The 53504-nt window shown below is 44.0% G+C and overlaps 2 protein-coding genes and 1 long non-coding RNA gene across 4 annotated transcripts; all 3 read right to left on the bottom strand.

Moving 5' to 3' along the window:
- Positions 1-5153: 5153 nt before the first annotated feature.
- Positions 5154-27348, bottom strand: LOC149350695 (neuralized-like protein 2). 2 transcript variants are annotated; one of them, XM_089579808.1, is made up of 5 exons: positions 27033-27348; positions 24413-24812; positions 21942-22110; positions 17480-17682; positions 5154-12265 (listed from the first exon to the last, which is right to left on the bottom strand). In XM_089579808.1, exons 1-5 carry the CDS (start codon positions 27099-27101, stop codon positions 12252-12254), a joined length of 855 nt encoding a protein of 284 aa, XP_089435934.1. In that variant the 5' UTR covers positions 27102-27348; the 3' UTR covers positions 5154-12251. The 2 variants fall into 2 exon arrangements, with proteins under 2 accessions (XP_089435934.1, XP_089435933.1); XM_089579807.1 differs by having other exon boundaries at positions 5154-12282; positions 27033-27344.
- A 3671-nt stretch (positions 27349-31019) lies between these two features.
- Positions 31020-48611, bottom strand: LOC149350694 (peptidase M20 domain-containing protein 2-like). The gene is made up of 6 exons (XM_089579806.1): positions 48217-48611; positions 47912-48060; positions 47214-47363; positions 35880-36021; positions 32561-32803; positions 31020-31509 (listed from the first exon to the last, which is right to left on the bottom strand). Exons 1-6 carry the CDS (start codon positions 48431-48433, stop codon positions 31211-31213), a joined length of 1200 nt encoding a protein of 399 aa, XP_089435932.1. The 5' UTR covers positions 48434-48611; the 3' UTR covers positions 31020-31210.
- Positions 48612-48924: 313 nt separating this feature from the next.
- On the bottom strand, positions 48925-50600 carry LOC149350693 (uncharacterized). The gene is made up of 2 exons (XR_016289464.1): positions 50283-50600; positions 48925-49065 (listed from the first exon to the last, which is right to left on the bottom strand). It is a non-coding gene; the product is annotated as an uncharacterized LOC149350693 (long non-coding RNA).
- Between the last annotated feature and the right edge of the window lie 2904 nt (positions 50601-53504).

Raw genomic sequence — 53504 nt, 5'->3', positions numbered from 1 at the left:
TTCCTAAAAGCAAGCCCCAAAAATTGCGCATTTATGCGCTAATAACTTCGTTTTTTTTTTTTTAATTTTCTTAAGAATGCGCTTGAAGCAAGAACGGCAGCACAAACCATAGAGGGAAGTGCGCTATTTGTGTCCTTTGGCTGGACCTACCCACGCACGCCGTACCTGCACTTCTCTCTTCCCCCTTATGCACCCGATCTCATCCCTTCCCTTACGGTACGGTTCGGGCAGCTCAGGTGTCTACCTAGAGCGAGACTGTCGTCACGTGCTTCCTTTCTTCCTAACCTCCTCCCCCTCCTTGCTTTCTGTCCCTGGCCGCTCTTGTTTCTTGAAAAATGAGCCAACAAGCCCAGCAACATGTACAGGGGCGATGGAAAAAACCGCGAACAGAGCGGAGCCTATAGGCGCTCCCCTGTTTGCGTTTCTTTCCATCGCGATAGTACCTCTTCGAATGCAAAAAGATTGTCGTTTCACCGCGGAGCACACAACTATACATCCAATGTGTCACGCAAGTGCAAAAGCTCAAGGTTTTTTTTTTTTTTTAATTTCGTCCATTCAACTGCAGCAATGCACATTAAACCTTAGCTGCTACATTCAGAGAAAGAGCAATAATCATATTATGAAAAAGAACAGGAGGTCTAAATAAGCATAGACTTTCAGCGGCACAGGTTGAAAAAAAAAATTATTTCGTGGTCACATAAAAACCATAAAGTATATCTGGTCAATTCCTTAATATCTCCAAGCATGGAACGAACAGCTGCACTACAGCATATGACAAAACAAAGTAGTGAATCAGGCAAGAATATGCACATGAGCACAAAGCACTTGCTGTTTACAGCCTGTTTCGCCAGTCTGCTTTGTCACACAAGCATTGAACGGCCATATAACCGTTCGTTCAAGGCTTGTGTAAAGAATCGGGTGGATGTACAAGAAAATGTGACAAAAGTAACTTATTAAAAAGCAGGAGTTATGGAATGCAGTATGTAGTGTCAGCTTGCTAGATGCATCGATGCAGGACAGGTTTATGGGTCTCCCTCACGTGAGAATATTTTTCCTGCTTACCTGGTAAGCTCCTAGAAGACAGCCAACAGTGATAAAATGGCTACTTTTTCAAGACAGGGTTGCACCCATATGCAGTGCAGAATGCAGCTGGATGCAATGAGAAGAGCCATAGTCCACCTTTGCATGCTGAGGTCATGACACGGAGCTCGTGCCATGTTAAATTCGCTTTCTTCACTGGGTACAAGTGAGCTACAAGCAGCATCACAAGTAAATGGAACACAGTTTTAAGGACAGTTTCTGTTGCATGGCAAGGTGAAGTATGGAAGGCACACTGTGAGCATGTGTGCCTCAGTGGCGTGGCCTTTTTTTTTCATTACACAGTATGTCAGCGCAGCATTATGTTTCATTTACTTTTGACCCAATTCATACAAAATTCAAAGAAAGTGCTGAATAGCGTATTATACTTTCCTCAAAGAGCAAAGACCTTTCTGCCAGTACTCACTCATGTGATACAACCCAGCAAACCAAAAACCTCTCAGAGACATCTAGCTAGATGTCTCTGAGAGGTTTTTGGTTTGCTGGGGACTCATGCCTCACAGCACATACCGTATGACACATGGGTATCAGCCTGATAAAAGTGTTGGTTTCAGTTAGGTAGGCATCTAACAAATGCAACATTTGAAGATCGCTATGACAAGGTTAGCTCCTACAACTATGGAGGTCACTGCATCACTTTTAAAGCACACCCTTCCTGTCCCAACTGCCCCTGCATCTATGCGGACCTGGCCCATTGCCTCTTCTATTGCCCGGCTGCACAGCAGTCGGGTTCCTTCCCCCCACCCTCTCTATCCATCACCACCTGGCTCAACTGGCTTGGCGCTGAAGGGGAAGAAGAACAGCGGCTTCTGGTCGCCCAGGCGGTCGACATGCTCGGCCTATAAATTATGGTCGATTAAAAGTCTTTTACTACTACTACTATTTTACAGATGCAAAAAAAAAAGGGGGTACAATGTATTTATCTGCCTGTCAATGAAACACACGGTGTAAACTATAAATTGTGTTGTTTAAGTTCCTGAAGAGATACATGGGCTATGAGGGATGCTATAATGAAGTGCTTCAAATTAATATAGAACACCTAGGGTTCTTTCACATGTACTGACATCACACAGCACACAGGCGTTTCTGTATTTTTCCTCCAGCGAAATATAGCTGCCACGGCCAGGACGCAACCTTGGAATCTGCATCTCAATGCCAAAGTCACTTAACCATCGCAGTAAGTACACGGCGTAAATTAGATAAAAAAATAAGTCAACAGCTGCCAAAATCAAGAAGAGCATAGGGAAACATTCTTTTATCTGGAGAAGGAAAGTACCCGAGGAATCATTCTGATAGCAGTAATTAGACAGAGGAGGAAAAAAAAATGAAAATACCATTAATGGGAACAAAACCCATGATGTAGGACCTGCATCCAATTTGTTTGCCACAACACAAAATGTCTCCAGTTATAAAGTGCATGCAATTACAAGCCTAATATAATATGGTTGGTTGGTTTATGGGGTTTAATGTCCCAAAGCGACTAAGGCTATGAGAGACGCCGTAGTGGAGGGCTCCGGAAATTTCGACCACCTAGGGTTCATTAACGTGCACTGACATCGCACAGTACACGATGCAAATGGTGTTCATGACACTTATTTCAAATACACGCAGAGGTCATATTCACGTGAAGAACTAGATGCTCCTGAATGAAGCCACACTGCCTTTATAAATTGGTAAAAATACAAAAATTAACACTATTATTAACACCTAACAGAATAGTCAAACTAGCACTGCAAAGAAGGTTACGGAGTCAGTGCTGAGGAAAATTACTCTCGGACACCCTCAAGTAACACTTCCAAATGGGAGCAATGATGTTCTTTTTATCAGGCTCTTGAACACACACATCAACATTTCTAATAAGTATTGTAGTGTCAGTTTTAAAGAAATCATTAGAACAAGTAATAAAAACACACATAGAACAATTGTGTATAAAGCAAAATATACCAAGAGTGGAAGCCTGAGTTACAAAACACATCATACAGCACTAAATATCTTAATTTGATGTCCCTTGTATAACATTTTAGTTGCATTAAGGAAAGTATTCTGCAAACTGCCTGCCAAGAATATCTAGCTGGTGTTATGCTCATCTCTTAATTCCTGCCAAATGCAAGTTTTCAGCTAATAAGGAAAATGTTCAAATCTGAACTCAGTGTAGCCATATTTACCACAATAAAATGGCTATGAACAGCACCTTTACCACATAAGAGCTTCTGCCAGAAATGGAAAATTTAAATATGTCCACTGATATTGCAAGTATACAGGAATCATGAAAAAGAAAGATTTCCGAGCCAAACAGAAAGAGCAAAGAAGAATTATCAATGATATGAGAAGCATCATTCATACAGCATATTCTACAAATGATCTACAATTATAGGCAAGCTGTCAGCTGACCACATTATTGGCAATAACACCCTCAGTAGTTGTTTATGGCTTACGGGGGTTTAACGTCCCAAAGCGACTCAGGCTATGAGCGACGCCGTAGTGAAGGGCTCCAGAAATTTTGAGTACCTGGGTGCACTGACATCGCACAGTACCCAGGCCTCTAGCACTTCGCCTTCATTGAAATGCGACCGCAGCAACTGGGATCGCACCCGCATGTTTCGGGTCAGCAGCCGAGTGCCGTAACCACCGAACCACCCCGGCGGCTGAACAATTTCTTCTAGGGGGATTTCCAATTCAGTTGTAAGTCCAGCGGTGTTGTGTGTGCTTCCTATTTCTTGTCCTGCGCCCGTTTCTGCTGGTTCCACCTTCTGAAGCATTATGAACCAACTAGCCCAGCAATTCACGGAAAATCAGATTTCCAAATCATTTCAACTGTTCTTTCTGAACTTCTTTGTCCACCGAGAAGGCATACTTTAATGGTTAACAAGAGAAACAACACATTGTAAGCACAAGATGCTTTTTAAATCACTAAATCTTCACTTAACCAAAAATTTGATGACAAAAAATGATTCACATTAAGTACTTAATGGAGTAAAGACACCAAATTTTTGGTTGCACGATTTCTTCTTTGTAATGACGCTAAGACAGTACTACACATAGCTCACCACACGATATTCACCTATGACCACTAAATAATTTAAGACTTTTTTTCTCTCACGCTGTTTCGTTTCCACAATTGAACAATATATAGGTCACATATAGTATAGGTCATGTGAGGCATGAAAAAACTGTGATTTAATCACTGCTTTGCCATTTTAGTTCAGCATGATGTTAAAGACAGCCTGCCTCAAGAGGCAGAATGACTATGAATGAAGAAGCAGTGATTATATTGAAGTTTTTTTCATGCCTCACGTGACCTTGAACACCATAGCTTGAACACCACAGCCATCGTATGGTTGCTGAAACTTAAACCAAAACAGCGTGAGGGAAGGAATTCAAATTATTTACCAGTCGCAGGCAAATACCACATCGTGATCCATGTATGGCACTATTTTATGCATCATTAAGAAGTAAACAAGCAACCAAAATTTGGTGCCTACACTTTAAAAAAAACTGATTTATGGCAAACATTTCAGAAATTGATATATCAGTCCTTTGTGGTTATGCGCAGATTCAGAGATTTTTGCACAAAATTCTGACGTCACAATAAAATCTGTTAGAATACAAGTGCACACTCCTAGCTTGAGTACCATTCCTGCATGCTTTGACAGAAACAGACAACACTTATAGCGATACAACACCACCCAGTTTTTTGCTTTCCTCCCTTCTGTTATTTTAAAGTTGCTTCTCCCAGTACACAAAACAGCCATTTATTGCAAAAAAGAGAGAAAGCTCCAAGATGTGCAATGCAATTAACTCAAAATATTCGAAGAACCCCAGAGTTGATCTTTAACAACGTCAATGGATTGAGAGATTGCCAGCGCAACATTTGCCACTGAAATGATTGTTTAGGAACCTGCACCACTCTATATGCTGCCACAAGGAGTGTGTCAAGAGACCATAGAAGCACAAATCCAAGTGGCTCAAAACAAACCTTAATTTTCATTCATAAAGCAAAATCTTATGATGTGACATGCATAAAACACAGGCACACTGTGGTTCAGAATAACGAGTGACATTTTTCCAAACAAAGAACACTTTTATTTTGAAAACCAAAATAATATATGGATAAACACTGTTTATTGATGGCATGCTAAAATTTCACAACCGTCACAGCCAAGCAACAAACTGCATGTCCATGAAGACTTCAAAAAACTAGAGCAGCAAGAACTTTCCCCAATGCTGCAGCAGTTCTTCTATTGCCAGGTGCTGATAAAGGCTGGTTCAAACATCCTGATCCTTGCTCCCTTAAATCTCTCCCTTAAAGCGCACCACGATTCAGCAGGTGTGGTTTATGCTGTGCGCAGCCAGGAGCAGGGTTCCTGATCAGCCACAAAGAAAGGTGCTTGAAACACGGGTCCTCACTGCTGCCATCTTATCTTCATTGGCTCGTCAAAGGTGTGCAAGTGTAATTTGCGACTTACAAATTACCATCGCAGATAGTGATATGACTGAACTTCACAGAGATACCGATTATGACTACCCACGTGAATTTCTTCTATGAAGACAAACTGCAGACACCTTTTCAAATTCCTGTTTAAAAACTGGTGACAAAACACCTTGGGGAGTAGCCCTTAAATGCAGCCTGCATTTAGAAAACTAGAGCTCACTGGTCCATAATCCAACACAGAAATAAATTCAATACAAAAGGGCTGCCACACACCTCCGATACATGTCAAAATTAACTTATGATTCATGACAACGAAACTTTCAGGTATTTTCACACAAAACAGCATAAATCACGCTTGTCTATCCAAACATATGCTGTTAATGAGACAGGATGTAGTGCCTAACCTAGGGACTGTGTAAAAGTAAGTCCTTCATTTTTTTTTTCATAAATGAGGTAATTTCACTCATTCTTTGCAATACCACTCTAAGAGTGCCAAGTCGCACCAGTCCAGATGCAGCTACTATTCATACATCTATTTAAAGGGACAGTGAGGAGAGCACTATTAATATTTTTTTTATAGCAAAATCCAATAGTTCGGCATGTCATGGCTTTGTTGCCACTTGGCCGGCAGCGAAAGATGCATTTATTTCTAAGAAATTTGGATTCGAAGTTGAAAAAGTTTTTCCCGCCGCTCTGATTCAAACTTGGCATTCTCCTATGACGACACAGGACTAAGTGACGTGAAACATGACGTGCACATGACGTAACGCAGACTCCGTGATTTCTGGCCGCCAGCAGTGTTGGCCTAGCAGCAGCCGAAAAGAAAGCTACCGCCGGCCGCACGTTGAAGGCATCTATCGGCTATGGCGGCCGTCGCTACAGTCGCTTTGCTTACGTTTGCACTGGCGTTTTGCCAGCGTTACGATGGATCTCGGTCTCGAAGTCGTCAACGAAGTTCTTGCAAATAGACAGCTTTAGCATACCGTGTACCATGGCTGTGTACCTTGCTACCGCTAGCGGAATACCGGGAGCCCGCCTACTGCCGGTCAGCAGGCGCTGATTGGTCCCGATGCTTCAGGCGCGAGCGTAGCTGCCGGGCACGTGGTGCCATCTGGCGCCGTCAAGGAGATTTGCGCATGCATTGGCTGCGCCTCAGTGATTTGTGGCTTCTAGGGTCCTAGAGTTGCTAGAACCTATTGGTTCTAGCAACACTGCTTTGTCCTATGACGTCATCACGCTTGTACTTGCGAGTTTGGCCTGTGGCGGCGATACCTGTATTTTGGTTCTTGCTCTTTTCTACGTTACAAGAGCTTTGTTGTCAGTATGAGTGGCGTTTTCGTAATCAGGAGCTGGTATTCTGTCGATACAAGCCAACTTCAATTTCTCCTCAGTGTCCCTTTAAGAGTAGTGCCGCTTGAAAAAAAATATATAAATAAATAAATAAATTAACTGAAGTTCTTAAATAATAAGCATAAAGTAATACCACTGAGCTAATAAGTAAACAAATTTCCTGAAAAAAAATTGCATTCCAACCACAGTCATTCTCATTACAATGTCACACCATTCAGACTACATTATGCAGATACATTACACATTACAACTAGCATTTGCTTCATGCTTAAGTTTAGCACCATTGCTGACAGCAGAGGCCATCACAAACTTTCTGTCTATAATGAAGACAAAAGAAAAGCCCAGGACTAAAGCATTAAACATTGCAAAAAATGAACTGACACGTGAGACATCTTTCCCAGAAGGCAAAACGACTTATGTGCCAGTCGATATGTTACCTGAATGCCCTTCCATAACACTGCTTCACCTTATAAATGTGGTTCTGCAACGCAAAATAGGAGATACACGGACAATGTTAATGCTTTGACAGGACATACATGCATTACAGTTCAAATATTCAAATCACTTCAGCTGCTATGAAACTTTAAAAAATAAGTCAACTCCAAAGTACACATACAACTCAACTTGAACTCCTCAAAATATCCGTAAGATATGAGGCAACAACACGAATTCTAATCACCTCAATTCATGCACTACCATTCATTTACACGAAGTGCATATATCGATGATGCCACGACAGACACACTCTACACCCAACACATCACTTATCTAAGATGGTGCCACGAAACTAATGAAGTACTCAGTGGTGGGAATGGCCAAGGGCGATTTGGAGCAGGCTTTGTAGCAGGCGAAAATTTGGAGCAGCTTCCTCGTGTTTTAGCAAGAGCTCAATAATGAGAAATAATTTAATATTGCGAACATCCGGTTTCGACAAAAGTAATGATGTCAGCGAGTTGTGGGCATGGTTCATCCAGATGTGTCAATATTGTTTAAATGCCTCTATGCCAAATAAGCGCAAAAAAGTGCGTAAACGCACACCTTGGGTGTCACGCAAGGTTAGAAACCTCGAGTTAAAAATAAAATGAGCAAAAAATTTGTCAACCGAGTCTTATCCAGACATCAAAGAATTGCGCTGTATGTGAATCAAAAGACTACTACTTTAACATGACGTTATTGAGTTCTTTTAAAAATGACCCCATTAAATTTTTGAATTACCTGAGCAAGAGCAAGAAGCGTGTTACAGAAATATCAATTGATGGAACTGTAGTCGCAGGTTTGAAGATATTGCGCAGGAATACAATAGAAAATTTCGAAGTGTATTCTCTGAAACAAATTTAGGACTTACACACACCGCAGCACATTTTCAAACGTTAGAAGTACTTATTAACTACAACGTTTTTCAAAGGAATGGACTATTGTAATTATGTCACTGCCGAATAACTTTTTCTAAAGCCATGCTGACAATAAATCATTACAGAGGGTTGTTTAAGGAATTCATTATTATTTTGCAATGACATGTTTCAGCAACTCACAACATGCAGAAGTTAGATATAGGATGGTAATAAGTAAGTGGTCGCCTTTACTAAACATGGGAACAACTCGAATAGTCTTCCAGTCGGATGGTAGTTTCGATGACACCAAAGATTTACGAAACAGCATAACAAGAAACTTCGCAACGATTTCAGCACAGCGTTGAAGAAAGACCTTAGATAACTTATCAGGATCAGTAGATGTTTTATTCCCCACTTCTAGAACAAAGCAGTGCAATTTTCCTCCGATCATGGTCTCTGCATTGCTGCGTGCATTTCATGTACTGCGCTGCTTGATCTTCAAGTTTCTGCGATAAACAGATTCGGTTCAAATGGTTTACTTGCACTCTAACTATAGCTGAAGCTCACATGGCAGAAGAGATCTGGCAACGACACTAGCTAGAGATCATATGCACGCAATGTGGTCACTGTATGCCAAGCCACGGAGAATACGACCCATCATTGGAAGTGATTCAATTTTTTGGTACTCTGATTTAATCGAACCAACTTTACACTCTGAATGTTAGGATTAGCGAGGTTCTACTGTACAAACAAACCAGAAGCTTGAATATTGACGGTCCTTTTACAATGAGCACAACGTCCCTAAAACCATCGAGCCATCAGCTGTAGCAAATAAAGAAACCTTCCTCTCGATAATGCACTGCGCCAATTGAACACGCGACAGTGCTGCATAAAAGCTCGATAACTCTAACAGAACCGATATTTAGCGTTATTTAAGCCCCTTGTACTGTTTTCTTTGTATGTGCACTCGCTAGGTTCGTTTCGGACAATGTTGGCAGCACCGTCGAGGCAAATGTTCAAAACGCCTGCACATCATGCAATAACTTTAGATGGTAAAGGGCTACAAAGAGAAATATGGTGGGGCTGTGTTCTATCAGCCATCTTTTTCGGCACACATCAAGAAAAGAAACCTGAATCATTAGTACCTCCGTGAGGGCCAGTCGGTGAAGCATCATGGAGAGGAGCAGCACAAAGGAAACAAGGACGCCATAGACACAAGGAAACAGAATGAGCGCTGAACTGCAACAGCTTTGAAGTTCTCAATAGCGGCCTTTGCTTTCTGGTGAAACAGTTCGTTTGGAATAACAACGAACCCTCCCTCTTTGAAAGAGCCATAAGGCCAGACTCTGGAAGCCCTTTTGTGATCTTTTCGATTGGCGGTTTCTTCTTTCCTGCTGCCTTTGCCGAATGGAAAATGTAGTCAACACCTTCATCAATTATTCTGGCCCTATGTTGTTCTTCAGCCCGGTCAGCTATGCCTCTTACCATGGTGAGCAGCTGAGGTCTGCCAGCAGTAGCTGAACTTCGGGCCTCTTCTCATCACTTTTTCCACATGAGCTGGAAGTGCTGCATCCCCTAGGACCATAACTGGGCACAGCTCTTGAGATCGGCACTCTGTTCTTGCCGGAAGGTTCAGTCGCACATGTTACCATAAAAATTCGTAGTTTGGGCAGCCAGTTTAATGTACTCCTGCAAACGACGTTCTGCTGTAGACGGGTACCCGTGGCCTTCTGTGCGAGTCTCTTACTACCTCAAAAGGAAGCTGGTGCCAGCTGAAATCAAGGCCTTGTTCTGGCTTGTTGAACCGTCTTGGGGTCACACCCGAAGGATTATGAAGATCAGCAATTCAGAACTCTGGCGACAAGTCCATTTGTTAAAAGACTGGCTGAGGGCTCACACAGAAGGCCATGGGTACCCCGTCATGGCAAATGGAACTGTTTCACCAGAAGGCAAAGGCCGCTATTGAGAAGAACTTCAAAGCTGTCGCAGTTCAGCGCTCATCCTGTTTCCATGTGTCTATGCCATCCTTGCTTCCTTTGCGCTGCTCCTCTCCATGCTACCTGAATCATGCCCATGCCCATTAGGGAACATTAGGCTGCAACCTCCACCACCTCGCATTCACCTCATAGCTCTTGGTTGATAGAAGAGTACATATTCTGGAGCAGGACTGGTGCAATTTCGTCAAAAACCATGCATTTGTAGCAGCATGTACCAAGTTTAATCCAATGGCACAGGTTGGTGCAGTTGGCACAGCATTCCCACCACTGAATACTATGCCTTGTGCAATACCACGGTTCAGACATATGGCCTCGTATGAATAAAACCTATAGCCCTGAGCAGCTTTTTCATTATCTCAGCCTTCATGCATCGATTGCATATACATAAGCACGAAAAGCACAAAGTGGGTTAGTATTGTTACACTATCACAACAGGGCACTATGACCATGCATAGTGATGCATCTTTAAAAATGTTACCCTATGTTGGCACATATCTGTAGGCAGTTTACGCAACAGTAACAACTGGTACAACCACACTGGGATCGAATGTGTAACATAGAGTGGGTGGCTTTTGGCACAATCACTGCAACTTAGGATGCAATCATGGGCATGAGGGTTTGAGTATAACACTGATGTTTTCTGACTGCTGCTAGGTGAATCAGTACTGCTCAGCCATCAAGGTAACGCTACCTCAGCTCAGTCATTCATTTGTTGCATGCACAATCTGAGGTAGTGGCACTTCAGCAGCATCAAGCTGAGGTGTCAATTCATAGAATAATGATCCAGAAGCATAAGAGTTGGATACAAACCGTTGCCTCCATGACTGCAGACTAGGTTGTATTGACTGTGCTGAAAGCCACATCCTCCGGCATCTGAATTTCACGATGGCATGACTATACATGACATACGTGTCAGGGTTATATTTACAAGACAATAATATTTTCAGGTGCAATACGGCACCAGCAGTCAATGCCAGACATTACAAAACTCATAGAAAGTAAGAACATGACAAAAAAGGAAGAAAAACAAGAAGATTAAACAAAGAAGGCCAAATCCCTGAACAACAGCATGCAACAAAGCAAAAGCAGTCACTGGTTCAGAAAACTACCAGTCAATGATCTACTAATGCCAAAAATTGTCACACACCTGACTATGATGCACTCAGCATTAAACAAGCATGTTTTGTTTTGAAATGCGCTGAAATTACACGCCATCATAAGGTTCCTACCTATAGCTCACTGCCATAAATGGCTGCCTAGAAAATGGCAAACATGAGTCTACTGCTAAGCAACATTTAACATTTATGCACCTAAGAATGCCTACACATAGCCATATTGCCCCTACAAGGGTTTACAGTAGAGAGATCCCATAACATAGCTGCTCAGCAAGTGGTGCTAAGCTATCAGGTAACAATGCATATGAAAATACAGAAGACTTGCTAGATTATACAGCACAATACTCTGCGCAAAAACCACTACTCACTAAGTGGGCATTTCAACTCTAGGCCACCCGCCCATAGTTTACAAACATCACATCTCAGGTCCCTGGACCAAGACATAAACATGTGGGGCCTGCACTTTTTTTGTTACCTCAGTGACTGCCATCTCAACAACAGTGATGAAAATGCCTCAAACAGTCATTGCAACTATGTTAAGTAAATAGAGCTCTGCAGGGGCCACTACATTCATTATTTTAAGGATAAGCAACAAATCATTTATGATACTAATAGGACAGTTCAGTATCATAAAGAAAATTTTTGAAAAATTCAACTGCATGGCACTCATGAAGAAAGCCCTCGGGACAAGAACTGTGTAGGCACGATCTTATCAAGGACAACATCAACTCCTTTCAGAAGCTCCACAGATTACCAAGAGCTTTGTTTTGATGATTTGAGGCAGAAGTAATGGCCTCCAGCTTTAGCCACAGCAGAGCCATCCACTGTTCATTGTGGCCGTGGCGAGTGATAACACAGGTACTCCTTGAGCTTCCGTGGAAGCGGTAAAGTCCGCACAGCACAGCTTGAAATATGCTGGAGGATAGCATCACGGCAGGCACTCTGCAAAGAAGCCACCACTGTGGCCAGCAAGTGATTAGCAGAACCCATCATACTCGTAAATAGTTGAAAGCAGCACTGCATGAGACACTATACAGGAGCAATTAAAGGGAATTAAAAATGCTGCGAATGTGCACCAAGTTGAACATGATGTATTATTCATTCTAAAAAAACCAAGACACAACCTGAATGAAAGTAAGAACAGGTGATTAGGTGTTAACGAAAGCCTTGGGAAAAACTCTAGCAAACATTTACAAGCAAGCCAGCACCAAATCAAATTGCTTCATAAATTTAAAACGGTTCGAAAGGACACTAAAAGGGAATACTAAGTTCAGCTATACTAGGAGATTAGTGTCTGAAGACTCAAAACTATGCTATTTTCACTAAGAACAGGGTTTAGATAAGCCAGAAACTTGTGCAAAAAGGAAGACATGCAGCGACATCCCTTGCATATTCCGGTACCTAAGCCTCTCAAGTGAATTCCTCACCAGCCACAATTAGATAATTCGTTCAATGCACAACACTATTTCAATTGGAGGAAAACAGCACAGTGAGTGCCACTGAGGTGCAGGATCGTGAAGCGTTACTTGGTTCACAAGCCACCCAATCCATCTGCATGAAGCCATTGTGCATAGCAACTTTACAAGCGCACAAAAGCAAAAGCTATACAAGCAAAAGCTTTCGAGATCATTCGTGCTCCTTCCGAATGGAGAAGCTGCCATACATTCAGAGGGTCTCTTCACAGCATGAATGGCAGTAAACAAAGATGATGTGATGCATTGGCACAGAGCCACCCTAAGGCATACAGTCACGGTGTGAGTCAAGCAGTTTTATTTTTGTTCGTTTTCTCTGGTTGACCTAAAGCTTCAGGGTTCACATGTCAAAAATTATGTAACCCCACTCACACTGCATGGGGGGTGCAAATCAGGGAGCAAATTATGTACCACTCAATGCCTGCGACTGAAACCTGCTTGAAAGCATCCCTGACAAAACAAATAATATCCTTTGTTAGTCACTGTAATTTTGACAGAAACAAGATGCTATGCTAGACTGATAGATAATATCTTGGTCATTGTCATGCCAATGCTTTTCCAAATATTAGTTATTTTTTTGGCAAGTTTGCTAAAACACTAAGGTAGATAATTTGGATGGACATCAAGGGAGTGGAAAAGATGTCAAAATTATCTGAAGGTCGAGTTACCAAACGGTTGCCAAAAAAAAAAACATTAAAAACCGCTTGCATCACAGCAAATTGATGTGTTTGGTGGAAAACCAGGCAATGGTCATCTGCTTTTTAAACAAAAAATGAAAGGATCAGTGAAAAGTTAATCAGCAGCTTGGCTCAGCTACCTGGCTGATGTGCAGCCTATAGCTACTGCTGCCACAGACATGGCAGCTAAACTCCGAAAAAGAAACTATGTGGCCAGCCTATCTCTCGGCCTAGCAACAGGGGCCTTCCTATTGTCGTTACGACTTCCAATGCACACATGCCACAGTAGCACGGAGAACAGTGTACAATGCAATTCAGGCCTGACAATGGCTATTTGGACGATCACTAACCAAGCAAGTCGCATCTCTACAGAGTGCCGCTTCTGGGAGCCTGTAAAAATTGACCAGTGTGAGCTCTGCAGAGTCCAAATCAACGAGCGTCCAACACCATAGACTTTTGTGGCCCTTGGGAGGGAACCCCGTGGCAGTTCAAATTATCCAAATTTCCGAGGTGTTACTGTAATACGGTTCGCACTTTATTTTTCAACCTCTCACACACTGAATTCACAACCTCATTTCAAAAAAGATTGGCCATTTATTTTCATTTTTTTCTCAAAGCTTGATTTTGGTTCATTCTGACCAGTGGAAATGCAGACAACTTATTTACGAAATGAATACGATAGTCAGCTCTGTTAAATGCGAACTCAGTTAAACTAAGCTCCGTGGTAAGCTGGACAGTTCAAGATGACCGTTCAGTTCCCCATGAATACAATGCAGAACAGAAAATAAATTTGGCCAATAAAAGCACTCAAATACAATCAAGCCGAGATATATCGAACCCAAATAGGAGAGGGAAGGGAGAGGGAAGATGAAGTGGTGGGTGGCAACGGGTGAAGAAGAGTGGAGGGGGTTGGCTTGCCACACTGCAACTACTGGACTGGATCGGGAGACTGGATCATGCCACCTGTGCAGACGGTCTGAACCTATCAGCAGCAGCGGCTGCTCCATCCCTAGGGAACACTAACACTAATGCATACCCTGGAACATCAACTGCACTGATCGTTGATAATTTCTTCATTACTGCGCCATGCAGCAGCAAAGTTTAAAGACCAACCGCAGCCAGAATTTTCACGCCATCAACGGAGAGCTGTAAAAACATGAGAACATTTGTACGAGAAGTGAACGCGTCAGGATTGCTCACAAAAATAACTTTTTAAAATTGGAACTCAAAAAACGGCCACCATTATCAATGCCGGAAATGATGCAGAAACGGACCACTCGGTCCAAGAATGTGCTGCTCGGTACCATAGTGGTGGGGCTTCGAAGGTTTACTGTTTCCCGCAGAAACCACAGTAAGCTGGCATGCATTGCAAACGTGCACTGTAAGGGATGCAAACGCTAGTCGTAAGAATTCACAGCACTGCAAATGAACGCACGCGACCGGAGACCACCATTTGTTTTAGGGCGCTTGCTATCGTCCTGTCACTGAGGGGACGTTGCGCTGCTAGTATAAGTCTTGCGAAAACCCTCTTTATTGACTGAGATCGCGACAGATGATGCGGGCTTTTGATTCATTTTAACAAATTCAGGTCAGGACCTCACCAGATTACCATGTGGAAGAAAACAGCCATATGCCACCCGGCGTGCACCGTTTGCCGTAGTACAGAAATGCATGCAGCGCGAGCGTTCGTGTGCAGTGTGCACGGTCATGGTTAATGATGTACCTAACATATTAAGAGGCATTCCAGCCAAAGTGAAATTTCGTTGCAGTTTGCTGTTAAGTACTGTGAAGGTACCCACTAAAGCACTAAAATAGTTTTAATTGACTGCAGATATTGTCACGTACTTGTGACTACAGTCCGGCAAACAGGAAAACAGCGAGAATCACTTCTAAACGAAACTCTTTATTTGGGCTGACTTGCGCCCGCAAAGAACTGAATCATTCGGCGGCGGCATAGCAACAAGCGTGCTTGGCGGTCGTCGAACCGAATCCCGGCCGCTCTAGGCCATGCTCTTTTTAAAGCTGATAGCGAACTTTCGAAATAAAGCTTGGAAAGTTACTAGAACACTCTGGAACAACGTAGAATTGGCCCCGCCTGGATGCAATCAATCGAGATAAATCTAGGCCCGTCTTGCATCACAACCAAAGCAATAAAGCGGCGTGCTGGCAGCTTTGAAGAATGAACAAACAAACACAACAAACATTCGCGGCAACATGAATTACTGAGTTTGACCCATTACTAGTCTACTGTACTTTTATTTGCAATGCGATAGCATTAGAACTCCGATGTCGGCAAAATCTGTCTGTCCGTCCATCTGAAGCCTCGGTTGGCAGGTGACAAAGTGGAGATGGAACTCTCCCTCTCCACTTTTAGAAGGGAGGGGAAGAAGAAGAAATGAGGGGTGGGACAGTGGGGGAGAGTCGGGGGAGTGGGGGTATGGTGTACCACACGGTGACTGACGGGCTGGGTGATGCCAGCTAAGATTTGGACAACAAAGCCCAGTTGACCGATCGGGCATAGGTTGCAGCCATGGCTGCTGGAGCCCTGGTCTAAGGGACCTGCCCGCTGGACTCTACGTCGAATACTCTCGAGAGCCAATAAAGTTTTTCACCCACTCATGCCACCCGCTTGCATGGTCTGATTCTCTCAGTGGCACTGGCTGCACCATCAAGCAGGAACCCAAATGCTAACGCACACTCTGCTGCATCAATCGCATTGATTGCCAACAATTTTTTTACTTTTAACTCTCTGAGGGTTGTGCAGTCTACACTCACTATGCAACATTTTAGTTTATAGCACCTGCATCAGTATACAGGGTGTTTCAGTTAATTTGTGCCAAGCTTTAAAAAACAACAATGCACAGTACAGAGAATCTACTAATACAGAGCCCTAGGCAGTCATCTTGAACAGGTTAGCATATTTCAAATGTGGCTGGTTTGCTAACTAAAGATTAACTACCCAAAATTTTTATCAAGAAGGATAGTGCAAAATTTTCACCATATAAGTTGAAGAGCACGCAGAGAAATGGCCATTTTAATCAAGGCAGCTTTAGCATGGTCCCTTTTTTGGGGGCTCAAAAATAAAGCCCGTGAGGTTTAAAATTTTACAATTGTTATGCGCAATCCTCTCCCACATCACACTGTTAGCACCCTCAAACACGTCCAAATTGAAAGGACTTGGTTACACAAAGCTGCTATGTTCAAACAGCCCCCTGGTCACAGCAATGGTTTCACGATGAGCATAGGCACTTCACTTTTTTAGAAATAGATGCTTTGCACGAATGTGATCATACAGTCGCTGTTTCATGGCAAGTACCGGTTATTTCTTGCTGTAAAAGGACGCTGTACCTACGCTGCAGCATAATGATTTGAGCAAAATGAAGCACGCCTGCTTGTCGCAGAACCTTGAATATGACCAATGGCCTGTTAGTTCACAGCAGCTTTGTGTAAGCGAGTTATTTCAATCTGGGCTTGTCTGAGGGTGCTAACATCACGGTGTGGGAGCGCAGTATCATGTGACCATTTTTAAACCTTGTGGCCTTTATTTTTCAGCCCCACACAAAAAAAGAAACTATGCTAAAATTACTTTACAGAAAACAGCTGAAATGGGCATTTTACGACATGCTTTACAACTTGTACAAACATTGAAAACTTTGCACCAAAATCTGCGATAAAAACTTACCCAATTTATCTTTGCAAATTAGCAAATCAGATGCATTTAAGAAATATGCTGACCTTGTCAAGATGACTGCCTACAACCTACAACCCTGCACAAGTCAAACCTTCGTACAACGCATAGGTGCTTTTTTCAAGCTTGGCACAGATTAGCTGAAGCGCCCTGTATCTGTGACACTGTGAATTGGCTCGCTCTCCTGCACTTCACAGGCAATGAATGCTGGCGTACAAAATCATGTTTAGTGTATTTGCCAACACCGAAACACTTCAACCAGAAGTGATTCTTTGTCACTGATGATGCGTGGCACAAGATGCATGGAACATGTACTTACCACCATAAAGCTGCACAATGCGAACATGCTTGGTAGTGCCATAGACATCTACAACAGCATAAAGGGGCTTATCCTGATGAGGAATGTCTGTTGCATACAGCTGGTCCTCCCCATTGATGATGAAGTGCATGTCAGCCGATTGACCCCTTGTTACATACATGACACCAATGCGGCTTCCCACATCAGTCGGGAGGATGCTTGACCTGCAGCAGCAGTCAAAAAGAGAGCAAACACGGTAAACAACTATAAGACACCCTTGACTATCACTGACGTAAATCTTTTGCAATAGCAACTGATCTAGGAATAGCATTTCTGAATATGCTTTGAATAGCACTGAATAGCATTTTCCTGAGAGCACGGTCAACTGATTGTTGTTACTTTAACTCCCAGAATGCGTGGCCTTGAAGCACTACTCTCCATGTCACTATGGCTCAACGATGCAGAACATCCTTATGTGGCACAGACATCATGCTATGATGTCATTCACCTTCTTCAAGAACCTACTGCAAATTACTTAGCTAATCTTGCTAGCCACACGACATGTCACAGCTCCGTTTTTCAGCGGCAAATCGATGTTTCGAATTGCGCATTTTAAGTTTGCTTTTCACACACCTTGAATTTAGTGCAAAATGATGCATTTCGTCGCGTGGCAATGGCACACGTATTGAGCAACCTTGCAGGCATCTCTACTGCAGTAGTGTTTACCCTCTCCTGTTCTGGCCTTTAGAGGAAATATTTCATCACAATATAATCAAAAAAGTCCACAAAACGAGCTATACATAGTGTTGCAGGTAATGTAACAATGGTCACCACAGGTCTCGTAAACTCATAAACCCTAGCGGCTGGGGGATGTTCTTCGCCCGTAAAAATTGGAGGGGACACTTAAGCTCCGGCTTAAGGGTAAGACGTGAAAGCGTTAATGGGTTAATGACCATATATGTGGAATTGATCATTCTCGACTTTCCAGTAGCACAGTGGTGCAGTGGTTAAGCGATGCGCCACCGCCCCACGATGGTAGCTACTGCCACCGGTGGGGAATACATGACCCAGGTCGCTCTCGCGATCAATCATTAATTTAACTGCCACCTGCCATGGTGGTCAGTTTGCTCACAATCTGATGGGCAAGTTGTGATGATGCCACACAGTCACATTACCTAGGTGGCCCACCTAGGTTGCTTCTCATGGATTTTTCGCTCAGAACGGTGACAATGACACTGCCAGATTTTTAGCGGAATGGGAGCCTTAACACTGTCACACTAAAAACACTATACCATATTGCAATGTGACCACTGTCGACCTCTGGCCAAGAGAGGATGAGTACCCAGTCATATGATCAACAAAACAGCCCCACTAACCACCATGTCCAAGCCTGCCAAACACCCAATGTCTCCTGTCACACCCTCTTGTACCTCATGGGGCTGTCGTTTGAATCTCAATATAAGCACTGAACATGAAGTGCACTTGCACTGCGTTTCTCAGATGTGCTTTCATCTGTATAGCAATCAACACCTTATCGAAACCTTCGCTCCACGCTTCACCTGGCATTGCATTCAACAATGCAGCATGGGTGGTTCACTGTGCACCCGAAAACTGGCAATGATGCATGCCAATTGCAGAAGCTGACTAAGTGGCTTTGCAGAAAGACGAGATTTCCTTCTCTGCCAGAAGTGCTGTATTGACTTGAAGACACAGAGTGCTTTACCTTCACGTGTACATTTTTTAGAGCAAAGCAAAACTTTAAATACTGTAGTTCCTTGCATAATGGTTGATGCATCGCATAGCTCAATCCCCTAGCATCAAAAATAAAAAAACTTGGGGGCCTTCTTAACCACAATTTTAAAGAAGAAAATGCGATAGCATTTAGTATAATTTAGTATTTATTGTTATTTGTTATTATTAGTAGTAGTAGTATTTATTTTAGTATTTAGTAGAAGGCAAGTGTAGCAGGGGCCGGCAGAAAGTTAGGTGGGCGGATGAGATTAAGAAGTTTGCAGGGATACGGTGGCCAGCAACTGGCGAAGGACAGGGTTAATTGGAGAGAGATGGGAGAGGTTTTGCCCTGCAGTGGGTGTAGTCAGGCTGATGATGATGATTAGTATAATTTTCTATGAGTGTATAATGTTGTTCTTGTGATTTGCCCGCCAAAACTCCGGTAAGAACTGGTTCTATCGCCCTTATATGGTATGCACCAGTCACTGAATTACCATATCGGATTATACTAATTCAACCCAGTAATCCACCCTAATCCATTTTCTGGGATGGGCTAGCATCCAAATTTTGGGGGTTTGCACATTTGTATATGTGCAAACCCTTGTGGCCACATGGTGTTGATGATGTCACAGCCCTATCAATCACATTCATAGATCGCAGGGAGCCCTCATTGCAGTCCTCACTGGAGCAGTGGTGCAGCGGTTAAGTGATGTGTCACTGCCCTGGCAGGTGGCCATTTCATGCACAGCCACCGTAAGGCTTGTGAGACCCAGGTTGCGCTTCCTGACCTCCCATCAAGCTCATATGTAGCGCCACCATAGGCAGGTGGCAACTGCATTGAATTTAGCAACAGTGGGCAGGTTGCCACCTTCCCACTGGGCAGGTTGTGATGATGTCACAAGGCCATGTGACCTCTGTCAACCAATCAAAGAATTTCATGGAAAATGTCAAATTTTATGGTGCTCTCTGATTGTTCAGTTGGGGTCACGTGGGCCTGATGATGTCATCAGGGAATTCCGTTACGGAGAAGCCGAAAATTTTGTGAGACGACAGCCTAAATGCTATCGTATTAAAAGCTTTCATGCCATCTAGGTCAACCAGCAGAAGCTCTGAGCCACCAACACAGTGCAGAGTTGCAGCAGCGCCATGAGAACACCACCACCCGAGATGGCACACTGCATTTTCGAACAGATGTTATATGTTAAGGCCCTCCAAAGATTCAGAGCTTGGTGTTGTTATTGCACATGAAAAGGTGCTCTTCTCTGCTTTTCCCAGAGTCAAACACACTTTTTTGCTACATCAAACTAGCAATTTTGCTCAAACTAGCAATTTTGCTCAAACTTGCTCAATTTTTTTAAGGCATCCTTACTAGCTCCATTAAGCGAAAACCCATCTCTCTCTCTCTCTCTCTCTGCATGTGTGCTTGTGTGCACACGCGTGCATGCATGTGTGCGTGTGTTGACACTCGATGCTACCCATAAAAGATGGCATCCTCATGTAACCTAGCAGGTGGCAGATAAATTAATGATTGGTTGCACAAGGTTGCTCGGGACAACCCGGATCGCACAAGTCCCACCGGTGGCAGCACCTGCCATTCGAGGGCAGTGGTACACCACTTAACCGCTGCACCACTGCGCCAGGAGTGGCACGAGGACTCCCAGGGATCTACGAATGTTAAGTAGACAAAGACCAATTCTACATATTCTGATCGCATTATACCCTTAAAGCAGAGCACGGGACGCGGTACGGCGGCGACTGCCTTCACGAAGTTGGCGTGCAGATCAGAAGGGGTGCAGCGGTGTTGCAGCGGTGTTGCAGCAGCGGCTACGCAGAGCCATGCAGAGGTAGAATAGCCAGCTACGTGGTAATGGGTTACATCACGGCGCAGTACGCGGCGACTGCATTCACAAAGTGAGCGGGCGGGCTTACGCCATCTCGCACATCAGCAGTCTTAAGTATCTCTGCCGACTTTTATGCTCGCTTTTTTCCATAATGGCTCACTTAAGTGTTGCCAAGAATGTTCACCCACATTCAGGAGGTGTGGCTCACCACATGGCTGAGCGACTGGGAGAAGTTTCCTTCTCGCAATGAGGCCTCAAAAACACATGGTCAGCATGGTGATAGCATGGTGGGACTCTATCTTCATATCGGCCCTATCTCAGCATCTTTTGTGCGGCTCTCTTGAAAAAGAAAAGGCACATCAAACCTTTGCCTATTAATGGTGGTAATAACTACCGTAGTTTGTGACGGCTCGAAGGCGGTCAAAACAAAGGTCACTCCGCAGTAGCTTTGTTGGGTGTCATTATCTCCCTTTCTTTTCTACATTTGTAACCTGTCTTGCACCACACCCCGGCACCACACCCCGCCTGCGTATTGACCGACCCTTGAATTTTCAGCACACAATTTTGAAATTTTTTTAAATACGGTAAGTGAGTATTATAGAAAGAACTTTAGTGTTAGGCTATGTCTAAAAGATTGCAGAGATTATAGGCAATGTCACTTGAATCAGCCCAATGACGGAGCTCACTGAAGTGACTTTAGTCATCCACTTGACGTCCCATAGGTAGAGGTGGCTGAAAATGTGCACAGCAGTGCCACCACAATTGGCTAAGCACTGCAACTCTTAACAATTTGTGAATTAAGCTCATGCAGAGCTCAAACTTGAATGCTTGAATGATCACAATAGCCTCCTCTACCGGTTAAATGCATTATATCAATTTTTTTTATGGCCCTTCAACAGTGACCAACTTACTTTCCACAACTGCCAGTGCCAGAGCTGAAGGAACCGTCACCAGCAAAACCTGCGACACTGTCTTCGCCACCAACTGGTGTCCCCATGATGCCCGTCCTAGGTCGCTTTGTTGGAAGTAACATGCTTCGAGGGACAACACCACGGCTTGTATATATGTGCTCGCCAGTGCCTGCATGGACAGTCCAGCCTTTTTAGAAAACAAAACTTACTTGAATTCAAGTAGAAAGGCAAACTGAAAAAGAGAAATGTCATCAGGAGAGAAAAGATGTGTACTGAGTTACTATATTACCTTCTCAATTTGTGCCGTTTGTGCCAAGAAAAATAAGCAGATATCTTAAGCGGTTTTAATTTTGTTTACAAACCAGTGCATGGTGTTTCTTAGACCACAGAAATGCTGAAAGCAGCAATTACTGAAGAAGAATAACAATCATTATGGATTCCTCACACAGTACCAACAGGTCAGCCATAACTGTTGTTCACAGAACTATTACTGCATAAAAACTGAAAAGAATGTGCCACTCAAGAAGTGACATTAATGCTAACTTAAATCAGAAGAAACTTTGTAACTTTTTACACTTAGTTCAGAAGAAAATGATCTAAAATGGTAAAGGAATTTGAGAAAGTTCTGTGGAATACCAATTTACACGAAAGGAACATTTTGTCTCTCAAAGATCAGTTTTCTACCCTTTCGAATTAACCTTAGAGTTGCACACTCTATGTCCCATGCACTAATGGGTTTATGGGGGTTTAACGTCCCAAAGCGACTCAGGCTATGAGGGAAGCCGTAGTGAAGGGCTCCGGAAATTTCGACCACCTGAGGTTCTTTAACGTGCCCTGACATCACACAGTGCACGGGCCCCTAGAATTTCGCCTCCATCGAAAGTTGACCGCCGTGGCCGGGATCGAACCCGCGTCTTTCAGGTCAGCAGCCGAGAGCCATAACTGAGGAGCCACATGCACTAATGAAAATGGAAGGGAGGCTCCCTGGAGGATGGGCTCTGCAAAATTCCTTTACCAGCAACAAACTTCAGGTAAAATCCACAAAATATTCCTTCTAAAAGCAACATACATCTCTAACCGTTCAAAATAAATGGAAGGTGCCAGTATTGTTCGGAGTTTAAATTATCAATATCCAGTTTGACATAAGCAGTGTATTTTACACTTACAGCTCTAAAACAGTTGTAAGTGCTCAAGAAGTTGCAGAATTCATTGTATATGAGCTGGCTATGAGTAAGTATCACCAATGTAGACTGATTTTTTCTCCCCCTACTTTCTCACGAACACACAGAGGGCTTGAAGTAATATGCTGTCTACTATGGGCCCGAGATGGGCCTGCAGTATATGCAAATAAAATAACTGATAACCAAAAAATATTCCTCCTTTTATACAGGCTGCCATTTTCATGCTAAGCGCACTTTCTCCCACCCTCCATGGTATGGTTATTAGCTCTCACTAACACAACACCACATTGCAGGTGCTTGCTAACAACCGTATTGTCTATATAAATGAACAAGCGAACAAGTGAGGCGTTTCTGCACGGGCAAACTTTTTTTTACAATTAAGTAACTTCGACAGCTTGCTCGCTCAGGATGCCCGTTCATATGCATTTATTCGTGCTGGCTCGAATCACACTGCCTCTAATGTGGAAAGCAACCGGAAAAAATTGCTCTTGTGAGCCAGTTTGCTTCACTTCATGGCAGCAGCTTCACTGGCCAGTGCCATCACAACATGCAGGAACCCTTCTAAGGCAAAACAGCAAGCGCTCTTCCCATGGCAGGTTCCAGCAAATCCTGGTCACATAATGTATGCACCGTAGGTAAGGGCCATAAGACTGCCAGCATCCTTATGACATCTTAACCAACACAATAAATCAGTAAACCAACTGCAAGCGGAAAAACAAGTTCCCGAGGGGATAGCAGTCAATGTTCTATGCTGGCTTTTTTGAGTATTCATCATCCACACTAAACTCCGGTTATATGGCATCACCCTCAGGATCACTGCTACTTCCATATTTTCTTATTTACCTCTTTCTTACATTTTTACTTTTACTTTTAAATTTTTATTTCATAACCCACCAAAATAAAGCCAATATCAAAAATGCTTTCAGGAGGGCCCAGCTATCAGGGTCTGCTATGCTCACAAAGAGAAGTTGCACATTGTGCCCCTTGGACCCGCGTCAAAACTTGCCACCCGGTGTCAAAAAGCTAACTACTTCAAAACCAACAGTTTCCTTCCTAAACTATGTAAATGATGGTATAACAAGCTGTAAAATGCATGGAAGCCTTGAAACAGTGCTACACTTCTAGGGACCACCAGTGACCAATGCTTAATCGGCATGGCAAGGAAAAAGTTAAGATGGCAAGCAAGTTAGTCGTGACATAAGAAATCAAATGAAGAAAAGGCCCAACAAAAAGTGATGGAAAGTGGCACTTTCCATCACTGAGCTGGCATGCCAGATGAAAAGAACATGCCTAACACTGATGTGGATGTGTCAAGCCGCTGGTAGGGGGAGCTGCCAGGATGCTCAGAGTCTGTTTCCGAGTTGTGAATGGCAAAGACCCAAGACCGGCCCATGTTGGCCAGATCTGGCAAAGCATACTGGGGTAGCGGGAAGTGGCGACCAGGGTCGTGCTGTGTAAGTCCCAGTCGCATGTGGCCACTCCATCCTCGCTCATTCTGTGCTATCTCGAGGAGGAAAATTTCGCCTGGAAGCAACGGCTGCTCAGAGAAGGCCAGGGCATGGGCAAAGCTTGTCTTTCGGTAGGCCACCATGTTGTTGTCACACAAAATGAGGTTCCGCCCATGGTAGCTGTGAAACCGGCTAGCAGGAACAGATGTGTTGCCTGATGCATCTTTCCATTTGTGCACCACCTGGATATGCAGGAAAGGCATACAGCACCAAGACAGCACTTCGGCATAACTTTCTTGTGCATCCCAACAATGAAGACGAATAAGACATTGCAATCAGAAATGACAAAAAAGATAAAAACCTAGACTACTGGTAGCTGTACTTCCATCCACAGCAGTCTACAAGAATGACTGAAGATGTGTAAATGATAAGCGGGAACACAACAGGAAACATGCAACACAAGAAGGACAGAGAACTGCTGATCAAACAGTTGTCTGCAGCCTTCTTTTCTTGGGTTGTATGTTTCATGCTGGTTTTTACTGCCATGAAGTACCAGCTCAGTCTTTACATAGTTCTAACGATATGCGACATCGCGATGTTTTCATCAGTGCCAATTAATATGATTAAATGAATTCCTCCTGCATTCCAGAGCCACTGCAAAATGAAATACTGAAATCGGAGCATGTAAACGAAAGTTATTTTACTTTGAAAGTTCAAAATAAAAAGATCAGACGAAAACATGTTACTTCTGCATAACTTCTGAATAGCTTCTGAATAGCAGAGCTCCTCCTCAACCGCCCTGCTTAGTTATTAAAATCACACTCTTTTACAATGCTGTTATAACAAAATAACCACTATTTACCATTAACCCTTCAGGCACTATTTACCATTTTGATTCAAAACAAATATTTTTCTGCTAAATAATACATCCCGGCCTTAAAAAATCCAATTTTTCAGTTTTCCAACGAAACACACCAATGGTCAATTTTTTACACACATGTACAGAATTTCTTACCAGTTGTCAAAATAGATAAACCGGGATTTATGAAATAAATACCACAGGGATCGTAGAATCATTTCCCTTTTCGAAGATGCACACAATGTTAGAAATTTTGAAATACAAATTGACCTTTTACTGGTTGCAAAGCCTGTCTGGAAGAATATTGCAGAAGATTTGCTACCATGTTTGCCATTTTGAAAATTATTTGCTGCGATTGCTAGCTGGCTAAAAAATGCACCCTATTTGCAATATGAAGGATGCTAAAATCACCTGAAGAGAAATCAATGCTACGCACTGCACATTTGGAGAAAAAGCTGTGAGCAATATACACAATTGTGTTTAAAGATCCTTAAAAGGTTAAGTAGCAGGATTGCTAATCAAACACTTAAAGGGTAACCACTCTTATGTGCAAGGAGTGTTTATTCTACTTCAAGCATATCAAAAAGGCGAGACTTTTTATCTTGAAACTTGGGAAAAAACCCACCTAGGCGCAAATGATTTCACGACACAAAAAGAGACGAGGAGACAACGGACAGGCGCCTGTCCGTTGTCTCCTCGTCTCTTTTTGTGTCGTGAAATCATTTGCGCCTAGTGGGTTTTTTCCCAAGTTTCAAGATGAATAACCAACTAGCCCGTCAACATGCCTTACTGAGACTTTTTACGCTTTCAGTTTTCAAACTCTACAATGACTGTGGGCCGCCGGAACAGACAACAAATGTACACTTTGTAATGTTCACATCTGCTATGCAGCTGAATATTCCTGTCTGAACCACATGATTCGAGAAAAAATTAAATTGTAAATTTTGGGGCTCAAACTCCCGAAGCGACACATGGGCTATGGAGGGACGCTGTAGTGAAAACTCCGGATTAATTTAGACCACCAGGGGTTCAATTCAATTCTTTAACAAGCGCCGACATCGCAAACCACGTTCAGTAGACCAGCTGCCAGCTGCTCCCAAAATTTAACCCAGTGACAATACCAGGTGTCAGAGAAATCTGAATCATAGCCAGATATCCCAACACCTTCGATGTCCTGACACGTTATCCGGTGGATATGCCGCTCGGGCGATATTATCCTGCGGCCTTGTCAGGGGAATGAAAACACACATGAAGTAAAATGTAAATATTGGCCGGTTATCCGTATCAGCCTCTCTAACAACGCGCTGTGATAACCGACACAAGCTAAACACAAAGCATTCAACAGACGAAGCCCTGATGCGTGCACAATTAACTTGTGTAGCTTGTCAGAGGTTAAAAACGAAGAGTTACTCCTAAAAGCCATAGGAAATATTCATGTCGCACAAAAGTACCGCAAATTGTTGTTCCACGAACCCAGAGCATCCGATTGTCGAAATGGCATGAAATGCTCCTGGTAGAAGTAATTTCACGCAAAATGGGCTCCCAAATGCATGAGATAAATAACCAGATATGTAATCTTTCACTCAATAAAGAAGACACCCACTTCGTTTCTTGTAGTCACGTTCATGGTCCCGCCGAACGACACGTCGTTGTTGCTGAGACAGACATGCATTTCGGAACTGTACTGCTGGGGCGCGCGTCACGCATGACAGAAGTCCAGCTTTAGCCACATTTACAACGGCTTTGCACTAACATCTCCCGCTTGTACGAGCTACCCATCACGTTACCGCGCAGGCAGCGAACAGCAGAGAAAATCAAACGACAACACCACAACGCCAACAACGCGGACCTTTGAACAGCATCCGTGCACGGTCAACGCACGCAGGCGCAGCGCCGCAGCAGCCGCAGCGGCCGCAGCGCAGCGCCATGGAGCTGGCTGAGCCTAAGCCAGAGCCAGAGCCGCAAGCGCGCTATGAGTGAGGAAAGGGGTTCTGGTTCTATTTCCAGCATCGGCATTTGGTGGCATTTAGCCATTTGGCCAATTTGGCGCTCTGTTTTCTTCCTTCGTGTTCCTATGTAAGGTGTTCGAAAAAGGCGCACGAGAAGGCGCACGCGATCGCCCCAAGTACTCATTTTCCGGTCGATCGCCGCCTCCACGCGGGGAAACCCTCCCTTGGTGACGAACTCAGAGCATTCCATGAAATCATTTCTCATCATAAGTTCGGTCGTATAAGACCTATCCAGCAGCGGATAAACAGCTCAGCAGAAGAGAAGAAATCATGTAGAGGAAATTTCAAACCTGGATATGTTTCCAAACCCTCAACTGTGCAGTAAATGGCATCTGGAAGTCTTTAATCCTAGATGTACGCATTGCAGATCCAGTCCACAGTCTGGACCTGCCCTTCCTATAACGACCCGAATAGATATGTAGAATCCTGGAAGACCTTATTATTCAACCACGAAGCAGAAGAGCAACACAAAGTCATCGGTCTCGCCCTGAACGCCCAAGGGATTCTGGCCGACTGTGAGAGGAATGAATGGGTGTTTAGTCTAAAGCCTTCTCCCCCGTCATTTTCGATGGGCGCAAATAAAAGTTAATTCTCTCTCTCTCATGGTCCTACCATTCCTCTTCCGGCATGGAAGAAATTTAAGGCCAGCCTACTTGAGTTTTTTTAGCTAATATGGTTCAGCTAAGCCACTGCAACCTGCTAACGTGAGCACAGCCCCTTTGGAGACGTTGAGTAGACCAGTTGCCAGCTGGTCCCAAAATTTAACCCAGTGACAATGCCAAGCTTTACAGATATCTGAATCATTGCCAGATATCCTAACACCTTCAACGTCCTGACACGTTATCCGGTGGATTTTCCGCTCGGGTGATATATGGACATTTGCTTGAATCACGTCTCATTGCGTTTGCATAATGTTCGCAACAAAGATGGTTAGAGTGGACTTTTTTTTAACATAGAAAACTGACGTGGTCCGCTCATATTCATTTCTTGTGCCATCGCAAACTAATAACAGAATGAAATAATATTGTTTAACGTGCCAGAGCCACTGGCTCCAAAAGGAGGGCCTTAAAGGGCCACGGACCACCCCAGCTCAGCAGACACTCTCTACCTCTCTTTCAGCGAGCCTCCTCTCCTTCCATTCCCTCCTCGAAATTCTTCTCTCCCGCTCCTCGTCGAGTAGGCTCGGCAAGGCAAAATCACCCCTTCCTTCTCCGACGTAAGCCGGAGGCGTGGTGTCTGTGGAGTGCGTCACGGGGCTACGTCATGGCCCCGCCTTCAATAGAATTCTTTTCTTGGTTTTTGCTGCTGGGGCTGAAACAGCGTCGTCGCATTTTCTCCGCACACTGAACGATCGAGAGGCGCGATCGGCTCGACCACCTAGACTTGTTAGCGAGCGCACCCTTTCATACATCTGTTTGTCATTCCCAGTTAGCGAGCCACCTTTTCATTTTTTTTTTAGGCCTCCCCACCGTTTCACGAGCGGATGGGCGGAAGTCGTTTCTGTTCGAAACACACGGCGAAGTGCGGACCCGGCAACCGCCCGTTTGCTTTTCTTCATGTGTGTTTGTGTTCTGTGTGTTTGTGTCTTTTCTCCGCTCCGAAGCCCATGTCGTTCATTGGAGTCAGGGCGTACGCAAGATGCATGGAGGATAAGCGGTGTCTATGCGGAGCGCTCAAGTGGACGAGCGAGGGAAAGGCTCTGCTGCACTACTAATTAAAACCTTGTTTTGGGGGGCTCGCATAGAAGAAAAGAAACTGAGAAGGGAGCGCGCACGCAGAGCTTCTCGTGACGTGATCACGGCGGGGGGGGAGGGGGGGGGGAGGGGGGGCGAACCAACTCCCTCAGTTTTACTATTTTTTACTTTTTATGGCAAGGGTTCAAGGCTGTCGCCGCACGCTCCCTCCGCAGTTTTTTTTTTTTTTCCTTCATGCGGGTTTGGAGGCATGAGCCAGAACAGAAGGCGCTGCGGAAAGCCTTGTGCAGACGACGCGACGCCAAGGCTACGCCCAACCTTCTCCCGTCAGTCAGAACGATGCACCAATGGAGTGCCTTTAGCGAAAGTAGCCACCCTTGACGTCAGCGGGGTGCAGAGTAGTGGGCGGGGCCCGTTTTTGAAGGAAGGAAAGAACGAACGGGCTTTGATTTGAATTTTCGCAGCTTTTCGGGGCGCGCATGGCTCTAGTATTTTGCAGAGGTTATCTTCGATGCCTCATCTATGCAGTGGGCTTGTTTTTCAAAAATGTCCGGACCCTGGTCAGTGGCCCTTTAAGAGAGCTCGTGGAAATTCATTGTGCGGATGAATGCTCAGTGTGCTAGTGCCGCACGACTTCCGGTTTGTAGCGTTTCTGTAGCCTGATCTGTATTTTACATATGCTTGTTGTTAGACGTTTGCCATGATAGTGTGCGGTACGTGCTTTGCAGATTTCACTCTTGTAATCAGCCGTAGTCATTTCTTTCACATCTAAACCGCAGAAAATGTAAATTAGGCTGTCCAAATAATTTTCTCATGGGCGAAGCAGGTTTTTTGTTCTCTTAGGCCTAAAAAAATCCAAGAAAATTATTTGACCAATAACCATTAGTCCTTGTCAAGGCTTATGAAAATTCTCAGGGACTTCGATACAGAAAGTGCGGTCAAAAGAATATGCGAGGGATGTGCGCTGGAGTTTCTCCACACTTCCTGGGGATATCCGAATGTCCTTTAACAATTTCGCAGGGACATCCCTTGGATGTCAGTGCTGTCACAGAAAAGCCACTACCCTCCATAAGCCCTGGATTAACGCCAGCCCTAGCTGCCAAACTTCTGCATAGGCAGTTTGCTCGGTGCCCGCTACAGCCTCAACTACGAACTTCCCCATCCCTTTCTACATCCTCTTACTCCTAAACCTGGGTGCGCCAAGCGTGATCCCATGCGTAAAGCAACATAACCCGCGTCCAGTATCCCCCCCCCCCCCCCCCTAAAAAAAAATATCTCAGACCTGAGGCCACCACCACTTACGTTATTCCAGCCTCGCGATGTCCACGACCGTTGCAGCGTTAAACTTTATTGCATATTTTCTTATTTAAAATGATGCGTTAGACATTAGACTATATGAATCACCACATGGTATTCACTTACAGCCGCTAAATAATTTTTTTTCTCTCGTGCTGTTAATTTTTCATCAACTGAACGATGGCTGTGGTGTGAAGTTAAGCTTTCGGTCATGCGATGCATGGAAAACTGCAATATAAACACTCATACGTAGTTTAACTCACTACAGCACTTAAAGCAACCTTCTTCAAAAGCTAGAATTACAACAAACGACATATCAGCAGTTATATTGCAGTTTTTTTGTGCCTCATGTGACCTATAGTTGAACTACACGTCACAGCTATCGTTCAGTTAATGAAACCGAAACAGCGTGGAGAGATTCGGTTGTTTCAATTCAGCAGGTTAACTGAAAGTTAACGTTGAGTACTGCCCAGAAAAGACATCCGGCAGATGTCCCATCACTATCTAATCTGGGCCGCGGACATTTGGATCTAAATGGGATGTCCATCGGATATTTGTGGTCCATTGGGAAAGAACACAAAAGGCCAGTAATACCCCATCCGGTTTAATCAACCACTCTTGTACATGAAATTAGCAATACGAAGTCATTGTTCTTTACTAAGTGCACTTTTGCAAGTCAACACTTCGTACAGGTGCATTAGTGATCAAAGGCACCAGGTTTAGTCAAACTCCTATTTTGCATAGTGCAGCTTCAGTTATAAGCGCAATTTCCACAAGGGCCATCATCTCCCACATGACTCTTCCATGTCTGCAGCAAATGCAGCCTTTGCTTTAGGTATGAGCACATCTGGGTTGAGCAAAATGTCAAGACAAGCCAGGGCCATAGCTTTTGCAGCAATTAATGTTGGCTCCTGAGCACATGGATGGCCTGCAGCCTCTGTAAACTCTTTTGTATGGTTTGGTCCGGCCGTGTCAATGCGGTAGATGGGGTGAATGCTGGGCACTGTGTGACATACATCCCCCATGTCAGATGAAGCCACAAAAAGAGTGGCCTTGGGGTTGGCATCATCAAATTCAACACCTGCCAAAAGAACACAAAACGTAACGGCTGTTAGAGCAAACACATGCAACTAGAAATGACAGCACTCAGTCGGAGCTGCAGAATGGCATTCTGAATAAATAGCTTGCATAGTCAGTCACAAGGTCTTTCCCATTAGTACAGCTTATTATATTTTGCTACTGCACTGGCTGTGTCCACGTGTGTGTAGCTGTGACCTGGACACTAACCAATCTCGTTTTTACAAGGGGCAATTTACACAAATCTGCAAGTTGAAGTCTGGAAAATCGTGAAGGAATATATCAAGCCATGCATACAAAATGAATGGAGGAATGTGTGTTTTTTAATAGATAGCTCAGTGTTCTATGGTAGCTCTGGCATGGCTTCAGTATCAATTTTTGTTTGCTTGAATTGCAAGCATGAAGGCAATGAAGTGCCTAAAATGTGTTGATGTGTTCATTTGTGACTTATTGAGAAAGGAATGAGTCTATGACACGTACAATGCCTTGCCCTGCTTGGTAGCAGTGCAAGCAGTCCACTGCAGTCTTTGCAACTGACATGCTGAGCTTCATGCCAAACAAGGGGGATCATCTCAAGAAAAGCAAGTTGCAGGCTCTTTTGAGCACATTATACACATTTTTTTTATCCTGCATACATGGGGCAGTGGCCCTAATAGTGATTTTTAAACTGCCCCACAAATTTGTTCAGAGTCCGAAAAATGACAGGCAAATTTTGAATACTCACCCATATGAGCAACTTGGAGCAGCTAAGCCACTCAGGCAGGCCAATATCCTGGACAAGTCCACACTATTTCCTACTCACAACATCATGTTTATGGAGGAAAGCTTCAGCAACGCCTATCAAAGCTCAATTATATAACACGTCAGAAAATTTTGCGCACGCCAACTCCAAGTATTCTAGAGCAATACTTCTTACTGCAGCCTGACTTACTGCAATTTGTGACTATGGTAACTCAAAATGCGGGAACTTTTCTACCTTTTTTCTTTTGCATTAGGCAGATAATCAGGTAGCCTGTGTGACAAGTGGTAAATAAACCACATGCTGCAGAACTTACCAAGTGCCTCAGCATGCTTCTTGTACAGCTGTGCAATAACAGAGTTAGTAACAACAGGCTTGAAACTGAAGGACCGTGTTATTTCCATGGAACAACCTGTAGCTTCAGCGCCAGCAGAAATGCAGGACATAACCTTCTTGCGCAGTTCTTCCATCATTGCCACAGTGGGAGCGCGGTATAAGATGTCCATGGCTGAACGCTCTGGGATGATGTTCACTGCTGCGCCCCCATTAGTAAATATTGCTGCAAGCAAAAACAAATACCAATAATGAGTTCTTTCTTTTTACACAATCAGCACCAGAATGTGAATAAATAAAAAAAATAGCACAGTGCTGTGGTCTCGGCTTTGATGAAAGCTTGCTGTCATCAAATTGAAAGCTGCTTCCACGCACAGGTTGTCCAAGTGATAAAAGCAGGTTTTCCTGATGACATACTGGCCTCAGTGTCACAGAAGGTGCTAAAATGAATGAAGCTGGCCATTTCTGGTTCACCACTGACTTCAAAGAAACAAACAAACAAAAAAGAATAGAAATTCAGTAAGTTCAATCTTTGTCCCGCTCCTTGAAAACGGTTGTCAAGGTAGTGTTTTCAATTGGTAACAAGCCTAGCCACCTATGTGCCACCACTGAAAGGGCCAATAAGGAAGACAAACAATAATATACAAGTGACACATACCAAATAGTTCATGCTTTGTGTCAATGGTGCTGCTTATTGTATTTTGTTCACCTGATAGGCAGAAGTTACACAGGCCAAATTGGAAGATATCAACACATTCACCAAAGAGAACACAGCTCAGTTAAAGCCGCCTCGTCATCATGCATGTCCTGACACTGCCAAGGACAGCGGCTGCATAACAGTTTGTGAAAACTTAAATTTTGCCCAAACATAGGGACAAGCCAACAAATGAAATAGTTGAAGCACTGGAAGTAAAGGGGAATGCTGATATATACTTGTGTGAGCACGCCATCATTGCTCTGCTCGGCTTTGAAGCTGCATATATGTCAGCAACAATTTAAATTTCTTCCAGCTCTTTACACTGGCAGCACTTTTGTTGTATTTTTTATGCTTTCATTTTTTTTTATGCTTTGTCTCTTTCCATTAAATATTCGGTTGTCAGTCAGCACAAATGCCTTTCACTTCCTTCTTGTGCCCCCGTTCGTCGGGAGTGTTATGCAGTTAATACAAACTCACCAAATTCACCACCTTCCGCAGTAGTGAGAATAGTGAGAAGACCTAGTTACCTACTCCACCTCAATACCAAAACTGTAACTTACAAAATTACTTTAGTGTGGTTATACATAAATCATCTTCATTAATTATGACTAACATTAAAAAATAATGTAGTTCACAGATGGCACCAAACATTCATTACTAATAGTAAAATATCACAGTGGATGAAACTTACTGCATCAAGTTAATTAAAAGTAATCAGTCAACTTTTGAGCAACTAACCACACAGCTAAAGCATTATGAAACCTCAATGTAGTATTTTAGAACGGTTAGACTGTGTGGTTCTTTCTTCAGCCAAGAAAGATTGCAAAACTTTTTTTAAAATGTATTTTGCTTGCAGAGATAAACCTAGGTTATATACCAGAGTAAAGCTGCGCGGGCGCTTAAGCGCCGCGAAATTGCCCCTTTTCTCCCTGCCGGTTTGACGGTCTTTGGCGCGGCCCTGCCGCCCCGGTAGACGCGGTCGCCGTTAAAGAGCCCTGGACTAATTTCAACCGAGGGCACTTTTACTTACTGGCTACAACAAATCCCAGTGGCTGGGATTGGGACCAATGTGTTTAGAGAGAAAACACCCCAGCCAATGAGCCATCCGATTCTTGACGTCCGCCAACGCTGGTATCACTACGCCACAAAAAAGCCCCTCTTTACCTCAAAAATCCAATTTTCAAGTTTATGGCAAGCTTTGCTGAAATGCCTGGTATATGTTTCATTGCAAGACATGTAGCGAAGCACTGATTTTAGCCTTCAACCCTTGTGTACAAGTCAAATTACCATTGAAGGATAGAGAGCTGCAAGGATATGACACAAATCAACTTCTGGCTCAGCATTTATGCCTAACAGTGGGTTTTCATTCAATGTTTTAAATTTGCAATCCTCACAATGATTCTGACAGTAAAAGTTCATGACTGTAATAGACTAAATTAATGAGAGTTTACTAGTCAAAGCTACAAACTAGGCTACAAGGAATACCATAGTGGAGGATTCCGGATTAATTTTCACCCCTGGGGTTCTTTGATATCCATCAGGACCTCAGTACACTAGTGTTTCTGTATTTTGCCTCCACCAAAACATGGTTCCCAAAACCAGAAGCAAACCCATGAGTTCATGCTCAGTACCAGAATGCCACAGCCCGACACTGTGGCTCGCTTGTGCATTTTTAGTGTGCTAGCACTAACAGTTTGAATCTCAAAAAACCTGTTGTCTCTATGTCTGAAGCCAGCTAGACCCGCAGAAATAAAATAAATATGGCTGCGACTGCCCTGCACCTGGATTTCAAACCCGCGGCGGCACGAACAGATCAGCTCCTCTGGCCACTGCACGAGAGCACTATGCTATCGCCGCAATTGATCACCACTTGTGTTTAACTGCCACTCTCTCACACTGCGCACTGCACGCCGTCATCTTCATCAAACTTCCATCCCTGTGCAATGGATCCAGAACAACATTGCTATCGCAGTGCCCTCTTAAGGTGCATTAAGTGGTCCCAAAATTTATATTGCGCTACTATTAAGGTCCCCATTCACCGACCTTTGCCTGCAGCCTGACCTTGAAAACCTAGCCTTGAACCGAAAGCAAAATAAAATGCGACATGCCAGGGCACTTCGCATTTGGCCAAGTAAGCTAAGTCATCTGTAAATTTTTTTTTCCAAGAGAAGTGCTTGAACCTCCTAAGTGCCGTGCCAAGACTATGCATACCATTCGCGATCTGATAAATCTGATAAAACTGGGCACAACATCTATGATTAGGAAATGATAGACTGGGCCAAAAATAATTAAAACCTTACTAGTTGGTTTTGCTCATTTTTGTTGATGCTCCCTGCGAATTTCTGACTGATACCTAGGCCATAATTAATTATTAAAAACTTGGCAGGTAGATGTCATTTGATTCATTTGGAGTAATGAAAACAGGACTAGGAAACTGCTAGCAACAGACAGTTCCATTTAGGTGAAGCCCTCCTGTATTCTTTAAAATTCTATCAGGTTTCGAGGACATTGTGCATCACATACAACAAGCAGTTTTCATCATGAGGGTCATAAGTCCATTCACCTTGAGCAGGAAACTGTGAAGTAATAAAATGGAACAGCCTACCTCCTACACGGCAATGTGGCTTGATGTGCTGCCGAAGATATGAGAGCCCATTGTAACACATTACTGCTGCATCCACAGCATTAACCCCATCCCAAGGGGCACCTGATGAGTGTGCAGCCTTCCCATGGTACTCTACGCTGATCTAGAAAAAAATTTTTTTCTTGATATGAGTAACAAAGTCAAACAAATGAAAATGAGGCATGCAATCAGGCTAGGTATTCTGCTGTTGCACTTTAAGGCGGAAGCCTTTAATGCCTCATCGTTGTAAGCAGGGGTTGTCGACAGAAATGTCACGCTTTTAAATTGGTCGAATAGGTCGTGACGTCACAGTGCGCGAATTTCAAACGGGGCCAATTGTACTTTGGCTAGTAACCATGTAACCAGTAACTAGTAACCAGTAAAGTAAGTGGCACTGAGTTTAGTTAATTGCTTACTTTAACAATTAGCCTAATTAACCTTTCTAGTCAGACCAGATAAATAAATAAAACCGAGTAGGAAGTTGGCCGAGCTCAGGAATCGAACCCCGGTCTCCGGAGTGCGAGACGAGCACGCTACCACTCCGCCATGCCAGCTGAATGGTTTGGAATGAACAAAGGCGCGTCTAGTGAATACGGTGTCTTCATTCATTCCCATCTTTCTGCCTTCCCGTTACGACGAGGTTTAGGTGTCCACCGAGGTATGAGAGACAGATACATTTCTTTTTCTCAAAAACGAATTTACCGACGAGCAAGGCACAGAGCCTAACGGGCGATGGCGTTCAATGGACTCCCTGGCAGCGTTGCAAGACGCTGTCGCGTTCCGCTCTTAGAGGCGAAGCTTAACACCTTAACCGCACAATGACACAAGCAGCAACACCACGCTTAAGGCTTTCGCCTCAGCGCACTTTAGGTCAACAAAGTGCCCCCTGATTTTTGTATGCAGTAGAATGCTCCAGAGTAGCACGATTGATTTAACGTATTGTGGCAGCACCAACAAATATTGCTAGCGATGAAAACCAAGAACATGGCTGGCAAAACTAATATTTTGGCAACATACAGCTTATAGGTCAGAGGGTACAGTGGAATCAAAATGTCCTTCCTACAATGAAGTAAATTTTGGTTATGCGGGAATCTTTACTTTTACAAGCAGTAGGATGGACAATTAGGCTAGTTGGTAAAGGTGCATTTTGGGTGGAACGGTGCAAATGGATGAAGGACAGAAAAGGAACAAGGAACACACAGACAAGCACTGTCTGTGTGTTTACAAGCCTTATTAACAATTATCAGCGTGATTAGAAAATGATAAATCAAGGTTATGAACCGAGTACAGTCCCAGCTATGTGGTTACAAGCTTCAATCTGCAGCCCTTTTCAGAGATCCAACCACAAACCATTGCCAATTGCCCGCTTCTGTAATATCTCCCAGGTCACATATTTTACCTAAAGTTAGAAGCAGCATAAGAGTTTCAGACTCCTTTATTTACATTTCTGTTGTGAACATTCAAAAGGCACTAATTTTTAGTAACAGTTGTCGTTTGCAAGCAGAATCGCTCAAATGGTTGAAGCCCTCATCGGTTTTGCATCTCACCTGGACTAATTTATCGCTTCTTATCTACATATACAAGACATATCAACTTTGATTCACAGCTGCCACAAAATACACATTGTGGACTGGCCTGGCAGTAGTCATTTAACAAACTGAGCAAAAAGATGTCATGCACATGCTGGTATGGCTCACCACTCCCAAACTAACAAAGAAATGGAGATAATGAGCATATACCTATCCAAAGATGTTTTCTTCTAAATACTCCTCGCTGTCCTCAGTCAACCATTCACTGGGACAGAGCTGCTCCACAACAGTGGCATCTCATTACAGTAAACCAGGGTGAAATGAAGCATAAAAAACAAAACTAAAAACTGCAGTTTCAATTAGCCGCAGACTGCAATATCTTTAAAATGGCTATAGTTAAAAAAAAAAAAAAGGACACACTGAAAGTGTTACTGAAGTAAAAGAAGCATTCAGAGTAATACCTGCACACTCATTTTCCTATAACTTTGCATCGGACCGTATACTGCAGCTTCAAAGCAGCAACTTCAAGATTTTACTTTTCTTGAGAAACATAAATTAATTATGAGGTGAATACCTCCAGCAAAAAATGTCAGGGCTGTGCGGAGTTTTGCAAAGCCTCAGTCGTTTGTGATCCATGAAAGTCAAAGAGCCAGTAAAGTAGGAATCGCGAAATGGTTAAAACTCACACGCAGGTGAAAAGCAGGACAGGGTATGTCCCACAGGGCAAACAAAAATTGGTTCACAAAATCCACACTGCCTCATCAGACTGAGTGAAATGAGGGCAAGAAATGACTGCTCATCAGAACTTTTTTTTTTTGGGGGGGGGGGTTTATCGTCCCAAAGCAACTCAGGCTATAACGGACGCCATAGAGAAGGGCTGCGGAAATTTTAAACACCTGGGGTTCTTTAACGTGCACTGACATTGCACAGCACACGGGCTTCTAGAATTTCGCCTCCATCGAAATTCGACTGCCATGACCGGGATCGAACCCGCGTCTTTCGGGTCAGCAGCCGAGCGCCATAACCACTGAGCCACCGCGGCGGCTTGCTCATCAGAACTACCCACGTAAACACTAAGCTCTTCCACAATGGGCCTCACCTATTTGAATAACCATGCCTGAATTGCATCAATGTTTCCATCACGATCAAGTTTCCTCATTCAAATAAAGAGTAAACATGTCGCAAGCACTTTTGCACAAAATTCACTTTTTGAGCGAACAGAACAGTTTTGAGAAAGGCATTCAGGATTGTTTGCTGCCTATTTTTCAGCCTTCTATCAGGCTGCAAGACAACAACATTGATTCCTGTCATTCTATCTTGGTCTTGTCATAGGTCTGCCAAACATCTGTTTTTTTTTTGTTCAGTTGCATTCATTAACTTGCTCTGTATGGCACCCTGGCCTTAAGATTGACAAATCAATTAGAATTAATACAGAATCGCAGTGCATATTCTGTACTGTTACTGCCAATGTAACTGCAATGAAAAGTACTTTGAACTTTCCCAGTCTTTCCTTGTGCAAAAATGAGAATGGGATTTTCTTTCTGAGCCATCATTCGTCATCAGCCTGCACAGATCAGCATCTTAAGGTACCATTTCATACTATCGGACCAATTCATTTTTTAACTCATTTATTCCAAAGATGGCCAGCAATCTGAACCATCTGCCCTCCTCAATTGCTGACACCAACGACATGTTTATTCAAAACTGCCATTGAATACTATGTATTTGCTAACTAATCTGCTTTATTTCTTCATTTGACTTTAGGTTAGTTTTAATTTGCAATTTTTTTTTACTTTTTTGCTACATCACGATTTTACATTTCAATTTTTCTGCTCCCTACTGTAAAGCCACCTGGGCCTTTGAGGTGTTGTAATAAATAAATAGAATGGACAATTCCTTTTTGCTCCGTAAACTAAAGTAGAAAAAGCAAATGTGATCAGGTCCACAAGCTTCAAAGCTAAGACTCAATGATGGATTTTTATGGGCCAAAGAATGCCAAACGCATGTTTACTAGTGAATTCAGGTCCATGATGTGTGCTTAGGGCACTTTCACCTAAGAGCAATACTGGATGGAAAGGTATATGTTCACTGTAAAAAACAGTAAAATTCTTTTCCTCAGTGTTTCGAGTTTTCTGCATGAAAATATAACATGGTTAACGGTTAGCTCTTCTTCGCATAATTCACATTTGGGCTGTCTTGTTGTGTCAGTAGAAAATTATCTGTAAGGTGTGTGTGTCCTTTACGAGACGGCAGATAATCACTTCTTTGAAAAGTTCCTGGTGGGTGCAGGACTTCCACTCACCTAAAACTGGCTTTACCAAGACTGGTTTGTTTTTTGCTTCACTGTTCCATATGGACTACCATTTCTGTCTTATGTTACAATGAACTAAGTTAATGCAATCTTTAAATGGTATATTTGCTTTTTTTATTTGCTTGTCACGAGCTTGAGCAGCGCAAAAGTCTGCTCTCTCGTTGCCTTTAATTCCAATATGGCTCGGTACCCAGCAGAGTTTTATGTTTTGTCCTTGGCTTGTGGCTGTTACAATGTTATGTATGATGCCACCAAGTATAGGAGTGATCGCATTTCTAGAGTGAAGAGCGATAAGTAAACTTAGGGAGTCTGTGTAAATAATACTGTTTGTGAGGTTCTCGTCTGCTATTTGTTGAGTGGCTACACAGACGGCGTAATGTTCAGCAGTGAAGATTTATGCACAGTGCGGAAGCCTTACTACTTCATTCCAATTCCCTTGTACCACTGCGCTTCCAACATAAACATATGTTTTTGAGCCATCTGTAAAAAAGGTGTGAAAGTACCGTATTTTTCCTCGAGTGCAAGAAATTCTTGTATTATATGCTTCTGTGGAGTTTGTGTAATACTGTTTGTGAGGTTCTCGTCTGCTATTTGTTGAGTGGCTACACAGACGGCGTAATGTTCAGCAGTGAAGATTTATGCACAGTGCGGAAGCCTTACTACTTCATTCCAATTCCCTTGTACCACTGCGCTTCCAACATAAACATATGTTTTTGAGCCATCTGTAAAAAAGGTGTGAAAGTACCGTATTTTTCCTCGAGTGCAAGAAATTCTTGTATTATATGCTTCTGTGGAGTTTGTTTTTTAGGGAACTGTGTAAGAGTGAAATCGCAGATTGCAGGAAAAAGGCACCATGGAGGTAGTGGATCTTGTCTTGGTGCAATGCCAGGTAATGTGCCTAGTACACCGAGGTTTTCGCACATCTCTTCAAAACGCAAGAGCAGTGGCCTAGTAGTCTGCGGTTTGTTGTTAAATAGTGTTCTTGATGTGCACTTTGTGACTATTTGGTGACAGATGTGTTTAGGTACTGAACAAATTTTTAAAATGTATGAACACGTGAGCATCTGTCTTCTGTCTGTAAGTGATGGTTTGTTACTTTCTACATAAAGATTGTTTATGGGCGACGTCCTGTATGCACCAGAGGAAAGACGCAAGCCTAAATTATATACTGGGTCCAGTCATTTCAGGTATGATGGTCTTGCTGACCCATATACTATACAACCATAATCCAGAGAAGAGTGCACTACGGAGCGGTAAATTTGTAAGAGACATGTCCTATCGGCCCCCCAGTGTTTTCGCAACAGCGCTTTAAATATGTTCAGCGATCGACAGGCTTTCTTTTTCAATGCGTTTATGTGAGGCAGGAAACTGAGTTTTCTGTCAAATGTTATGTCTAGAAATTTATGTTCATTTTTTACGGGTTACTCTATTTTGTTCAGGTGTGAGGTGGGATCTGCCTGTAAACCTCGTTTGAGTGAGAAAAGAATGGCCACTGTTTTCTGTGAGAAAACCGGAAACCATTTCTGTCTACCCATGTTGCCAGTTTATTTATCGTTAACTGTATTTGTCTTTAATATGTTGATATATTGGAGGATGTGCAAGCTATCTGGAGGTCGTCTACATACACTGAATACATAACCGACCTTGGGTTTATTTTACTAAGACAGTTCATTTTTACAACAAAGGGTGTTGTGCTTAAAATACACCCCTGAGGTACACCATTCTCTTGGATGAATTTCTTCGAAAAGGTTGAACTTAGGTGTACATGAAATGAGCGGTTGGACAAGAAGTCTTTTAGACAGTTCAACATCCTGCCGTGGATGCCAAGCTCAGCTAAGTCCTGAAGAATCCCAAACCACCAGGCTGTGTCACATACCCTCTCCAAATCGAAAAAGACAGCAAAACATTGCTGCTTGTGAACAAAAGCTTTTCGAACAGCGTTTTCGAGACAAACCAAGTGATCTGTAGCGGAGCATCTTTTTTTAAAACCACACTGATGGCTTTCAAGAAGTTCAGACGATTGAAGGACAAAAGTTAACCTTATATTCAGAACACTTTCAAAAGACTTGGCGAGACAACTAGTAAGGGCTTTGGGCCTATAACTGCTAGGAGAGGTTCATGGCTTCCCGGGTTTAAGAAAAGGCACAATAATAGCTTTTTCCAAGCCTCGGGTATTTTCCCTGATGCCCAAACTTTGTTAAAAAACGTTAAAAGTGCCTCCCCGGCAGGTTCGGAGAGATGGGCCCGCATTTGGTAATGTATTTCATCTGGGCCAGGTGCAGTCTGTTTACCAGCAGAAAGTACTGCATGGATTTCTTGAAGTGTAATTAGCTTATTATAAGATTCATTTGTGCTGCCACTTGTCGGCAGTCTTTGCTTCTCTGCTGTGCTTTCGTGCTTTAGAAATGAGTGCGTAGTGCGATGAACTTGAAACTGCAGAAAAATATTCACCCAAAATGTTTGCCTGTTCTATATTCGTCTGTATACCGGGGGCTGTCAGAAGGGGAACTGTGAATAGAGAGTAGCTGCCATTTAACTCTCTAACCTTTTCTCACATTTGTTTCAATGCTATTGAGCTATTTATCAATGACACGCAATTTTTCCACGAAGATTTTTCGGCACTATGACGGACATATCAAGCTTTTACTCTCGCCTTTTTAAAATTGATGAAATTCTCTTGTGTTGGATATCAACGAAAAATGCCCCAGGCTTTGTTTTGTTTCTTTTTTGCGTCTTTACATTCTTTTGTGAGCGCAGCGGAAATAATAGTTTGTGATCAGTTCATTAAGTTTGTCTGTACTTAGGTTGTCAAAAACTATTTCATCTAGGCTGGCCTTTTCTTGGAACAGTGCCCAGTCGGCTAAGTGCAACTTCCAACGTCGTGGTTCAGTTGGGATTAATTTGGCTGAAGATGTTAAGCTGATTAGAATGGGTAAATGATCACTTCCATATGGGTTATCTAAGACATTCCAAATGAAATCTGTAAAAATAGAGGGCGAACTAAAAGATAAATCTATAAGACTCATTTTTCCTGAGCTAGGTGAACAAGTTGGTTTTCCAGTGTTTAGTAGGCAAAGGTTATTATAGAGCATATAATCCTCAATCAGTTGACTATTAGCGTCTGTTTTATCACTACCCCAAAAGATGGAGTGGGCGTTAAAATCTCCGACCATCAAGAATGGTTCTGGTAGTTGGTCTGAAAGGTCTTCCAAGTCATGGATGGTTATTCTAAGATGTAGGTCTATATATATGCAACACACTACGATTCTTTCAAATGCTTACAGGATGGCCGCCACGGCTTCCAATCTAGTTTTAAGCTTATGTTTGCGAGCTGCGACTCCATTTTTAACCATTATGGCAACGCCACCCGAAAGCCGGCTCGCCAACTCTTGGTCGCAGCGGAAGACCTGATAGTGTTTGAGAATGTTTTTGTGTTTAGAGCTTAAGTTTGTCTCTTGTAAGCGCAAGGCCATCGGTGAGTGTATGGCTAGTATGTCTTTTATGTCATTTAGGTTATGTAGGAGTCCCCTGCAGTTCCAGTGTATGAAAGCCATCTTGTATTACGTGGGTAGTGAAAAAAACTAGGCTGTGTTTTCAGGTGCCCCGATTCGGGGCCTCTCTCTTTTTTGTCCATCTAAGGAGCCCGCTGTCCTTCCGACGTTGGCAGCACAGGGCTGCCTTGGACTTCTGTCCATTGCATCCTCGGATACGCTGGATGTCCGTGCAGAACGCACGGTTGTATTTGTGTTGGGCCTCTCCGCTTGGGGAGGGGCCTTGTGGCCCACTGACCTGGAGGTCCGCTCAGCCTGTTTGGTGGGTGGAGGCACAGCGCTAGCTGTTGCCACCACGGGCATGGATGGCCCTGCTCCAGGCTATGTGTGACCTGGGCAGGCACCAGAAGCCGCTGTGGTGCTGAGCCCTGCTGCACCACAGCAGAGTAACTTTCTGTACTAACGAGAGTCATTTGCGTGCTTCCCTGAATGATATGTTTTCTTTTACTTTGTGTTACTATTTCTTTTTCGTTTTTTTCCACACTGGGCATGACCATGAGTAAGCAGGATGGCTGCCCGCGCAGTTTACGCAAAGGTGAGGTTAAACTTAACAGTTTTCAGTGGGATGGTCGTGAGAAGCACATTTGGCACAAGTCTGCTGGCCCCGGCAGCTCTGGAAACCATGGCCGTATCTCTGGAATTTGAAGCATCAGCGTGGATTGGATATATATTGTCCGAGTTTTAGCTTTGTGTAACCTACTTCTACAGAATCTAGAAGAATACTAGAGGCAAAGGTGAGAATAATGTGCTTTGTAGGTGTTTCCGTGTTGTCGCGTCCTATCTTTATCCTGTAGACATTAGTAGCATTTTGGTCTTTGAGTCCTTCCAGTAGTTCAGTCTCGCTTAGGTATTTAAGGTCATCATCTGAGATCACTCCACAAACAGTGTTGAGTGATCGGTGCAGCCTGATAGTTAAAAGAATTTCCCCAAATGATGTGATACCTGCCAGTTTCTCATACTGGTGCTTTTACAGAATTTCCAAAAGCAGATCTCCATTTGCTAGTTTTTTTTATTTCGTAACCTTGCCTTATGGCATCAGTTAGGGTTCTTGAAATGAGGAAAGGTGACACAAGTTGAGCAGTTTTTTCGGGGTCTTCGCTGTGTACTACATGGTAGCATGGGATGTTTGTCTTGCTGCCAAAGAATTGCGCAGTCACTTCAGTGCGCCCACTTTTTGGAGGATGATCAGTAGAAAGTAAGAAATGAGCCATGAAATATATTTCCTGTTTGGTCATGGTGCCAGTTCCCCACCATGGAGCCCAACTAGGGGACAGGACAGGTACTTGCACACTAGTCCTGCCCACGCCAGCTGTACACCCCAACTATAACCAAACATGACGCAACTCAAGGTAGCTGGCCACACAAGGTTAACCCTCGCCGCCAGAGAAAAAAGGAAAAACCAAGAAGTGAGCAGCAGACAGGAGAGTTGTGAGGAAGCAATAGGACAGTGAAAGATGGAAGGGACGATAGGAAAAGGCAACTGCCGATTTCCCCCAGTCGGGTCAGGTCGGGTGCCGTCTACGGAAAGATGGGGCCAAAGTGGTGTGTTGCCTCCACCGAGGGGCCTTAAAAGTCCAAATGCTCGGCATCAGCTCAACCACCAGGATCCCCTTTTTCCCGGACACGGCGATACCACGCACGGCTAAGTGCGGGTGCTCGGGTCTGAGGTGACGCACTGCTCACCATCATCCCCCTGCGGGGATGTCCCTGCGGATGCTCAGGAACCCGTGGTGTCGCAACTCACCAACATCTGCATGTAGCAGATGCCCCTGCGGGGCAATGTGAAAGCATTCAACATCACAGCAACCATTTTAAACATGCAAGGTCCTTTGATCAGGGTGTCACTAATGTGGGTAGCATTTAATACAGAGACTCCGATAAGGCGTCTTGTCAGTAGCCATGTTTTGGCCTCTCACTTCTAAATCTCCCTTTCTTAACTTATCCTCAAAATTCACTGCCTCATGAAAACGAGCATTAAAAAAGGCTTAGATCCCCAGTTGACTGAAGACACCTCTTGGGAATAAGGACTAGATATCCACAAACTTTTCTTGAGGTGTCTTCAGCTTTGGGACCCAGAAAACCAACACCGTCCAGAAGGCTCATTTTATGGAGAAATATGTTTGGGGTGCAAAAATCGGGTAAAATTGGGTTTTACCCAAAAACTAAGGGCCCTACGTATGCTGTGGACCAGACTTTCTAAAGATATAATAGAAGCAATGAAAGTGAAAAGCTAAGCCTGACAAATGTGTCTATAGTGAGAAAATGGCAAAATAACATTTTTACAGTAATATGCCACAAACCTTTGCTCATATACTCTTGGTTGCTATAAAAACATGCAGAAAACAAATTGCAACTTATATAACACCAGAAAACCCCAGCTGCTAAGTTTAATAAACAGTGCCTACCTGCTGATCCTTGCGAATTCCAAGTTTAAATAATATTTAGACACCTAGTGGCACACTTTGGAAAGAGGAAAACAAAACTGTTTGTTGTGAATTCAAGAGATGAAGCAAGAAACTTGGATGTTCAACCTTGCCCTCAGCCATAGATGGGATGCATTTGTCCCACTGTTCTAAGAAGGGTTCAGCAGCATCGTATAAGCCTTTAACCCTGAAAACACAGCAACTATTATAACATGATGCTAGCAAACAAAACCTTTTTTAATTGCGTGTATGACTTCAGGACACTTGGGCCCTACTATTTTACTGTACACAGTAAACATATATAACACTGCTACATAGGTGCCTCTAAGTACTAAGATAACAGCACTAACTGAGCTTGCGTCAGTGTGTTCAAAAAAGTGAGCACAGGATACTATCAAGAAACTCCAAACAAACCCTCTGCAACGAGAGGCAAATAGTACAGTTGTGAGCAATATGAGAGGGAACAAAGTTTGAGCTTGCATTTATTGATTACTCCAGAACTGCGTGACAAGCACACTTTTTTCAGTTTTATACCTAGTTTTCCCCTTGCCGCACAATATCCAAAAGTCATTCTCAAATTTAGTGGACAAATAACCAGAAAATTCACAATTTTGTGCAAAAAGTTTTCCCCACTCATACTGCTCACGAATGTACATGTTCTCGTAGTGAGGAAGGACTGAAAGACAGGCATTCTTAAAAAATTTCATCTGACAGTGAAATACAATTGCAAATTATGCACCACGAACATGCTCTTTGAACATCGATGCAAGAAAAGCCCTTCTGCGCATTGACACGTACAAGCTTGATCAAATGTCCCTTGGGCTAGACTGCTTGCTGTTGAGCCACATAATGGGGAACTAACTTATGGCACATCCCAGGCTCCAGGTCTCGGCAGGTTGAGAACTCTCATCCTCACCCCGCCAAACCTTTGGAGTTTCACAAATGCTGGAATTGTCTAACTACACAGCCCTACAGCAAACCCTGCAGCCAGGAGGTCTGTGGCCAAGGCTGTACAACACTGATTTTACAGATCTACAACCAGCATGTTAGAAAAGTGCAATCAAACTAAAACAAAACTTAAGGATGACATCAAGTTTGATCAGATGTTGCCCTTACTTTGCTCATAAATTTTTCACAAGTTTCATTATGATCGAGATGCACTGGTCACACATCAAATAAAAAAATCAGCAAGAGCCTTGCTATTTTTTATTTAAACTTGCACATTTTTTTGAAGTTCTCGAATTTGGAAGACGAAAAGCTGCAGTATTGATGCGCACACAGAGTAAGTATTTGATCCTGATGACACGCATATGCTAATTTAGCACACAAAACGTAACAGTATAACCAATGAAGTGACATTTATACTCATACTTGGGAATACTTTTCCTTGGGTCATGGATGAAATGTTTTAATTGTGAACATGTGCGAGAGCCCTGGTACAAATGTGGTTTCACCCAAATCAGCTTAATTTCCAGCTAGATAGCATTTTTGTGGTTACTTACATGGCCGACACCAATAAACAGTGGAGCCAGTTCATTGCTTCTGCTGGGATGAACCATCATGGCGACATCTACATCTGCAAATGCACCTGCATTTATCAAGTCAATTTTTCCACCTCCGCTTTCTTCCGCTGGTGTTCCAAGGACAACAACCTGAAACATTCAAATTAAAATTATTTCCAGGTATGTTTGTAGCATCTCAAGAGGCCCTGCAACCAACACTGCAAGAAGCAGCATACTAAAATAAAAGAAGTAGCATCAATAACACACATACCAAGCCTTAAGCGACACATAACTGTTTTATGCTACTGCAGTTGCAAGCTACAATACACCTAATATGAGCACTCTTTCTTGTTCCTTAATAACAACTATATGTCGCTGACAGCGACAGCAAGCGTATTATACCAACAGTGCTTATGCAAAAAAATAACGCGGTAGCAAGGTGGTTTTCTTTCGACAGGCACCCACAAGAACTCGTCACAGAAAGAACTGAGCCAACTGCACACCCGGAGAACTGCATTCTTTCCATTAAACACGTTGCCTTAGCGAAAATTTCACTATAACACCAAAAGGTAGATCAGCTCACATAACCTAGTCGTAAGCTGCTAAACAAAACAATCGCGCTCGAAATTGGCGCGCAGACAGAACAGCAAAAGAAACGCAAGGGCGCCCCACGAAAGGCGCGTGAGCGTGGGTGGTACCTTGCCCTTCAGCTTCGGATCGGACCGCAACGCTTCCTTCACGGCCACTCCAGCGGCAAACCCCGCTTCAGCTATTAAGTTGTGCCCGCAGGCGTGTCCAATTACAGGCAGCGCATCGTATTCGCATATGATGCATATCACGGGCCCACCTGTATTGCACGCACACACACACAGAGGGCAAAACAGGGTTACGCTGGAATGCACTCAGCAGCAGTGCTTCGCCTCCGTGACAGCGACGCACTACTAATAAAAGCATGGCTGGTTAATGTCACAAAATGGAATAACAACCGCATAGCGTTACAGACCTAGTACGTTGGAATATTCAGCCCTGAAGGCGGTATCCAGGTGGTACTTCCGCTGCACCTGAAAGCCTTCGTCTTCAAGTGCTTGCGAAAGATAGTCATGGGCTTTCACTTCTCGGTAGTACAACTCTGGGTTTTTCCAAATTGTTTGGCTCACCAAGTTTAGTTTCTCGCGGTACTTATCAATGGTGCTAATAATGAACTCAGACATGTTGGACATGGCAGCTGTAGAAAGGCAAACGCTACAACACAGCGAACCCTACAAGCTGCTCCGAAATATACAGCACATGCCGGATAGAGATAATTTTGCACCCGGCACTACACAGCTGCTCCTCAGGTCAACGCCTCTTGTTCAGTGACCTTCGTACCGCGCCGTAACCATAGAGAAAGATATTGGTAAAGAGCGGACACTCCCATAGGGCCCAGCGGCCCATTTGACTACAGCGCACCAAGCGGGCGGAGTCTCATAACATCCGGTTTCGGTTGTTTCAACGCGCGCAGTTTGAATGGCTGCATGCGCTGCGCCTCGCTGCCTGGGACGACTTCCGGTTCCGGTTTCAGGGGCGCCCGGTTTGAATGTTAGCATACGCCGCGCCCCGCTGCGCCGTTGGCAGCGTATAATTAAATAGATTTCGAGTGCTTTTGACCAGCCATGAACGCAGCTGCATCACAGCCTTTGCCAAATATTAGCACTCGACAAAAGACACCAGGTTTTGAGTGAAATGAGAACATTTATTTTGTGCAACATAAACAAAGCCGTGGGATGCGGAAGATGGTTCCTGGCCTCCTGCTCAAGGTGATCCTGTTGCGGCACCACGGCACACAGCAGGTGTTGCCGACGGGTGGCATCACCTGAAAAATTCGCAAGTATGGTCATTCTCAGTCACCTTATATTGTAACTCTGTAAACAGTGAAAAGGTGCGAAAGCGGCGAGGGAACGAAATTACGAGCGGAGTAAACATGTTTTTGCGAAACTCGCGTGCTGAACGTCGTTGCGCAAAGTACATACAATACACATACCGTACTACACGGCAGATACCAATCAGCTTTTTGCAAGCATTTCTACATTCCCCGACGTTATTGTCTACCTTCGAAAACCTAGGTGGACAGCAGAGTACGCGGTTTGTTCGAGAATATTTCGTACAAAGACGGCCACAACACGGACTACGAACCAGAAGTACACAATGTGTTAGGAGCACTGAGAAATACACGGGTGCAACGTATGTTTTAAGAAGCATAGAAAAATTAAACTATCGGCGCAACAGTTCTTGGTTTTCAAGCTCGTTAAGAGTTTAGAAAGCCCGACGCGTTGCCTTTTTTTGCCGGTTTTCAAAAGCGCATCCCTGTGTTGTCAATGCACGGGCGAAATGTGCGTTTCCACGAGCGCAGATAACGGACTCTTTCACACGTACTACATACAAACATACGTACTACAAGAGTAAGGTTTTCGAGCTTTTCGTGCGTCATCTTTTTTTTCCACCAGTCTTGAAAACTACGGTCCCGTACTTGCTGCGCGGGAACGGTCGTCTTCGCCGTTCGCCCACTTTCAAAAAAGTACATTTTAACCTTACACCGACAAATGTCACCCATAAGAAGTTACATATTGTCGGGGGCCATACAAAAACGTGACGTCCCGAGAAAGCGCGAAACCAAGCAAAACTAACCGCTAGGCACAGCGCGTCGGGCCACAGGCCGTGGGCAGGTTTTTTTTTTGTTTCTACGCACCGACCGGCGAGGCTGCATCATGCAGCATCATTCCTCCCGCCGCTCCCGCCACGGCGTAGCATGACAGCGTGCGCGCGCCCTTCACAACTGCGCCGGCGTACTAAGCTAGAGTGCTCGAAATGCAGCGTAATTTTGCATAAAGTGCTTGAAATGTAGCGTACTTTTGCAAAAACAAAACATTCCTTCCTTGACGTTGTCACAAACTGCAAGAATGCCGTGAACAACAGCCGGCTGGCCACAGAGCGAGCGCGCCGCTTCACGAACTGCAGACAGGCAACGGCGGCCGGCGCGGCCGCCTAAATTGCATGCAATACAGCGTACTTCCACAAATAAACATTTCTCACCTTGCCGCCGTCATAAACAGGAGGAGTTCTGCGTCGAAGGGCAAGAGAGACGAAAAAAATTGCGGTCTGCCCGCACGAGCAAATACGCCGCACGCTTTCACGCGCACAAAACAGCCCACACGATGCTCCGTTGTCTGCCACTCGGATGGGTCTGAGCCGCCGCGCCGGCTACCCGCCCGCGCGCGCGCGCGCGTTTAGAGACTGGTGGCGCCATCCTGGAGTTGGAAGATTATCTAGTGGAGGAGGAGGATTTCGCGTCATTTCCTGGGGCCAGATTTCGCCGAGTGTCCGCTCTTTACCAATATCTTTCTCTATGCCGTAACTGTCGTCATCTGCGCGCCATGGCTGAATCCAGCTACTCCCATGGAGCGCCAGCCTGACACTGAACGGGTGATGATGATGATGATGATGATGTAGCCTTCCCACAAGTTTCACAAGTTTCGTGGCGCCACCTGGGAGGTAAAACAGCCTTTATGTTAGGCGTTTAACAGGTCCTGGGCGAAAGCTCAGGTGAGGTCATGGAGGAAGGAAAAATGTTACTAGAACCAGGTTGCCCGATCCGAGAGCGTGAGCTACCAGGGCCCATATCTTCGGCGGAATCTAAACGGTCCGCGTTCGGCGGCGCCGCGTAGACGGAGCCCCCAGCGGCGGCAAAGCCACTGAAGGGGTACAATGGTACCAAGACGCCGGCGGGAGGGAAAGCCAGCCCAATTAGGCTGCCTGGCCGTACAAGGACACAGGAGAGGCTGACAACCCGACAAGAGAAGAAAGCTGCCGACGGGAGACAAACGACATCCCAACGAGGCAGGTCGGCAGGGGAGGCTGACAACCCGACAAGAGAAGAAATCTGCCGGCGGGAGACAAACGACATCCCAACGAGGGAGGTCGGGGGTGCCGCAGGCGCCGCCGTGGAAAGGAGGAAGAAAGAAACAATCCAGCCTGGGAGACAGGAGATCGGGCGTGGCCGGCGGAGCACATATAGCTGGCCAGTGCGGACGAAAGGCACGCTGAGGACGACATCGTTCACGAAAAGGGTCCTTCAGCGCCGAAGCCCGACGGCGCGCAGCTTCTGCCAGCCACCGACGGAGCGCAACTCCGGAGCCCCTCCATCGCCCCCATGAAGGCGTCGCCACGTAAGCTCGGACGCCCCAGCCTCTGATGTACAATGTATAATTATTGAATACATCATTTTGTTTAAACTGAGCCATACGGTGTCTTCTTGCCTCTCCGTCCCGTGTGGACCTGCGCATTATGTGGGGTCGTCACAACGCATATCCACAGAACACTGTTTTGCTTCCATATATATGCCCCACTATTCGACCACAGTGATTGAGCAAATTATGAATACAATTTAGTAGGTTAAGCTGTTGACAGCTCTATTTAAGAATCTATCATAGTTCTGCCTTGTTTGTTTAATATGTAAATGTTCCCACGGATCATGGTTCCACTTGATGCCCCGCTGAGGCCACTTGCAGTCTAGTGCTCCCACTTTTAAAACCACTTGCTTTCAAATGGCACCACTTGAAAGCAAGTGGGACCATTTGTAAAAACCACTTGCTTTCAAATGGTCCCACCAAGCAGGTGGGACAATTTGTAAAACCATTTGCTATGAAGCGGCACCACTTGAAAACTAGTGGGACCATTTGGAATCTATTTAAGAATCTATCATAGTTATGCCTTGTTTGTTTAATATGTAAATGTTCCCACGGATCATGGTTCCACTTGATGCCCCGCTGAGGCCACTTGCAGTCTAGTGCTCCCACTTTGAAAACCACTTGCTTTCAAATGGCACCACTTGAAAGCAAGTGAGACCATTTGTAAAAACCACTTGCTTTCAAATGGTCCCACCAAGCAGGTGGGACAATTTGTAAAACCATTTGCTATGAAGCGGCACCACTTGAAAACTAGTGGGACCATTTGGAATCCCACTTTATATTTTCACCTGGGGTGGGCTCCCTGGCAGCGCTGCAAGACGCTGTCGCGTTCCACTCTTAAAGTTGGTTGGTTGGTTGGCCTCAAATAAAATGGCACATACCCACTACGGGGAAGTGGCCAAGACACAGGCGGTGAACTGCTGGAAAGAGGAGCATTTTATTGCGCGTTTTCTTCTTTCAAATGATACGTTAGACATTATATTACGTGGATTACCGAGTGTTATTCGTCTACGACAGCTAATTAATTTATAATTGAATTTCTTCTCTCGTGCTGTTTCGGTTTCATCAATCGAACGACTGGGTTGACGTGTAGTTGATGTTTAGGTCACGTGATGCGCTAGAAAAGCTAATATAATCGCTGGTAAGTAGTTTTAATTCACTACAACATTTAAGCCAGCTTCTTTTAAGACCTGGAATGACAAAGAAGACCTACCCGTAATTATACAGCACATCTTTCATTCTCACGCCACCTAAATATGAACTACACATCACAACCATCATTAGACAGTTGAAACCGAAACAACGTCAAGAATAAATTCAAATATAAATTATTTAGTGGTCGCAGACGAATACCATGAGGTGCTCAACGTATATCATTTTCTAATGCACAAACAGACCTGTGGCTGTACCCAAGTGTGGTGGCGCCAAATGATAGCAATAGCGGGCTGCTCAAACTCAGGTCAAGATGCTGCAAGGGCTCCTCCAGCAATCTTCTAAAAGAAGATTCAAGGTAGATTGCTAATCTTACGCAGTTACAGTTGGTCTTACACAGCTACGCAGCTTGCAGTTTAGCACCAATAATAAAAGAATAATAATAGCATACGTCGTTAGCGTCGTCTTCGGAAAGAATTAAAAACTACGGTCTGCTACAAGTAGACTGACCGATAGGCGCTGCCACCAGACTGATTTACGTGCAAAATTATTACAGGAAAAAATGTGAAAACAGTTTAAAACGCCTTTTTAATGTCAATATTGCCAAGTTTAAGAAAAATTACAGTAAAACTGTCCATAAGTTTTAGTTATATTTTATGCCGCGAGCAACGTTGGCCGCGAGGCAGCGTGAGCCAAAGTTCTCAGACAGTTTAGTTTTCCTTCCTCCATGGTATAGAGGCTAGAAGCATAGAGTTTCTAAACTCTATGGCTAGAAGCCTCTATAGTTTCAGTTTCCGCCGCTTGCTGGCGTGCCTATCGTGGACGTCGCTGGAACTAACGGCGCTGCAGTCGCGCATTTCTGCACATCTCGCGCGTCGTCCGCTACACACTCGCAAAGAGGGGCGGCGCCGCGCCC

Source organism: Amblyomma mixtum, chromosome 3 (genome assembly GCF_055824585.1).
Source record: "Amblyomma mixtum isolate Tamu chromosome 3, ASM5582458v1, whole genome shotgun sequence".
Classification (NCBI taxonomy): domain Eukaryota; kingdom Metazoa; phylum Arthropoda; class Arachnida; order Ixodida; family Ixodidae; genus Amblyomma; species Amblyomma mixtum.
This window is presented reverse-complemented; position numbering and strand designations above follow the sequence as displayed.

Bases quoted from the DNA above. Each gene is read 5' to 3' on its own strand.
- LOC149350694 (XM_089579806.1), bottom strand. From the start codon at position 48,433: ATGTCCAACATGTCTGAGTTCATTATTAGCACCATTGATAAGTACCGC. The intron at 32,804-35,879 runs GTAGGCTGTTCC...TTTTGCTTGCAG, and splicing joins GCCACATTGCCGTGTAGGAG to CAATATTTACTAATGGGGGC. The intron at 31,510-32,560 runs GTAAGTTCTGCA...TTCTTTTGGCAG, and splicing joins GAAGCATGCTGAGGCACTTG to GTGTTGAATTTGATGATGCC.
- LOC149350695 (XM_089579807.1), bottom strand. From the start codon at position 27,101: ATGCATGTCTGTCTCAGCAACAACGACGTGTCGTTCGGCGGGACCATG. The intron at 24,813-27,032 runs GTGGGTGTCTTC...CTGCATATCCAG, and splicing joins ACGTGACTACAAGAAACGAA to GTGGTGCACAAATGGAAAGA. The intron at 12,283-17,479 runs GTAAGTACATGT...TGCTGGCCACAG, and splicing joins CATTGTGCAGCTTTATGGTG to TGGTGGCTTCTTTGCAGAGT.